Source organism: Prunus avium, chromosome 1 (assembly GCF_965620075.1).
Source record: "Prunus avium chromosome 1, drPruAviu1.hap1.1, whole genome shotgun sequence".
Taxonomy (NCBI): domain Eukaryota; kingdom Viridiplantae; phylum Streptophyta; class Magnoliopsida; order Rosales; family Rosaceae; genus Prunus; species Prunus avium.
The window spans coordinates 21,105,075-21,177,163 of record NC_142284.1 but is presented as its reverse complement, the minus strand read 5'-3'; the positions used below and the strand labels follow the sequence as shown (position 1 = coordinate 21,177,163).

The 72,089-nt window shown below is 39.8% G+C and overlaps 3 protein-coding genes and 2 pseudogenes across 13 annotated transcripts in view; 3 read left to right on the top strand and 2 right to left on the bottom strand.

Moving 5' to 3' along the window:
* Nucleotides 1-7,420: 7,420 nt before the first annotated feature.
* Nucleotides 7,421-12,827, bottom strand: LOC148297551 (uncharacterized; annotated as a pseudogene).
* Nucleotides 12,828-26,975: 14,148 nt separating this feature from the next.
* Nucleotides 26,976-31,464, bottom strand: LOC110763212 (cyclic nucleotide-gated ion channel 1-like). 4 transcript variants are annotated; one of them, XM_088247466.1, is made up of 9 exons: nucleotides 31,209-31,464; nucleotides 30,918-31,100; nucleotides 30,236-30,380; nucleotides 29,891-30,064; nucleotides 29,467-29,673; nucleotides 28,923-29,209; nucleotides 28,662-28,773; nucleotides 28,282-28,530; nucleotides 26,976-27,777 (listed from the first exon to the last, which is right to left on the bottom strand). In XM_088247466.1, exons 2-9 carry the CDS (start codon nucleotides 30,971-30,973, stop codon nucleotides 27,160-27,162), a joined length of 1,848 nt encoding a protein of 615 aa, XP_088103592.1. In that variant the 5' UTR covers nucleotides 30,974-31,100; nucleotides 31,209-31,464; the 3' UTR covers nucleotides 26,976-27,159. The 4 variants fall into 4 exon arrangements, with proteins under 4 accessions (XP_088103592.1, XP_021821656.2, XP_021821657.2 ...); XM_021965964.2 differs by having other exon boundaries at nucleotides 29,891-30,380; XM_021965965.2 differs by having other exon boundaries at nucleotides 29,891-30,380; nucleotides 31,229-31,464.
* An 18,736-nt stretch (nucleotides 31,465-50,200) lies between these two features.
* Nucleotides 50,201-54,664, top strand: LOC110744957 (pentatricopeptide repeat-containing protein At2g22410, mitochondrial pseudogene; annotated as a pseudogene). 3 transcript variants are annotated; one of them, XR_015833076.1, is made up of 3 exons: nucleotides 50,201-50,476; nucleotides 51,320-51,446; nucleotides 52,508-54,664. The product of XR_015833076.1 is annotated as a pentatricopeptide repeat-containing protein At2g22410, mitochondrial pseudogene, transcript variant X3 (transcript). The 3 variants fall into 3 exon arrangements; XR_015833074.1 differs by having other exon boundaries at nucleotides 51,311-51,446; XR_015833075.1 differs by lacking the exon at nucleotides 50,201-50,476 and adding an exon at nucleotides 50,554-50,576 and having other exon boundaries at nucleotides 51,311-51,446.
* Nucleotides 54,665-57,208: 2,544 nt separating this feature from the next.
* On the top strand, nucleotides 57,209-58,827 carry LOC148297550 (uncharacterized). Its single transcript, XM_088247356.1, has 3 exons — nucleotides 57,209-57,557; nucleotides 57,636-58,159; nucleotides 58,245-58,827. Coding segments are annotated over exons 1-3 (1,095 nt in total). The 5' UTR covers nucleotides 57,209-57,556; the 3' UTR covers nucleotides 58,815-58,827.
* A 12,929-nt stretch (nucleotides 58,828-71,756) lies between these two features.
* Nucleotides 71,757-72,089, top strand: part of LOC110744958 (putative GPI-anchored protein At1g61900) — a 5,921-nt gene continuing 5,588 nt past the window's right edge. For 2 of the 5 annotated variants that reach the window (XM_021944998.2, XM_021944997.2), the window contains exon 1: nucleotides 71,759-72,002. Coding sequence is in view for 1 of the 5 variants with exons in the window: in XM_021944995.2 (XP_021800687.2) it covers nucleotides 71,977-72,002 (26 nt within the window). In the remaining 4 variants the exon portion in view is untranslated. Of the gene's footprint in view, nucleotides 72,003-72,089 lie in introns of all 5 variants that reach the window. The other 3 variants (XM_021944995.2, XM_021945000.2, XM_088247371.1) reach the window with 3 other exon arrangements.

The following is a 72,089-nucleotide window of genomic DNA, read 5'->3' as shown; positions in this document are numbered from 1 at the left end:
CGAGCAAGGGCCAGGGCCGAGAGAAGGAACGCCTACGGCCAGCTTATGGCCGAGATTTATTAGGCACAAACATCTGCCTTCGGCCTTCGGTATTCTTCCTTTTCCCCTTGGGTCTAACCCTATGTACAATGTATACACACATTATCGTAATGAGAACATACTTCTTCGTGGACGTAGCCCATTATTCGGGTGAACCACGTACATTTGTCTTCTGTATGCATGCCTATTTATTTACCGAATGCTCTTACATACTGAGGGTCCTCACCTTCAACATCCACCTCATCTTTAAGTTGGCCTGAATACTACCTGTTCAGTTTTAGCGCCAACAAAATAGATTATCAAACATTCATCAATTAATTAAAAAGACAACTACAAATCAGTTTTGACCCCTATGTTCAATACATCTAACTGAGGAGCAATCCCATCTTTAATTTTTCCAGGGATCTCTAGCAATGTACCAATGATACTATCACAAACATTCTTCTTAATGTGCATAACATCTAGGACATGCTTCACAGGAAGGTATTTCCAATACTCGAGATAAAAGAATTTTGATTTCTTCTTCCAATCTGTCACCATCATTGTCACCAACACTTCACCCATTTTTTGAGCCTCATTTGTAATTAATACCTTCAAGCATCTACAACACTTTTTCTCCGGTTAATGACTCAGGAGGATTCAGGTTTCCCATTAAAAGTTGCACGCTGCCTCCGATATGGATGATATGTTAGTAACCATTTTCTATGCCTGATGTAACAAATTTTGTGGCCATTCTTCAACATGTGACTAGGTGTATCATTGCCGCATATTGGACAAGCTTTATATCCTTTAATGACACAACCAGATAAGTTACAATAGGCAGGAAAATCATTAATTGTCCACAGTAATACACCTCAGAGTGTAAAGTATTCTCCTATGTGTGCATCATACACTCCTCTAATCCTATCCCACAGAGATTTTAAATCATCAATCAAAGGCTCTAAGTAGACGTCTATATCATTTCCGGGTTGTTTAGGACCGGAAATCAACAAGATCAATATCATGAACTTTCGTTTCATGCATCGCCATGGTGGGAGATTATATGTAACTAAGATAACTGGCCAACAACTATATCTGCTACTTAAAGAACTGTAGGGATTGAATCCATCAGATGAGAGAGCCAATCTCAAGTTTCTTGGCTCTTTACCAAACTCGAGTCATTTATCATCAACAAGTTTCCAAGACGGGGAATTCGCTGGATGAGACATATGACCATCAACTGATTTTCTATTAGAAACTCTTAGCTGTCTTTCGTGATTGAAACATCCTTTTAAACCTTGGAATAGGTGGAAAATACCACACCACCGTCTCTGGCACACCCTCTTTCAAGATTGAATCTTTGCTTTTCTTCCACCATGAGATACCACAAGTAGGACAATTAGTTGATTCTTCATAATCCTTCCTATACAAGATGCAATAATTGGGGCATGTGTCGTGTTCGCACCACTTTGCAAAACCCAAGGGAGGTGTCGTATAGCAGTGTAGCTCGGAAGTCCGAGTGTCGTATCCACAGAGAGCAGTGTAAAGAAAATAACAGAGATGAAAAAGAACAAGTGTGATTGAGAGGTTGATTTATGCAAGATTTGTTTTCAAGGAAATTCAATTGATTAAAACACTAAGGCATTGGGTTTCCACTTTTAACATAAGCATGCAACTCTTAATAATTTGATCCACAAAATATTTTCCATTGTAGTTGTTCAAAATAATTAAAGCTCTTTTTAATTTCCTTTAGAAGTATTCTAAGCATAACTTGTACCATTGGCAACAAACTATCAAAAAATAATCTTCATCAAAATTCTATTAATCTAAGTAATTCTCTTCTCTTTTAAAAGCATGAAAGTTTTTACTACACAATGGGAAAAACATGATTGAACCCATGAAATAGATTATCAAACATTCATCAATTAATTAAAAAGAAAACTACAAATTCCATTTGAACAAAAACTACAAATTCACATTAAAGCTTAAGTTTGGATCAAACTAATAAAAATTACACACTTATATTAAAAGCTTTCCCCCTAACCTTAGCTAGGGAGTTAGTTCCCCATAAAATAAAACTAAAACAGAAATTTAGAACTAGAAGAATTGGAGGAAGGAGAGAGAGCTCAAGAGAAGATTGTGAGCTTGGTGTGTTTTTTGAAGGCTTGTAGAGCTTCCTATTTATAGGAAAATGAGAGCAGCACCTCCTGGACAATTCCAACTTCATTTGAATAAATAATTTCTCCACCTTGCCACAAAGCCAATCAAATATTTCTTCATTTATTTTGTTCATCCACCTTGCCGCCAAGCCCATCCAATTTCTTTTGTTTATGCAATTTCATCTCTTTTATTGGAATACACATCAACACATGTAATCAATTCAATTGGCTTTTATTGTGTTGTAACCACATTCTTCATTTTATAATTCTTCTTGGCTTGTGGAAGCTGCACCTCAATTCTTCTCTAGTGTCGACTGCCACAATTAATTGGATTGCTTCAATTATCATCACTTGCAATGCATGGTTGGCTCCCCACTACAAACATTAAAGTGCAATATTACAAATCAAAAAGTGGTGCATAAAATAGTAAGCAAGCATATAAGTGAAAACACACCTAATTAACTAACATTGTAAGAAAATCAATTACTAACAAATATATTTAGGGATAATAAATGTGATAGTTTATGTGCTCATCAACATGCGTAGATTTTCTCACAACTCATCCCCAAAGCAGACGATGTCTTTTTTGCCTCGTACATAGAGGAAGGTATTGTATTTCCTTTTGGAAGCAAATCTCCATGAAGTATCAATAATTCTGTAAAACATACATCACTCATCCCATGTTTTGCTTTCAAATTATATAGCTTCACCAAAGCCGACAACTTCGTGTACTTACTGCAACCAGGGTACAAGGGTTGATCTCCATCCCCAATCACATTGGCAAACTCATAAGAATCATATCCAATATCGCCTAAATCATTATCATCCATCCCTAATTCTTCAGAAACAAAACTGAACCTACTTTGCTCATCTTATTCCACATTTCTACTAGCATTAGTAGTCCATTCCCAAGGTTCTCCGTGCCATGTCCAAATCTTATAGCTTTGGTCAATTCCATTAAAGTATAAGTGGTCCCTTATAATTCCAACCCCAAACAATCGAATATTCCCACATTTAACACATGGACAATGAATATGAGTTGTATTTCCAAGATTTTCTACAACAAAATTCAAAAATCCTTCCACCCCTAACTCATATGCCTTCGATCTTCTATCCGCATGCACCCATGACTTATCCATCTCCCACACTATACAATCATATATATAATAAAGTGAAAAGACCAGCAATGACAGACCACTATATTCACATAGCAGAGAATAATTTGAAAAAAATAACAAAACAATACTCAGACGACGGTTTTTACAAAACAATTAATGTGTTATATCATTTCAGACGACGGTACCTCTAATTACTGTCATCTTTAGGCTACTCAAACCCAGAGATTTGTGTTGCTTTTTGAAGAATAATATCTTGGGTTCAGTAGTCTAAAGACGACGATTATTAGAGATAACGTCGTCTTTAGGCTATTGAACCCAGAAATTTGTATTGCTTTTGATGAACAAGTTCTGGTTTAGGTAGCCTGAACACGATGGTTAGTGTAGAAAAAGTCGTATTTTGGCTACCAAACACAAAAAACTTCAGACGACGGAAGTAAATGAACAACTGACGTATAAAGAAAATTTAGACGGCAGTTTAGTCCATCTACCGTCGTCGTAAGTTAAAAAACCCACAGCATAATTCTCCCATTCCCAATCATTTTCCAAGAACCATGGCCAACTAAACATATAAGAACCCATAACAAAGAGTTATTATATTAAGAACCCGTAGCTCCCAAAACATATATCAAGAACCAACGAAAACATTTATTGATCTAAGAAGCCATAACGCAATATCATTAAATAAAGATATTAGGGTTAGTACTTACATGTAGAAGACTTTAAGTTTAGAATTGAGTTGAAGAGAGAATATAACCAATGCTTTGAGAGAGAGCTCAACCAATGCTTTGAGAGAGAGACGAAAACTTTAAGATTAGAATTTGAGTTGAAGAGAGAGAACGAAATATTTGAGGGTTAAGGGGAATTCTAAAAAATTTAGACTGCGTCCAAAAATGTCAAAGGACCGCGTTTTTTAAAGATGATGGAAAGTACACATTTGATGTCGTTTAAAACTATCCTACGGCGACGTTTTATTAAATATGACGACATTGTAAATCTTAACTACGTCCGTATATTAAACAAAACGTCGTAATAAATGATTTTCACGTCGCTTCTTGATAAACCGACATCTTAAATATTAAATAATTAGGTGGGCTTTGGGTTTCCTGGGATTCGAACACGCGTAATTGACCAAAAATAGTGGAGAGAAAACCGGCGTCATTTCAATATACCCTAAATTTTACAATAATTATAAATAATAAAAAAACACAAGTATGAGAAAAATAAACCAAACATTGCTACGAACTCCTTACAACAATGCCTTCTATATTAGTAGGCTAAAATCATGATTTCATATATTTGTATTTATAGTCACCAATGGATCACATAAACCTTAGGGTTATGTTATGAAAGTATGAGGACTATTGTGCTTTGTCTATAAACAATTTTGACTTTTGTTATCACTTGTAATTTTGAAAACTAAAATTACATTTTTCAAAGCTCTAGGGGGAAGACAATCTCTCAATGAGTGCATAGTATTTGTCAGTTTATTTTTCCAATTTTGTTGTAATTTATTATGAACATTAGGAATTAAATACAATAAACAAATCTTATTAATATTATATTTTTAAACGGTTTAGGGGGACGACAATCATTAAATGAGTGTATGGTAGTTGTCGGTTTATTTTTCAATTTTTTAAATAAATTTATTATGAATATTAGGAATAAAATATAATATAAAAGTCATATTAATATGAAATGACACGTGTAAATAACCGACATTGCATGCATTTATCATGACGTGGAAAAAACATGAACACCGTCCTAGTTACTTTAGATGTCGACAATTTAAGCACCGACGTTGTTTAACATTTACAACTTCGCTTTTTATTAGTCCACCGTCGTCTATAACACTTAATTATAATATAAAAGTCATATTAATATGAAATGATACGTGTAAATAACAGACGTTGCATGAATTTACCACGATGTGGAACAAACATGAATGCCGTCCTAGTTACTTTAGACGTCGACAATTTAAACACTGATGTTGTTTACGATTTACAACTACGCTTTTTATTAGTCCACCGTCGTCTATAACACTTAAAATGTCCATGTGTGTTGAAAAACCGATGTGGATTATTGTTGCAACGTCATTTGCCACTTAACTACCGAAGTTGTTTATGACCGACAACGTCATTTTTTGTAATTTACCGCCGTTGTAGTGATTTGAAGACGTCATTTTCGTGGTATTTACCATCTTAGTTTTTAGGTACAAAATATTTTAGAATTTTAAAACTGAATTTTAGTTTTTAGGTGCAAAATATTTTAGAATTTTTGTGCTTTCCTTAACAATATATGATAGACTTCATTTTTTATATATAAACCGTCATGTTTTTTTATTTACCTGTAAATTTTTGAATTTGCCGTCGATGTTTTATTTCCATCTAGCATAAGACGTCGGTTATTTATACTATTGAGACATGTTAACAAGAATGAGACGTCGATTTTTGGGATTACAATCGTACTTTCAAATAATAGGCATTCATACAAACTCATAAATATCCTTAGTTGTTGAATGTTCAATAATTACAAAAAAAAAAAATTATGTCACTCATTATTCTGGGTTTGCTTGGTGACGAATTCTGCCCATTCCAGCCTGACTTCGTCAATATCTTCTTGTACATACTCAACTGGTTATTTTTTCTTGTCAAACTGTAAAAATAAACCACAAAAATCGACGTGTTAAATAATTAAAAACGATTGTTAATAATTATTAAAACCATCGTTTTATTAATACACAAACGATGATTTTTCCAAACACAGACGTAGTAGGTAAAAAGAAAACGAAATTAAATTTTAAACTTAGTTTTTTACCTTCTTCTCAAATGCTAGGGCTAGATCATGGATTATATCTCTCATGAAACGCATCACGTAGTACCCACACTCTACATTTGTTGGTTGTCGAGGAGTGCCGTGTAGAGTTTTCCATATGCCTGATTTACGTGATGATTGTTTGCCTACGTGACAAGTATACATTTTGATTGCACTGTTTCAAGACAACAAAAAGTGTTAATGACAAATATTTTAGCCTACTAACACACATTAGAATGTAGTAAATCAACTTACGTATTCACTATATTTCTCAAGTCCTCGTCAACCGAAAGGGGACTAACCCTGGATTATAAGGAATCAAGAAAAATTGGTCCCCATCTGCCTTTTCCAGGCAGTCTGCTAGATGTTTTGATCTGTGAGATAACGATCCCGATTGAGCGCTAACTTGTCCAGGGTCGACAAGTTCAACAAGGTTTACCATATTTGCCATTTTTAAATAGTCAAATAGGTACCTAAATATGTGAAATTCAAATGAGTTTTTTTTATTTTAAAGAAAGAGAAACCCGAAATAAAGATTGAATTTTTAGAATGACCTCATGTATACTGCAATCACTGTGGATCCAATCTCAACCATGGATGCAAGCTATAAAATATCTTCATGCAAGATGTAGGTATCATGCTCATACCCAAACACTTCCTCTGGAATTTTAACCCTCATGGTCTCATTCAAAGGCTTCAACTTGGTCTCGGCAAATTGGCATAGGGCTAACAGAGGAGGCGGGCCAAGTCTAGCTTTGAGAAATCCTGTTTCAAGAAATAAAGAAAGAAATATACGACAGCCTATTGTCACGGGATGACTTTTTCGGAGTCTTCCTTCCGTGCAGCCTTAGACTTGATTGCCTCTCGAACAAGCTAAGTCAGCCTTCCTTCCCACAAAATAAGATCGAACCAAGCAAGAACACTATCGCAAGAGCAAGAACGACAAGAACACACAAGAGAGTTTAGGAGAATGTATGCTTGTATTGCTACTCAATGCTTTACAAGTTGTGAGGTGAGGATATACAATGAGACATCCTCCTTATATAGAGATCATATCCCACCTACCACCACAATAGAGGGATAAGATACAATGCCACCAACCGGGATCTACCTACTACTGTCACCAACTATAGTCTACCTACTACTGTACATTGAATCTAGACATGTGGGCTAAGAGGTATAGCATGATTCATTTGACGGGCTGGGCCTTGAGCTTCTCTTGTGGGGCTTGACCTTCACAAATGGATCCTCTAGGTTGGCCCCATAGTTGTTGGATTGAGCCTTCAACATGCGAGCCGTGACATTCTCCCCCACCTAATCCGGCGACGTCCTCGTCCCCGAGGTAGTTCCTTCTCGTTCAAATGCTTCGATTTTGTCCTTATATTGCCATAAGGACTCTTCTTTCTCCCAATTGCCTTCGAACTCTAGCAAGCGCTTCCATTTGACAAAGTACTCAAAGTATCTCGGTACACCTTTGCGTCGCACCTCGCGCTTGGCCATGATGCACTTGATTTCCCTGTCAAATGAAGTCACCATTAGGCCACTTCCAGCAGTGCCCAAAGGCAAGGGCTGGGGGGGGGGGGGGGCTGAGCCCAAAATGCGATTCCAGCAGCAATTGTTGGCCCGGGCAGTATGTGGGGGCCACAGCCCTGGGCTGCCCCGAAGGCAGGGGGAGCCTGTGTGCTGGCCCAAGGGCTGGTGCCACGTGGCGGCTTTTGGGCTGTCGGATTTCTTTTATGTCCTTCAATCCACCGGCAGGACATTTTTTCTGCAAAAAAATTTAAAAAAATACCCAAAAATATCTGATTTTTTTTTTCTATAAATACCAATCCCTACTCTTCACTTTTAATAACAAATCCTCATACATCTTCTCCTCCTCCAATTATTATTCACTTTCTACTCAATATTTTTTTCACTTTCAAGTTTAATTTTTCTCTATCATATTATTGCTTTTTCTCAAGAAACCGAAGGGGCATGGAGCATCATGGAAGATGTTTTGAAATTTATCTGAAATTTGAAACAAAAATTTATCTGAAATTTGAAACCGAAAATCTTATCCGAAAATATTGTCCAAATTAATTATTTAGGTAAACAAATTTGTGAAAAAAAAAAAACAAAAAATGAATAGTGTTTGCCCTTTGCCATGGCAACTGCTGGAAGTGCACCTTACTTTTTGCAAAGGCAGATACTATTCATGTGAATAGTATCTGCCCTAGCCCCTGTTGTGTCGCTACAGCTGCACCAAAATGGATTAAGCTGCATCCTCAACTTGTGATACTCGCAAGTGCACGAGCCGTTCGGTAGTATAGCGTATGTAAGTGCGAGGTCGATCCCACGAGGATTGGTGATTGAATGATCCAATTCATTTTCCCTACACAAAACAGAAATGAAAAAAAAAGCAAGGAAATAAATAAAACAAGGAAGAAAGAAATAACTAACTCAAGCAGATAAGTTCCCAAGTTCAATTAGATTATCGGATTGATTCTAGCTAAAGTATGATTAAGCCATGGTGTTTGGTCATAACCTTGTGTTCCTAATTCCCTAATTTGATCATTTGTTGTCTAACCAAAAATTAAGCATTAGGAACCCATTAAGCATTAGGAACCCATTAAGCATAGAAGAACATTTTAAACAACCAAGTATGTATCTAATCCCTGTTGTCGAATGTCCATACATACTCTTCCTATTCATAGTTCAATTCGAATTAAAGCATGGTGTATACTCTTAATTCAAACCAAGATAGTTAACAAACAAGTTCTAATGGTGATCAATCATTCAAACAAGCATGTTAACTTATAAGCATAATGAATAAGAACATGAATCATGATTGAAACTTGGAAACTAATCAAACTTGAAACTAAAGAAAAGAATTTACATAACAATGAAAATTAAGTAGAACTTGGAAAAACTTAAGGAGAATTTCAGCACAAAGATCTCATTATAACAATTGAAAACTAGAAAGAGAAACTAAGAGAATTTGAGGGAGAGAAGGGAAGGGAGCTCTAGAGAAGTGTTTGAGAGCTCCCCCCCTTGGGGTGTGTTTACAAGCTTAGGAAACCTTACTATTTATAGGCCTAAGGAAGTTGAAAATCTGAATTATACAATTGAATTATCTAAACACACTAACTTCACCTAACACACTACACTTAATTCACCAACTTAACCTAACACACAATTGCATTTGAAAATAATTCCTCTTGTCTTTAGGCTTAGTGTTGCACCCCCACTTCAACTTCAATGTAATTCATTTGGCTGCTGCAAAATTCCACTCAAAAATAGGTATTGAATATGCTTCACCAAACTTTCCCACAATCAACAACACTTCATCATGCATATGTCATGCATGACAATGCATTGCAGCCAGCTTGTGGGCTCGTTTTGGGCTTGTGGCTCCAATCTGAAAAATCTGGAAAAATATGGATCTTGAAGCTCTTTGAATTATCTTTCCAATCATATGCAGCCCAACTCAAGGAAAAATCGGGAAGGCCTTCAAATGTGATATTTGGCCCAGTAACGCAGATGCTGCCGAATTTGACCTTAAGTTGCCAAAACATGTATAACTTTCTCTAGAAGACTCGGAATCATGAACCGTAAAATTATACAGAAACTAGACTTCCGTATCTTTCCAATGATGTATGGCTCATCATCTGGTTCTTCTTGAGCAAGTACAGTCCAATCCGTGAAGTTGACTGATCTGCAGACACCGTTTTGAGCTAACTTGTCTCCAAAATGCAATTAGTGAGTCCTTAAGTTTATTACACTGAAACAAACACAAAACTTATTAAAAGCACAAGTTTAACTCAAAAACATAACCAAATCATAAATTAGAAGGGTACAAAATGATATGTAAATATGCACCGATCAGCCCCCCTTGCCATGGCAAGGGTTTCACTGCTGGAAGCGCCCTTAAAGGTGGAGCTCGTTGAGACTCCCCATGACTTGGCTCCTCGGGATCAACATGGTAGGGCTTGAGATTGCTCACGTGAAACACTGGATGAATCTTCAATCGTGGCAGTAGTTCCACACGGTAAGCAGCTCTTCCCACGGTTCGGAGGATAGGAAATGGGCCCTCATATCTCCTCAACAACGCTTTGTGCAGCTTTCTAGTGGACTTGTGTTGAGAGGGGTTGAGCTTCACAAAGACCATGTCACCTGGTTGGGATACAACATCTCGCCGGTGCTTGTCTGCCCATTTCTTCATCTTCCGAGTTGCCTTCTCCAATTGAGCCCGAGCCAGCTCGTTAGTCACTTGCCAGTCCTTAGCCATCTTGTATGCAGCAGGGCTACTCCCCATGTAGCCTGACACCACTATGTTCGGTGTCATAGGTTGTTGTCCAGTTGCCAACTCAAAAGGACTTGACCCTGTCGACTCCGATCGCTGCAAGTTGTACAAGAACTAAGCAACATCCAACAACTTTACCCAATCTTGTTGGTTGGCACTCACATAGTGCCTCAAGTGTAACTCCAACAATGCATTCACCCGTACCGTCTGACCATCTGTCTGTGGGTGAAAGCTAGTAGAGAAGTACATGGACAAACTCTCCCATGGTCTGGTTGGAACAAGAAGTGGCTCTAGCAACCCACCCGGCTGCTTCTGCAAGGTCTTGTCTTGTTAGCATACATGACAAGTCCGCACGAACGAGTCTACATCTTCCCTATCTTGAACAGTATACCTCCGCTCGGTGTCGTTGAGCTTTCGGTTCTCGAAAGCCAATGGATGTCCGTCCTGCATGAGTACACCACCAATAGCAAAATCTGATGCATCAATGTGTACCTCAAAAGGTTTGCTAAGATCGGGTAGTCTCAGCACTAGTTCCTTCTCAATGGCATGATCCACATCTCTCCTAGGTGGTAAGGTGTTGGGCAGTTCCTTGGGCATGACATCTACAAACTCCTTAAGGATTGCTTCCACTGCTTTTGGGACTGGCTGGACTTCCTTCTCAACTATATCCCTCTTCATAGTTGCAAGGAACGTCGGTTCGCCCTTCTTCCAAGACTTGGAAAATTGCATGGCTGACAAAAGCTTTGACTCGCCTTGTTGCCTCACCACAGGCACCATGCATGGCATTGCTCCACCCTGTGCAATGCACATAGGATTGTAAAATGGAATGGGAAGCGCCTTTACCTTGTCCATGAACTCCATTCCTAACATGACATCGTGGTCATCCATTGAGATCACGGAGAAGTCAGCTACTCTCTTCCAAGTAGCAATGCGTAGCTCCACACCACGAGCTACTCCATCAATTGGCTTGGCAGTTGAATTCACCGTCTTCATACTGCCTACTTCCTTCGAGACTCGACACCTAAGTCTCTTTGCTTCCTGCACTGACATAAAGTTGTGCGACGCACCCGTATCCACCAAACAACGGGTTGTCTTGCCATCCACCACGGCGTCAACGAACATCACCCCTTTAGCTTGAACCTGTGGTTGAGCGACTTTGGCCTGTAGGGCATTGAAGCGGTGAATGGCCCCCATTCTTGCTTCCCTGTCGGCCTCCTCTTCCTTCTCTTGGTTCATGGCATTCAAGGCTTTCTTTTGCGGACAATCCCGCATCATGTGCGCTCCATCACACAAGTAGCAAGCTAGCTTCGACTTGTCTTTCCCCTTGTCACCTTTGTCATTCTTCTTCACGGATGACTTGTGACTGTCAGACTTGTCTCTTGACTTGCTACTCTCTTTGTGGTCTCCCCCATCGGATCCACTGCCACCTTTCTTTCCTTTGAACTTGGAGTCGCTTTGTTCATTCTTCTTGAACTCCACAAGAGACTCAGCTGCAGCAATTGCCTCTGACAAGGTTTGGACGTGTCTCCTTTGCAACTCCAGCTTGGCCCAATTCTGTAGGCCACTCATGAATTACATGAGCTTGTCTTCATCTGTCATGCTAGGCACCTTGAACAACAGGTTGGTGAACGTGGCGACATAGTCCTTCACGCTCCCCGTTTGCTTTAGCCATCTCAGCTTCTCCTTTACCTCATACTTGGCATTCTCTGGATAGAAATCCAACATAATATCTTTCTTAAACTCATCCCAAGTCTCAAGTGTAAACGTACCTTGGTCCATCTCCATAGATCGACAGCGCCACCACATGAGAGCATTGTCGGTGAGAAACAACGTTGCTGTAGTAATCTTGGGCTCATCATCCTCCAGCTCGAGGTACTTGAAATACCTTTCGATATTCCACAGAAATGTGTCAAGCTCCTTCGCCTCCCTCTTCCCATGATAGGATTTGGGCTTGAAAGAATCTAACACCTTGGGTTCCTTCGGAGTCCGGGTCTTGTTCAAGACAGCTTCCTTGCACAAGACCCAATCTCCCTTCACATCCTTCACCTCATCACGAAGCGTAGTAAGCTCCGCTAAGAAGTGATCTAGCTTGGTTTGGACATCTAGCTTTATGATGTTTAGCGCGGAGTTGAGGGCTCCCTGGAATTGGCCTTGAAGCTCTTCCACCACAGCTTCGAAGCCCACCTTCGTAAGGACGTCCTCCTCGAGTCTCTGATCGAATTCGTTCATGGCATTCTCCATCTTAGAAAGCCACCTCTCCATCTTGGCTACGACATCTCTAGATCGTTCCCTCTTTGATTTGCCCCCACACTCCAAGTTGACCTTGGACATATCAGTCTCCACATCGGATCCGCTCTTTGACATGCTTCTTAGAATGATTCGAGCTTTTGCTCTGATACCAACTATCACGGGATGACTTTTTCGGAGTCTTCCTTCCATGTGACCTTAGACTTGATCACCTCTCAAACAAGCTAAGTCAGCCTTCCTTCCCACAAAATAAGATCGAACCAAGCAAGAACACTATCGCAAGAGCAAGAATGATAAGAATGCACAAGAGAGTTTGGGAGAATATATGCTTGTATTGCTACTCAATGCTTTACAAGTTGTGAGGTGAGGATATATAATGAGACATCCTCCTTATATAGAGATCCTATCCCACCTACCACCACAATAGAGGGCTAAGATACAATGTCATCAACCGGGATCTACCTACTACTGTCACCAACCGTAGTCTACCTACTACTGCACATTGAATCTAGACATGTGGGCTAAGAGGTCTAGCATGATCCATCCGACGGGCTGGGCCTTGAGCTTCTCTTATGGGGCTTGACCTTCACAAATGGATCCTCTACGTTGGCCCCATAGTTGTTGGGTTAAGCCTTCAACATACAGGCCATGACACTATGTAAGAAAAAATAAACGACTCTAGATAAACCATCCCAACCGTCGTGGTATTAAAATATACACGACGGTAATTTTAAAAAACCAACGTATGAAAACATGTAGACGACGGTAAATAGAAACCGTCGTTGTGTAAAAGTTCTAACGTCGCAAAACTACAAAAGGGTTGTCTAAATTAAATGCAAAATGTAGTAAAGATGGCTTGTGAAACAAGTAAAACAAACGAGGGAGTAAATAACCTAGACGACGGTTCTTGAAAATAACCAACGAGTAAACAAATGAGACGACGGTAAACAGAAACTGTTGTTATTTTCAAAAATGCAAAATATTGTGCAGATAAAACAAGTAAAATCGTCGTGGTATTTCACTCACAACGACGGTTCTTTGACGAAACAGACGTATTATGGTTTTCAAACGTCGGTAAAGATATACCATCGTTGTTTGGTAATTGTAACGTCGGAGATTAAAAAGAGCGATGTTTATTTAAAATTTAAAAAGCAGAAAAAAGAAAGTATAAGAGATTTTACCGTTTCATCTTGCTGTTTTTCAGCAATATCAGCATCAAGCTTTGGATATTCTTCCCCCAAAACTAGGGGTCTCACATTAGTGGCTTCCGAGCAGCTTGCTTTGTCAGACATTGAATTTTTTGGGCTTTGTTCTTGATGCAGTAAAGGAATTGGGGTAATTGGTGTTTTGAGCATGTTGGGATCAAAATTGGGAATTAGTTGATGGAATTGTTCCAACATAATTTCCCTCTTTGCTCTAATTGCCTCCATAACAGTTTCCTTTGCCCTAGCCTCAATCCTCAATGTCTCTTCTCTGACTGCCTCCATAACACTTTCCTTCAATTTGTCAGCAAATTTTACTCTCTGCTGTCTTGGCAAATTGAAGAATTGACTTGGGGAAACCCCACCTCCAACACCTCTGACTCTCCCACCATGCTCGGGGGTTCCAAAAGCCAAAGTCAAAACATCATTGCTCCCAGAGACAGTCAAAGTGTCATCGGAGACTTGTTTTTTAAAATCATCCTGAGAGAGAGAGAGAGAGAGAGAGAGAGAGAGAGAATGTGAGTAATTGAACAAATTGTAAAACAGATAAAACAAAACATCTAAATCAATAATATAAACCATCGTGGTATTTCAGTGAAGACGACGGTTTTTTTAAAAAACTGGCGTAGTATTGATTTCAAAATGCAGTCATAAAATATCGTCGTTGTGTAAAAATTCTAATGTCGGTTGAAAGAAAACCATCATAGAATCAAAAGTTGTAAAACAGAAAAATAGGCCCTAAATCAAAAATCTATACCATCGTAGTATTTCAATGAAGATGATGGACTCTAGAAAAAACTGACGTAATACAACATTTCAAATGTCAATAAACAATTACTGTCGTTGTATACCCATTCTAACGTCGATATGAGAAATAATCGTCGTAACTTTTAATGCAGAGAAAAAACTTAACAAAAATATGCATTCTTTTCCAGAAATAGTGCATGCACAAATTTCATAGAGAGAGAGAGAGAGAGAGAGAGAGAGAGAGAGAGTGAGTAAATGAAGGAAGTTCTAAAACTTTACAAAAAAGACATCTAACTCAGAAATATAAAATGTGACGTTGTTATGTGTATACAATGTCTTTTTGAACAAACTACGGTTTTTCACAACATGAAAACCTCAACAAATTTACAGGGACGTTGATTTCAACAAAAACTTGCGAATTCTAACCAATTTTGTACAAAAACTTGTCTAATTCTAACAAAATTTGTACATTTTATAAAAATGTTTAAGTATGCTAGAATTCCTCTACTCCATATGAACACACACAAACTCTGCCCATTCTTTCCTAACTTCTTCAATGGCAGCTTGGGGGTATGGCGCTTGATCCTTTCCTTTGGCAAACTGCAGTCCATAAACAAAGATTAATCTCACAGACGACGCTATTATTCATTCACCGACATAGTATATATATTCAACGACGGTATTTTTAATTTACCGTCGTTGATAATATAAAAACCCACATAAAAATAAATCTGAAAATTTTCTTCTTACCATCTTCTCAAATTCCAGGGAAGTATCCTTTATGATGTCTCTCATAAAGCGCATGACATAATACCCGCATTCTACACTACTTGGTTGCTTTGGAGTGCCGGGCAGAGCTTTCCAGAGAGGTGTTTTACGGCCTACTCTGCCTATGTGTGTATTATACATTTTTAGAGCAGAGTTCACAATGTTTTTCCCATCCTCATCCACAAACCGATTTCCAGGCAGTGGATCCAGAAAATATACGGTTTCCTTCTTTGCTCTTACAATGATCAAGACCCAATGACGGCTGCACAAAATAAATATAAAGGTTAAATAGTGTTATATGCAGAGCATCATACAAACAAAATCCTGTTTTTTGTTTTGGAGACTAACCCTGGATTGTAAGGCATCAGGAAAATCTGTTCACCATCTGTTTTTTGAAGACGATTGGCTACGAGACGTGATCTTTCAGTTAATGAACCAGCGTCAGCACTAACTAGAGCAGGGTCTATAAAGCCAACCATATTCACCATATTTGCAGCTTTCAGATGATCAAACAGGCACCTAAATATATGAATTGAAACCATGAGTGTTTTTTTTTTTTAACAAAAGGAGAGTGTCAAATGAATATTTGATAAGGACAAACCTCATATATATTGCAACGACAGTAGCCCCAATTTCTTCCATGCCAGCAAATTGGGTAATATCTTCATGCAAGACGAAGGTGTTACGATCTATGCCAAACACCTCCTTCTCAATCATAAAGCTCAAAGCCTTCTCCTGAGGCTTTAGTGTCGATTCAACATAACTACAAAGGGATTGTAAAGAAGATGGCAACTCCAGCTTTGTATAATCTGGTACTTCAGTACTCTGTTTGAACAAATAAAGCAACATAAGTGACGTGGTAAATAAATAACAACGACGGTTTAAATAACAAAACGTTGTCTTAAAATGAGTTACACGACGGTAACAAAATACCGTCGTAATGAATACTTTATTAGGTCGTTTAAATAAAACCGACGTCTAATTCAAATGCAAAATTCATAATTAATGAATTTACCTTTTCAATTTTCTTTTCTCCAACACTGGATTGCTGTTTTAATAAATAAAGAGATATATATATATAAGAAAGATTGTACAATAATTTAAACATTCAATTAAAACAAACGACGGTTGAAAGAAAATATAGACGTCTGAAAATTGAAAAAGAAATGAAAAAGGCAAAGTTAAGAGAATTTACCTTTTCATCTTTCTTTTCTTCAATCTTTTCACGATCCCCAGATTTCTGTTATAAGAAATAAACTCAATATATATAAGACATAGTACAAAAAGGGCAAAAAAAAAAAAGTAAAAAAATTAAATTAAACCGTCGTGGTAATAATAACAAATGACAGTATTTAATAATTACAGACGTGTATATTTAATCACACGACGGTAAATAATAAACGTCGTGGTATTTCATATACTACGACGGTATCTAAGCTTGTACAACAATTTAAACATTCAATTAAATAATTGCAGACGTGTAACATTCATTAAACGTCGTGGTAATTCCTTTATTGAAAAAAAAAATTGAAAAAAGCAAAGTTATGAGAATTTACCTGTTCAACTATCTCAAGTATCTTTCCTTCTACTCTCTTTTCAACTTCCCCTTATTTCTGTTATAAGAAATAAAGAAATATATAAATGACATTGTAGAAAAATTAAAACAAATCAATAAACCGTCGTGGTAAACATTAACAGACGACGGTAAATATAAACAGAGAAACAGAAAATTCAAAGTTCAAAGACGTTACCATTTCCTCCTGCTGTTCCCCATTCTTGGCAGTATCCTCCTCAAATTGTAGGGCTCTAACATCAAGTGCCCCAGAACAGCTTGCTTTGTCAGACATTGGATTTTTGGGACTTTGCCCTTGGATTTGGGGCAATGTATTCAGTTTCAGCAGGCTTGGATCAAAATTGGGGATGATTTTTGAAAGCTGACTCAGCAAATTTTCCCTCTCAGCTTCTACCAATTGCTTCGTCCTAGCCTCCATCTTTAAACTCTCTTCCCTTGATCTAGCCTCCATTTTCAAAGTCTCTTCTTGAAGGACAAGTCTTACACTTTCCTTCAATTGATCAGCAAACCTAACCTTCTGTTGTCTAGGTAAGTTGAAGTATTGCTTAGGGGAAACCCCAGCCCCTACACCTCTAACTCTTCCTGGATGCTCGGGACCCAAAGCCATTGTCAAAACATCATTGGATCCTGACAGAGAAATTGTGCCTTCAGAGACTTGCTTTTGCAAATCATCCTAACAAAAAGACATAATAAAAAGTCAGAATAAGGAAACAAACGACGGTTATTTATAAAAAATAGACGCAATATAATATTTCACACGACTCAATAACATAACAATCGACGTAATATAATATTTAAGACGACGTTATTAATATATTAACACGACGTCAATAATAATACACCGACGTCTTATGATATAATTACAAAAAACAGAGCATGGATTCCAGATTCAGACCTTTAACGTCGCCTTTTAAAATATTCCGACGTAGTAAAACTTTTCACACGACGGAAAAATATAACAGCAGACGTAATAAAATTTTTAAAACAGAGTGAGTAGGCTTACAATTAATTTTGCTTTCTCTGCAGTCTTTGGATCCGGGATGTTACCATGTTTGTCTTCTCTTGCTTTTTTCCATAAGGTAGATCGATCAATATCTACCCCAGGCATGATTTCCTTCAAGTCCTCCTTAAAACCAACATATCCTTTTCGAGACAATCGATGATTGTACTCGAGTTTCTCCCTCCTCTGTGATTGTTCTTCATGCACAGCCTCAAATTCTTTAGATAACCTTGAAGCTACAAAGGCATCCCATTGAGCTTTCTCTATGAATTTGTATGTTTCAGGGGGCTGCCTTAATCTATCCTGCTCCTTGATGAATGGAAGGATATGAAACCTCGTTAGTGTGGACTTGAAATCTTTCCATTTCTTGGCGGCAGAAGATAGCACCATTTGCTTGCCCCCTTTACCAACCACAAAAGCCATGTCAACGGCTTCCCAAATCTGCTCTTTTATATCCTTGGATATTTGAACCCATTTCTTGTCCACAAGTGGGACTCTGGAGCGTGCCAACACACCAATGTAGGACTGCATCTCATTATGTGCACGGCCATAAGGTTTCCTTTCTTCATTGTACTCAACAACAGGCTTGATTTTCTGAATTTTTCTCTGCACAACACGGGGCATTGTGCTCATACCTCGACCTGACTTTGCCTCCTCAGAAATAGTTGCCGTGCTGGCTGGTTCTGTCTCAGAAGATGAAACAAACTTCATCTTCTTCGAGGCCTTGGTTTGAGGATTTACAACTCTAAGCTCCTTCTTCGAGGATTCATTTTTTTTCAAACCAGACTCCTTACTTTGGGATTGAGAAACCATGGTTACAGACAAATTAAACCTGCAAGTGAAAATATATCAGTGAAATTAAGAAAAACCAAGACGATTATTTATAAACTACGACGTATTATAATATTTCAAACGACGTAAGAACAAAACAAACGACGTAATAATAATTTTACACGACGGTAATTAATCACCGACGTGATAAAATATTACAACGACGTCAATAATAAACAACCGACGTCTTATGATATAATAAAAACAGAGTATTAAATATTACAACGATGTTAATAATAAACATTCGCCGTGGTATTGAAAATAAAACGACGTAAATATTAATATACCGTCGTCTATACCACAAAAACAAATTAGGAACAACGTAAAATATTTTCAGAAGAAAAATAATTAAAAAGATTTTCGAAACAAAAACCATTGTTCAGAGAAATCAAACATGCGATGAAAGCTTGGAAACTTAAAATGATATCCTTAAAAATCAAAAACAAAAAAAGGATATCATTTTAAAAAACAACGACGAACACTTTCACACGACGCTAGGGTGACTGACGAACCGTCGTGGTCTATAAATCTAACCACGTAAATAATAAGCCACCGTCGTCTTATTTAGTTGAAGTAAAAGAACCAGAGTAGTGTTCAAACTTGGAAACTTTTCGTCTTTGTCTGCAAATTTTATCAAACTTGGAAAGAAAAAATGTAAAAAGATTTAAAAAAACGAAAATGATATGCGCATGCAAAACAGGAACAAAAATCCTTCCAGAAATGCTTACCCTTTGCTTGCGATGAAAGCTTTCTTCTGGAGTTTGGTGTTTCAGTTCAGAGATGAAGACGAAGAGGAGATAAGCTTGAAAGTTTGAAACAGTTCTTGGAGAATGAAAAATGAGAAAAGCTTGAAAGTTTTTCTCGGGTTTGGAACCAATGCAAGTATGGGTCAGGAAGGCGAAAAGTTTAAAATAATAAAAAACCTTTTCATAACAACGACGCTATTAATAGTATGCGCCCTAGTATGATACATTATACGGCGCTATTGTTAACACTGCCCTATAATATTACTTTCAACGACGGTATGTTTTAATGAAACGACGTTTTGAAATCGAATTACACGACGCATGTTTCTTCAAAAAAGATGAATCGTCATTTTCCAATTTACCAAACGACCTTATATTCAATAATAACGACGTTAAAAATTAATACCACGTCGTTTTAATTACTCATACCGACGTGTAATTTTTTTAATTACACAATAAATTAATTTTCCAAAAAATTACAACGTCGTTTTTATATAGCGTCGTTGTTAAATAATTTATACGACCTTATTTTAAATTTAAACGACGTGTATGTTATATATAAACGTCGATATTTTAAAACACCGACGTGGTATATAAGATTTGTTTATAAATAATGGGTTTTCTGTCTTTCTGTCGTCTTCATTTTTCAATTAGGGTTTCAACTTTTTCTCAATTCTCTGGAGGCACATCACCTCTCTGTCTCATCTCGCTTTCATTTTTCAGTTTGGATGTTGATGTGTGGGCGCGTTTGTGTATCTGAAAGACACAAACACGCACACATCATCTAAAAAATTGTCTTTCTGCACAGAAGGAGAACAAGGTCTGCATCAGCCCTCTTTCTCAGCTCCTCCATAATGGGGTTCTCTGGGTTGATCTCCATGGTCTTCTTGCTCGACATGTACCCAGCCGCTCTGTTATCCCTCAAGGCCTGAGCCTTCATGATTCTTTCCATGTTGGCAGTCCAGCACGGTCAGACGGTCAGACACCACAACCTTCTCCACTCTGTCACCCAAAACATCCTTCACAACCTTGCAGAGTCCCTCAAACTTCTCCTTCAACTCTTCCTTCTTCTTTGCCTCGTCTTCACTCTCATCAAGCTTGAGACCTTCCTTGGCGGCTGAGACAAGCTTCTTGCCCTCAAACTCCTTGTGAGAGTAATTGGCACATCATCCACTTCTAAAACATTGCCTTTGTTCATTCTGGTTCGATTATGATGAGGAACAGAGTTCATTCTGGTAATGATAGACGAATAATTGCATAAAATTTGTACGTCGTTAATTTAACAAACCGTCGTGGTTAGTACAATTATGCGACAGTAGAGTTATGGATACCGTCGTAGTATATTATAATTAAAAAGTCGATAAATTTATATTTACAGTCGTGGTAACTTAATTTAAAGCGGCGATTTTTTTTGTAATTAACCGTCGTAGATTCCTTTGAATTTATGCGTCGCTGACTAAGAAAATTGGGTCGTGTTTATTAATTAATTAACACGGCGTCTTATTTTTATATCGTCGTCTTTACTTTCTACGGCGGTGATTTCATAGATGCAGTCGTTGTTTTTAGGTTCAGATTTTAACTCTGAAAATACCTTTGTAATAAGACGACGCTTTTTTAATTTGGTGCGTCGTGGTTTCAAAATATCTATACGTGTGCCGTTTTTTAGGTGTTTAAAGTATGTTTCTACGACGGGTTTCTATTACCGTCGTCTTTTAAAAAACAACGATGGTTTTTTGATCTACCGTCGTTGTTTACTGGTCGTCTTTTGCCCTTTTTGTAGTAGTGGCCGTCGTAGTAATTCAATCTAGACGTCTATTTCATGAAAAAACCGACGTCCTATAAGATTTGAAATGGTGGTAATAAAATATCGTCTTTGTGTAAATATTCTAACGTCGGTAGAAAGAGAACCGTCATATAATCAAAAGTTGTAAATTAGAAAAATAGAGCCTAAATCTAAACTAATACCGTCATGGTATTTCAACGAAGACGACGGAGTCTAGAAAAACCTGACGTAGTAAATCATTTCAAACGGCGGTAAAAAATTACCGTCGTTGTATACACATTCTAATGTCGATATGCGAAAAAACGGTCGAAAATTTAAATGCAGAGATAAAAAAAACTTAACAAAAATATGCTTTTTTTCCCAGAAATAGTGCATACAAAAATTTCAGAGAAATAGATAGATAGAGAGAGAGAGAGAGAGAGAGAGAGAGAGAGAGAGAGTGTGTGTGTGTGTGAGTAAATGAAGGTTGTTCTAAAACTTAACAAAAAGACGGCTAACTCAGAAATATAAGCCGTCGTAGTAATTCAATCTAGAGGTCTATTGAATGAAAACACCGACGTTCTATTAGATGTGAAATGGCGGTAAATAAAAACCGTCGTGGTAATTAAATTCTAGCGATGTTTATTTAAACATGCGACGTCTATACGAAAATAAAAATCTCTGTTTTTAAAATTTAGAACTGAGTAAGTGAGACTTAAGATTAATTTTGCCTTCTCTGCAACCTTTGGATCTGGGATGTTTCCCTGTTTATCTTATCTTGCCTTCTTCCATAGCAGAAAACGATCGATTTCTTCACCGGGCATGGTTTATTCTAATTCATCATCCAAACCCACATACCCTTTTCGAGACAACCTATGGTTGTACTCGCATTTTTCCCTCCTCTGTGACTGCTCAGAATGCACAACCCCAAATTATGGGGATAACCTTGAAGCTACAAAGGCATCCCATTGAGATTTCTCTATGAATTTATATAGCTGAGGGGGTTCGTTTAACTTCTCCTTGTCCTTTGTGAATGGAAGGATAAACTGCCTTGTTAATGTAGACTTGAAATCCTTCCATTTTTTGGCGGCACATGATAGCACCATCTTCTTGCCCCCTTGCCCAACAACATAAGCCATTTGAACAACTTCCCAAATCTGCTCCTTCAGGTCCTTGGGCAATTGAGTCCATTTCTTGTCCACAAGAGGGACTCTGGTGCGTGCCAAAACACTAATGTAAGATTGCATCTCAATAACAGCCTTGCCATGTGGTCTGCCCATTTTATTGTACTCAACCACGGGCTTAATCTTCTAGATTTTCCTCTTCACAACACAGCTCATTGTGTTTATACCGCGAGTCGATTTTGGCTCCTCATCAAATGTGGCTGAGCTATGGTCTTTCTTAGAGGTTGAAGTAAATCTCATCCTCTTCGCGGGCTTGCTTTGAACTAATTTGGCTTCATCCATTTGAGCCTTTGAAACTGCAAGGTCCTTACTAGGACCTTTTGACACTTGAGCCTCCTTACTTTGAGATTTCGAAACCATGTTTAATGAAACCTGCAAGAGAAACAATGAATGTTCATTAAACAGATCGATGTAATAATAAAGAGAAGACGTCGAAAATAGACCGCCGTGATATTTAATTTAGGACGACGGTTGTAAAACATCACCGTCGTCGTACGAAAAATAAAACGACGACAACAAGAAAACACCATCGTCTTATTTAGAGTGACAGAAGAAACCACACAGTTCTCTTTACAACGAAGGTATGAAAATAAGACGACGGTTTTATCTCATTCATGTCGTATTAATTGTAACACGACGACGGTTATTAAGTCTAAACACTGTCGTGGTTTATCAATTAAAACGTCAAAAACAAGACAAAATCGTCGTCTTACTGAGTGGTGATACAGGAAAAATCGCATAGTTCTCTCTCCCACGATACGACGGTTTTATCTTGTTGCCGATGTATTAAATGTCACTCCACGATGGTTATTAACCACCGTCGTGCTTTTTACCATCGTGGTGTGTCAATTCTAACGTCGCAAACAAGACAAAACTGTCGTCTTAATAAGAGGTGATACAGTAAAAACCTCACAGTTCACTCTTCCACGAGATGACAGTTTTATCTTGCGCTGATGTATTAATTATCACACCACGACGATTATTAAACACCGTCATGCTTTTTGCAACAACATTGATTTAAATACCGTCGTGGTGTATCAATTCTAACGTTGTAAACAAGACAAAACCGTCGTCATTACACGTCGTGAGAGTGATGGACTAATGAATTTAATCAAACCAGTGAAAGATTTCGTCATTTTGAACGGAGTCTTGTTTCCCGACTCGTTCTTTCAAAAACCTCTTCAAATGAAATTGAAAAAAAAAAAAGAGTGAGAAAAAACCTTTGGCGTGCAAAGAAAGTTTCCTTCCGATGTCAACTTTGGTGATTTAGGGACGAAGACGATGACGATGACGAGATTCAGACGATGATGATTACAAAGCCGCTTTTGGGAACTGAGAGGGAAACTGAGATATTTTATCGGTGAGAGAGAACGTAAAACTTTAGGTCAGGTGAAAAAAAAGTTTATATATTTTCCCAAAGTTCAAAAACACGACGGTTTTGTTAAAAACCGCCCTAGTATGTCGTTAAAACGATGGAAACTAAGTAGGAACCGATGTGGTTAATAATAAAACCAAACGACTTTTGGAATTCCAAAACCGACGTGGTTATTTAAATTTTACATGACGAAAGTTTACTTGTTTATGGATAGCCATCGTGGTTTTTTAAAAGTCAACGACCTTTAGTTTTAGAAAACTGACGTGGTTATTGAGTTACACGACAGTAATTTACCTTTACTGACGTGGTAAACTATTTAATACGGCACTATTTACTACTACACCACCTTGTTTTAGTGGACCGTCGTGGTTAATTGAAAGTCAACGGCTCTTGGGTTTAGTCAACTGACTTGGTTATTGAGTTACACGTCTGTAATTTAATTTTTCTGAGGTGGTACATTTTTAATACGTTGCCGTTTGGGATTTCGCCGACGTGGTTTGTTGCTATTAGACGTTTTTATTTATATAAGGACTGCCGTGGTTTTTGAAGATATTTTGTATAAATTTGTGGCTTTTCACGCGTTCTTTCAGTTTCAGTTTTCATTTAGCGTTCCAACTTCTTCTGGCCCTGTGCTCTCTCTCACCTTTCTGGAGGCAATAGTTTGGATGTTGATGTGCACACATGTTTGTGTATCTGAAAGAAACAAACACACATGCATCTCAACCTTTAAAAAATTGCTTTTCTCAAAGCTCGCCGTGGTCAAATTATAGAGGCAAATTTTTTGGATTTTGATGCTTATTTGCTTTTGTGTATCGTAGGCTACCAAATTTTTTGGATATTGATGTTTGGTTTTTGGCAATTCTTGTCATTTTGTTGATCTACCGTCTTAGGCTACCAAAATCCATGATATGAATCTTAAAAGAAATAAAAACTAAGATAACAGTTCACTGATAATGTAAGTCGTATAAAATTAATTAATACGGCGGTTTTTTCATTTTTCTCCCTTTGAGTTTTGACACCGTCACAGATTTCATATATGAAATGCACCAAGAAAATGATGTCCGTGAGTGATCTTAAAAGAAGAGCAACAGTCTGCAACACTGTGTCCATTTGAAGGCACTTGTTTTGCTGATCGATGATTAGAATGTAGGGAAAAGAACAAAGGGTCCTGTGAGACAGCAAACACACATGATGTTACAAATATCTTATTCCATATATGACGGTTTGTCCCTCTGGATTACGTATTTTCTTCATTGTGGCATACATCCGCGTTTTAACTGGACTGGAAAAACAAACAAAAAATTGCACCCATCATCAGAGTAGTCAGAAGAATGAAGAAAAGAAACATTAAAAAGACCCATTGCCCATCAATTTAATGTGGTTCTTGTGTTCAAAGCAAATTTAGCTTTATTCTCAAATCCAAATCTTTTATTTTAAATCCCTTCCAAATACCTATTATGGTTCTTGTTTTCATACCATAAATAAATAAATCAAATTACATAAAGCCCCATTGTGGGAAAAGTAGCTTTAAAACCCATAAGACCTTAGTTGAATTTGCTGGTGCTCCAGATCCTCCACACTACTAGTATTCATCGTTATGTGCCAAAATTGAAATTGGATGTACTATAAGATTACCGAAACATATTCCAAATATTTGAAAACCAAATTAAGCTGTGCTTGAAGCCAATATGGAACAGAACATTGTTAGATTCAGTTTTATAGACTTACCTGCACGCATCAGCTCAACTCAACATGCAATAATATAATTAGGAAGGGTTAATGACCTAAATGGTCCCCAAACTATTGCCCCAGTATCATTTTGGTCCACCAACTAAAATTTTCAATTCAAACGTCCTTAAACTTTTTATTTTGTACCAAGATGGTCCATCCATTACAGATTCCGTGACTTCTGATCACGCGATGGCCACGTGACTGAGTTTTGAAGAGTATATGCGACTTTTTGAGAATCTAACACAAAACTCCCATTTTCTTCTTCTTCCTCCTCCCTCCCAACTACCACTAAATTGTTGCAATTCAGAAAGTTTTTGAGATTCATTGTTAGCAACTCAGAAAGTTTCAGTCTTTATGTCGTTTTGGTGCTCAAGATGCACCAAATCCCTCAATCCCCATCCCCTGCAGCTCCCCAACCCCAACCCCTCGGCACCAGTCACCTCCTTCAACCTTTCGCCGCCTCCACACCCGCCAAGATGTCGCCATCAAGCTCATGGACTCTAGCTCACTCCAGGGCGAGCGCGAGTTCCAGAACGAGCTCTTCTTGGCCCCCAAGCTTGACTCGCCGCTCGTCGTTTCCATCCTCGGATTCTCCTCCGACCCCAAACGACGCCGTAGGAGGATACTCACCTAAAAATACAGTTTTGTCCCTCGATTTCACGGAATAATAAACAGACTTTGATGGATGGACCATCTTGGTACAAAATAAAAAAATTAAGGACGTTTGAATTGAAAATTTTAGTTGGTGGACCAAAATGATACTTGGGGCAATAGTTTGGGGACCATTTAAGTCATTAACCCAATTAGGAAATAAAATGAGAGACTTGCCTTTGTAGTTGACGAAGAACCAGCGATAACTATATAGTCTTTTCTTAATATTTTCTTCCTTGGTTAATTCTTTGCCAACCATAGACTTGTCCGTTCTTAGTCTTTTCCTAATTGCCTTTGTAGTTTTTATTTTTTATTTTTACACAAACGATATTGGGAGAGACGGGGTTTTCTTTACGCACAGTTTTTGCTAGTTGCTAACTTTTTTCAAGGTTAACAGCTGAGAAATCAGCAACTGGAAAATAAAAATTGTATTCCAGTATAGTGGGAATTGAATAATACCGTATTCCGCATCATCAAACTTGTAAGTTGCTGATTGGCTAAGATCTTAATCAATTAACTTCGTCGCGTGCGTCAATGTATAAAAACTTGTGGTAGTTGATCTTTCGTTTTTTGCTTTGTTGGGGAGTTAAAGTCAATCACTCCCATAACTCCACCTGTCTTACAAATTTTTAACTCATTCATTATTAATATTATTCTGGAATGATATAGATGAAGCCCAAATTTAAGACCAGTTAATTTTTACTGATTCAGTTAATCTTTACTAATATCAAGAAAGAATTTATCAGAAAGAGGGAGATGGGCATGCAGTATTCATTAATTAGTATATAATATATTGGTTGCAAATGTTTAATCAAAGTTTCTACAGCAACAGTAGTATCAATCAATGTTAATCATCAGCTGATTGGTTTTGTCCTAGTTGAAGTGTTAGGACTCAGTATCTCACATTTTGTGAATCGTGATGGTTCAAGAGCTTTTGTGCACCGTCGAATCTCCTTAACATGGAGCACCAAGGGGGCTCCTTGGGGAAGATACCTGATCCCTGAGCTTGCTGACATTTACTCTTTGTCTCCAGGTGCTACTACCACCACTACCTTCACCAGCCAATGGGGGTGTATGCTGCTGCTTATTCATCTTTGCTTGATTAATGCGATGGACTTCTCTTTCTATTGAAGAAATTGCGAGCTTCTTCAGCTGCTCCAACTGAGGCTCGATAAATTGGTTGAGCTCCTTGTCCTTGGTGAAATGCCACCAGAATTTAGTGATTACCAACTCCAAGTCCCCGGCCATGAGTGTAAAGGCCTCAACTTTGCTTACAGACTTGACATTTCTGGTCGAGATGGGTAAGACAGTATGAGACGTAATTTGATTTGATGCCCAATTTAGAAGCTCTCCTCCATACAAATCACCCTTCTCCAGAAGCTTAGAAGTACCAATCTTTCCACCTTTGCCATTTGTTCTGTACGTCCGTACAATGCCTTGTCTGATGAAAAGCATCCTATCAAGTTGGTCCCCCTCTCCAATAATATCCTTGTTCTCATTGTAGTTGATTGGTATGAGATGTTCACAGATTGCTTTCAACAGTTTTTCATCCATAGCTTTAAGAATTCGAACCTATATAGATACATTTAATACATCAGAGTTATGACTAATTAAATCCAATGTGTATGTGTATATATAATATATAGGGACCTTCAGTTGAGGGATCCCTCAAATAAGCTTTTTTGAGGAGACACGTTTGTAGGGCCCACTCCATATTGTATTTCAGTAATCCAAACCGTCTATTTTATAGATACTCATTCAAAGATCATCTCTACAAAAAATCACTTGAATCCAATATCATTTTACCACTCAATTGAATTATTGAAATTTTAGTACTTTTTTGAAGCACCGTGTTCATTGATTTTGTAGGATACAATTGGATATCGAAACAGTTTCCGATTTGTCTAATTTTTTGCAAGAATGATCTATCAATGTAGACTTAAAAAATCGATGGTTTGGATAGTTGAAAAAAAATCCGTACGGGACCTTTAAGAGTATCCCTCAAATAACTTATTTGAGGAATCCCTTAATAAAAGGAGACTATATATGTATATACAGTAAGGAATAATTACTTACATTCTTAAGTGTAGCCAAACGAAGATAACGCCTGATAAAGTTGCTATGTTCCAATGGAAGAACAGAGAGGATGTTCTCTACCTGAACATCTTTATTTTGTTCAAGTTTTTGTTGAACGACTTGCATGATCACTTCCTTCAAATTCTTAGGAAGGCCCTTTCTAGATAGCCACAAATCTATCTCTAGATCTTTCGTTTTCAGCTTCTGTCTAAGCTTTTCTGATCTTGTAGTTGCAAACTGCAAATACGTCTGTATATATAGATATTCCAGAACAAGAGTCGCTATTGGTTAAGTTCATGATTAAATCCTCGAATTTATAGTATATATTGGCAGATAAGTAATGTTAGAAACAAAATTCATACGAAGATTTCAAGACCAACCTGCAAATTCCCAATGAGATACAAGAATAACAGCAAGCCAATTATAGAAACAAAAACAGCAAAGAGGTTTTCCCATGCATAGGTACTGGTCTGGAGGTTTTGACCAAGAGAACTGCAAAAATGAAATTGCGCATTGATATATAAGATAATCAAGATATGTAAACACAACACAGATCCACCTAAAGCAAAACAAGACAACAAAGTGCAATCAAGATGTTCATTGGTAACCAGAAATAATTGTTAGGGTACGTAATTGCAAACCTCAGATTTCGCAGCCCCCACCAAAAACAAATCATGAACTTTTGTGGAAAATCTGTTGACCGCAACATACCAGACTGAAGGGCAGCAGCAAATATACCAAAATCAAAGAGGGTTGTATTTGGTTGATTTACAGGACATAACTCATTTAGTAACGTGATATTTCTGAATGTATGGTGATCATCACAATCGAAAGAAGTCAGCTCACATCCATTTTCAATTTTGCAAGCATATTGCCAGCAATCTGTCTCTCTTTGAATAGTCAAAAAATACCATAGAGCTCCGAGTACCTAAAGAACTGCCACAAGTTAGTTAACTAGCTCAAGTGCGAAAATTCACCTCAGTATTATAGAAAAATGTAACTTCATTATTGAAGGACCAAAATTAGCAATAATAATTCTCATCGATCATCTTTGGATCATGTATGTTAATCATTCATTTAACAATAACCTAGATCCTCACCACGAACTCCAACCAAACATCATTAATTGAAACCACAACTATATTAAGCCATTAAAACAAATATTAAGATAAGATTGGAACTTACATGACTAGCAAGGATGTAGAGAAAGAAATTGAAAACACCTTTAACCCATATGCCTGCATTTCTAGGAACCAAATGTCGTTCATGGCACAATAAGAAGATGCGAAGAACCCGTGGCACATATTGCAGCACAAGGAGAGAGTTTAAGAGCTTCCTTGTTTTCAAAGATCTTGAGGCCCTTGTTTTTGAAAAGAAAATGAAGATTACTACCTGGAAGAATAGCAAAGGTTTACTTAAGCCAATTGATGAACATGATTATCGTGTGTCAAATTGGCTTAATCTTGGCGTGGTGGTGGTGGTATTATGTGTAGCCACACTATTTTATATCTTAACAATAACAGAGCAGAATTTATTATCCATGTATATAATGTTAACAAATGCAGAGATTGGGAAAGCAAATGATTTACTCCATAAAAGCTTCTCTTACCTGTGGGATGGGAAGGGCAGCTAAAATGTCAACTAGAATGTATGATCGAAAAATCCTGTTAGCGATTACCAAAGCATCCTTAACTGGTTTGTTTCCTTTCACAGGGGCTTCCTTGTGTTTTTTTGTGACCCTAGCGTCCCCAGGCGACTTAGGTGTAGGTAAAGAAATTAAAATCTGAAAAATAATGTCGACTATGTAGAAGCGATCTGTTAATGATCTAAAGGAAAGAGCTATTGCCTTCAAATTTTTGTCCAATATGAGGCACTTCATATCCTCGTTGACGATCGGAATGTAAAAGAACAAAGGGTCCAGTGAGACAGCAAACACACATGATATTACAAATACCTTAATCCATATTGGATAGAATCTCCCCTGTGGATCAAAAATTTCTTTTAATATTGTTGACCATTTTCTACTCGATCTATTTCCTTTATCTTTTGGGGCAGATTTCCCCTTGGTAGTCATTGATTTCCAATGATCTATAACCAATCTGAAATGGCAAAACAAACATCAAAATGTGTCCAAATTGCAGCCATCAGAATAAAGAAGCATAAAAAGAGCCAAATCATATATGGTATAATTTGAATGAAGTCCTACAAATATACGGCCATTGTAGGTCGTTTCCCCACCAAAAGCAAAAGCAAAAGCAGTCCAAACAAACTTGACAGGGGACGCAACTTGGGACAGTATCAGTATGGGTATTCCAATACGAGTGAAACGAGGTTAAGGGTCCATTTGGATTGAGGGATTCGAGTACGAGGAAATGTGAGAGGCGTTTCTTCACGAACTTGTATATTTATATAGGAATGTAGATCGTGAGAGCTAAGATATAGTAAGATTTTTCTTGCAAATTTGCATAGGCTAATTTAAACGCAGACACAATACATAAAATTTATTTGAAGGGCAGATGCCAGAGCCAGTGCGGATACAATACAACTTACAAGTCCTAATGTTTGAATACACAACTGATTTAAGAACGGAAAAAAGAAATGCAATTAAGTCATCTCAAGGTGAAACAGTTACTAACCTCTCAGTTTTCACTATCGAATTCTCCACATCTAAAGCTACTTCGCTGCCAGCCATTATTCTTAAAATAAGGAGCTTACTTCGTAAAGGATGATATCACAAAGTTGTGAATGATGGCTTTTGCAAACTTATATTGTTAGAGAATTATCCATATTCAATGTACAACAGCGAGTGTGGATAAACCCTGCAGAGAAAGAGAGAATGTGTTTGATTTGATTTCAGAGGGAAAGAGAAAAGGAGAGAGAGAGAGAGAGAGAGAGAGAGAGAGAGAGAGAGAGAGAGAGAGTTTAACTGAATGGAAGCTTAGCTTACAGCAGTGACACACTGAGTGAGTGAGTCAATTTTTCATTTACACAGGGTGGAGCAGAGAGAAGGGGCATTTGAGATTGAGTGGCAGAAATTGAAGCTGGCTAATATACACATGATGATGAAGCAGCAGCAGCTAGCTAGCAAATTTGACCAGGTACTCGTTTGGACGAAAATTCTACGGTGGAATAATATCATCTCAAGTTCTCACTTACCAACCACTACATTTCCATTAAGAATCTCAAGACTCGAGGCTTGAGTCTTTCTTTATAGATGGATTTGGCTCTTGGTTTAAAATACGCCAAGTCATCAACATCAGATATATTAGTTAATAATAATAATAATAATAATAATAAGATGTGAGTTGGAAGATTTATGTGAGATTCGACTGGTGGAAGTCAAAACTCGCATCACTGTTTGTTTGTTGAGAATGCGAAAGCACGGAGAAAAAAGGCGTGGCGGTGGAGAGTCCTCTAGTCTAACTTCTGCAAGGAAAATTTCTGAAACAACAGCCTTTTATATATGAGTTTTTCTATTTAAACCCCATACTTTTCTTTGTTCACTTCAATACTTAAATCATTAAGCTTTTAAGTTTTATTATTCTGTAAAAAGACAAAAAAGGTCATCCAACTTAATACTTAAACCTAGTACATCTATACACACACCCAACCACTCTTCATATTAAGTTTTAGAAAAACACGAACTTCTCTACACTCTATTGCCAGATTTCTCTTTCAATCTAAGAAACCTGCTACACTCTCATCTTCTCTTCACAAACCCTAAATACGGTATGCAAATAGTGGCTTGTTGTAATTCTGAGGTTGAGGTGAACTTAGAGTGGTAAGGGGCAAGATAGTGGAATGTGATGTGTGGGGTTCATAAGTTTTTTTAATTTTTTTTCAGCTGGGTGTGTATTTAGGGGTAGTTTGGGAAGATAGTGGGGTTTTCTTAGAAATTGAGAAAATTTAAATTAGAAGTTGGGGTGAACTTAGAATATGAGGTGGACAAAGAGAAGTGCGGGGTTTAAATAGAAAAACTCTTCATATATTTATAGATTGGCAAAAATGTAGCAATTGTCTCTCAAATAAGACCCGACTTTATTTTTTGTCCCTTAACTCCAAGAATTGTTATTACCACTAATCCTTTCCGTCAAAATTGATCATATGTCATGCACGTGAAAGATATTTTAGGGGCAAATAAGACTTTTACCTAGCCACCACCTCCTTCTACCCAAACCCAGCCGCACGCCACCCCTTTCTCCCTAAATCTGCACATCCCTTTACCTCACTGATAAGTTTATATTTTATATATAGTTTATGCCTCCTTTGCTTATTTATTTGTTAATTTTCTTGGATTAAATTGGTTGTTTTAATTGGTTTTGTGAGATTTGTGAAGGAATTGTAGGAGAAAGTGTGCTTAAAAGGGCAAGAAGATGAAGATTGGAGTTTAATTAAAAAGAAGCCAAATCATTCCTTTTGTTGCAAGGAATGTTGTCAAATTTCCTAGTTCAAGATGGTTCAAGTCTTATCAAGTCAAACAAGAAGAAATAAAGAAGACCTTATATTAGAAGGAATCCTATTTTTTATAACAATTGTAATTATAACTTAGGTAGGATTTCTAGGGGTTTTATAAATAGGGAGTTTAGGTCATTGTTAAAGGGATCCATTACCCATCATCCATCCGTCACCCTCCATCATCTACCATCAAAATTCCTACATATTCAGACTCATAGCCAAAACACTCAAAGGAGAGAGAGTTTTAGAGAGACAAAGAAGATGACATGGAGCTAGAGTTGCTGTTGTGCAGAGATCAAATCTTCAATTGGTTTTTTCTTTCCTATGACACTGTTTATCATGGTTTTTATTAAAGTTGTCATGAACTAATTTCTTTTTGTTAGGGCTACGATGTAGCCTAGCCATGAATACTCAATTACTTTAGTCAATGTTAATTCCAAGTATTTTTCCATGCTGAGTATCTATTACCATGTTTAATGCTTTGAATGTTTGGCCAACATTTAATTGTTTTGATGCTAAATTGACGATAGGGATATCCAATTTGGGGTTGCTTCTTGTAATAGATGCCATGAGTTACATGATTAGACAGGGATGTTTGTCATGACTTATGTGGTTGTTTTGCAGGTTCCAAGGAGTTTAATGGGTTCTTATTATCTTAATTCCATCACTAGGGATAGAGTGGGTTGGTAATAAGGATACTTTTGGTGTAACCAGGGATGGAGTATCAAATAAAATAGGGAAAATCAACTGTCAACACGGAGAATAATTAGGATTAACATGCTAAGGGAATTGGGTAGAATCGGCTATGGTGAAATCGGAAGGTCTAGTGCTCTCATAACTTGAATCTCACTATTTTATTTTTCTAAGCTTGCTTTTATTCATTGTTTTAGTTAATTAATTAATCAAAATCTCATCATTCAATTGTTCAAATAAAGTCTTGGGTTAATCACAATTGGTACTTAGTAAATTAAATCACTCTTCGTGGGAATGACACTTCACTTATCACTGTATTACTTGTGCGGATTGTGCGCTTGCAATAAATTCACAACACTCACCAACCCATAAACACAAACCATCCTAGATGGTTCAAAGTCTCGAAGCCAATTAATAAATGGTGCGGACATTTCTCGGACCCTTTGATTGAAGACCTTCATGAAATCCATGACGAATTTGCAGAATATGAAAAGATTAATAAATAAATAAATAATTGGAAATTCGTGATCAGATTGGAACATACAAAAATTACGATGAATCTGATGAAATCGCCACCCCCTCCTCCTCACATGCTCAAATCGGGGGACTTGTTTTTTTTGTTTTTTTAATTGAGTTTATTTATCTAATAAATATTTTATATGAATTTTCCAATTTGTCCTTAATTTTGATAGAAAATTTAACTACTCAATTAAATTATTAAAATTTTAGTACTTTCTTGAAGCACCGTGTTCATTGATTTTGTGGGACACAATTAGATGTCTAAATGGTTTCCGATTTGTCTAATTTTTTGTAAGGATGATCTGTGAATGAAGACTTGAAAAATAGATGGTTTGGATCATTGGAAAAAAAAAATTGTAGGGTACCTTAAAGGGCGGCCTTCAAATAAAATTATTTGAGAAATCCCTCAATAGAAGGGGTATATATATATCACATTCTTTTTTCTAATTATACTGTGTTTTGTCCTTTAAAAACTAAGGTAGAGGAACATGAAGAGATTATTAATGAAATAAGAAAATGGCAAGGGACATATTATATATGTACATGTTAGCTTGGTAAACCCTTAAAATTGTCATTCATAAACCATAAAAGACATACAAGGAATTACACGAATACAGTGGTGATAGCTGACAATTAGCAACTGAAAAATAAAAAATAAAAATACATATAGAAAATAATTAAAACTCTAGCTGAGTTGTCATGTAAATTTTTTATTTTCATTATTTAAAAGAGCACGACAAATGCACAAATTTAACTTGTAATAAATAAACTAATATTGTATTTAGACAAATTAATACAACTAGCTACCACGCAGCTAATTGGTTCTGTCCTTCGAGAAATTATACAGTGATACGGTACTACCACATGGCAGTGATAGGTGGTAGTACGGATTAATAGAATAATGACATCTGGCACAGCTGTTATTAGAGAGAGAGCGCTTTCATCTAGTACGAATGTTAACGCCGTTTACTCTCTTCCTTTTTCTTTTTTTTTTGTTTCTTTCAAAGCAAAAGTAACCCTAACACGTGAATTGTCATTGGAATCTGCACCACCATTCAAAAAATACTTTTGCAGCCGAAGAAAAGGAGCACCCGCCACCCCAAAAAAATAAAGGACTAGCCTCAGACAAAAATGGATAATGGTAAATCAATCAAACAATCCTTTACTTTATACAGCGCTTTTTTTTCTTTTTTTTCTTTTTTTTCTTTTCCAATTTCTGCATGCTGTTTTCGATTGTTGCAGGCTATAATTTTTTTTTTCGATTTCTGTAGGTTGTTCTTTTTACTATTCCGATAAAGTGGAACTAGATTCACACATATAGTTAGTTGCATATATATAGTCTAATTACTTTTTGCATATCTATTTCGTTAACTTGGCTGCTTGCATGAAATAATTTTTTTTGTAGCACACAGATGTACTTCTTAATAAGTATTTTATCAACAATTACACTCTTAATTTTTGTTTGTTTTGTTTTTAAAATGATGTTGTGGCGTGTGCAAGTAGTTATTGATATTGAAAGTGAAGAAGAAAATCCAATGATCGTCAATGTTGCATTCCTAAAAGGACACAAATTAATGTGCAAACAACCAATTAAAAATACCCGCAAGTGCACGAATCTATCGAAGTATAGATTATGTAAGTACGGGGTCGATCCCACGAAGAACTTGTCGGCTTCCTATAAGTTCTAATTTGAGTACGTAAAGAACACTTATTTAACACACCACAAATGCACAAATGCAAAATGGAAACTAGAAATGAGTAAAGAAGTGTAAAAGAAATGGAACAACACAAGAAAACTAAAGAGAAACACAAACAGCACTTTCTATCACCCTTTTATCACCCATTTATCACCTGTGAACAGTGACGACCGGTCGTGAACAGTGACGGCCGGTCGTTTTTGGGCAGATTCATGTGCGACCGGTCTCTGAACAGTAACGACCGGTCGTTTTTGGGCAGATTCGTTTCTCTGTTTTTCCAGTTTCGACCTCTGTCCAGTGTTTTGCCTATAACTTTCCAACCGTTTATCCAAATTTCACGTTCTTTATACGGTTGGATTCAGCACACAAAAACGAAGAACACAAAATAGACCAAAAGTCCAAAACAGTTACGAAAATAAACAGAATTCAGTAAACAAGACACACAACGTATCAAACACACAACTCACACACACATTGGGGGGGGGGGTTTTGATTTGGTTCAAGTGACCTATTTCTATTGCATGAAAGTAAATGGACTTTGAATTTAAATGAGAATAGCAGAGATGAATTATCAAATTGTGAAATTAAAATGTAACAAACACTAGGGTTTCGGAATCCACCCTAAACAATTCTACCTATGTTCATGAATACTCAAATGATGAACTCTAAACATGTTGATGAAAATGTTCGCAATCAAGACCATGGGTCGTGGCTCAAGACGCATTGATCCTCTCTAATATACGTAAAGTGCATGGTTCGTGCTACAATACTTGTGCCCTCCCCATAACCGAACCTAGGTATGGTTCGTACTTCGATTCAATTACAAGAAGAACCCATTAAGTTCAAAGAGAATATGAACATCACAAGAATCCTAATAGCATGGTGTTTACATTAGGTATTCAAGAAACCAATTCACATGGATGATTCTTACTTCATCCATTTATTGCTTAGGATAACATGAAGATACACATAATCCCAACAATCTCAAGAAGCATGCTTTCAAAGATGGCCAACCAAGGAAAAACACACATCAAGGATAGATTAATTTGGTGAATTGGAATTCATCAACAATATCTAGAAATTCATACACTCAAGCATCAAAACAATAAGGTAATCATGTTTAGGGCTTCAACCTAAGCCCTAGCTATGGAGTTTAGTTGCTCATACTTATTCCAAATACAAATTCAAAATAAAATTAGAAAGAGTTTACAGATTTTGAGAAAATGATGAAAGCTTCAAGGTCATCAATGGTGGAAGCTTTCTTCTCCACTTTGCTTGGCTGCACCTTGGCTTCTCCTAGCTCCAAGCTCTCCAAAATCTGCTCTCAATTGTGTAGAATGATAGAATGAATTGGCTTCCCACGTTCAAAACCTCTCCCACTTCAGATTGCACTTCCCTTTGCTCCTTTCCCCATCATTTCCAGCTCACACTTTTAATATAAAACTCATTCTTTCCTCTAAAGCCTTTGCCCATTGTCCCCTTGCCATGATGAAGCTTTGACTTCACAAAGATGCCAAAAGCTTCAGAAAATATCTCATTTACAAAGGTAATTCCTTGTTACCAAGAGTTATGGTAACAAGAAATTAAGATGACACAAAGGAGGTAAAAGCTGGCCAAATCCGGATTTCCAGAGCTGTGGTAACATGCTGGATTGGTTGGATAGGCAATACTTGTCCAATGGAGCTCAAATTTGGATATGTTGTAGTTAACATCCATTGGAACAAGTCTCATGAAGATCATGACCTCATCCGAGCACCAGAGCATGTTGATCCCAGGCCAAGAAGTTGACCTACGAAAATGAACAAAAACAGAATTTATAACTAATAATGCACTTTTAGCTCATTTTCATCCCAACCAAGGTAAAATCTAAGAAAACACAAAAAGGAAGTAAAAAGCTATAAAATGTCAAGAACTAACTCAAAATAGTGGGTGAATAACATGAAAAATCATGTGTAAAAATGAACCGAACAAACTTCCCAAACTTATCTTTTGCTAGTCCTCGAGCAAAACAGAAACTAAAACAAGATTCGAAACAAAACTTTCCGAACACTTTCCAAAGAGAGAGCGACTTATGCAAATGACTTAAAAGTTTTCACAAGAAAAACTCAGTTTAGACATTATTCACAAGGCAGCAAAGTTCAGAACACAACATGTTCAAAGTGTAGTAGTGTGATGGCCAAATGGAACTCATTCTCCAATTTCAGTTTTCACACAACTTCAAAAATCATACCAAGCACAAATGTAACTTCAAATCTCACAAAAGTTGTCCTCTCACAAATGAATCACTCGGAAGAGGGGTACAATGCATCACTCAATAGTAAATATGAGAATAGAGTTAAACCATAAGGGACTTAACTCAAAATTAGCAAGATGAAAAACATGCATGAATACGATCTCAAGAAGGATGCTAAACACTTAAAAGTTGAAAAATGTGTGCAAATCAACCACATGACATTTAGGATCAATTTAGGTCTTTATTATAGGTTGTAATGGGGCTAAGGGTGTAAGGTGAGTAAGAAATGAAGGATATGGATACAACAAAGTCCAAGGAACTCACAATGTAAGAGCATACAATCGTTGACTCAAAGACTTTGAAACATCACGCTTGAGATTTTCACTCTCATTTTTTTTGGTGATCAAATAGACCACAAAGCCTTATACCTCCACTAATTATGATTCACCTTCCATTCGAACAACCAAGAAACATGGAATTGCATTTGAAACCATTGCCACTTAACCACAACTTTTCTCTTTTCTTTCACCCTTTTAGTGAAGTACTCTTTTTTTTTTTTTTTTTTCAATTTGGTGTAATAACCCTTCCCAAACTTAGCATGAAAAACACATCTAAATTAAAGCTCACGAGTTCCTTAGAAAGGTAAATTCTTATTTTTCAGGCTAAGGCTAGAAGTAATAATTGGTTACTTGAAAGAAAAGGCATACATGTAGGCTCAAAGTGGTTACAATGGAAAATCATGCTTAAGCATGCATAAGGTTAGCTTGAAAGGCACAAACAGTCCAAAGAGGGCCTTAATATCATTTCTCAAATGTCATGTAATCAAATTGCACAAGAATGAGTGACTTTTAAGTGCTCAACCAAATCAATGAATAATGAGATCAAACAACAACTCAGATGACAAGAAAAGTAAGAATATGTGTATAACACTCATGAATTGAAGCACAAGGCTCAAAGCTCACATTATATGGTTATACAAGTCTAATTCATGCTTGATACAATTCTTTGGATCATGCAAGTCCCTCAACTAGAGAATTATGAAACAAATGGCAAGTGCGTAGAGGGTTTCAAACATATCATGCTAGAACGATGCCATTTAGTGAATAACAAATTTTTTTTTTAAATTTTTTTTTTTTTTTTTTTTATACAAAATTTTCAATCAAGTCATGTAAACATTCATCACAATCTCATCATATATGTCCGGAAAGTGACTTGAAAACAAAAAGACTCAAAACAGAAAAGAAAACAAAATAAAAGAAAGTAAGAATTTAAGTGAAACGAAAAAGACTTGCTATCCCTTCCCAAACTTAGAAATAAACATTGTCCTCAATGTTAAAGAATTTAGGCATCAACAATGTTATAACAAGAAATAAAGGGAATAAATCAAGTAAATACAAGAACAAACAAGAAAAACAATTACAACACAGTTGCAAAACAAAACAAAACAAAATAACACCAAACAAAACTAAACAGTAAGCCCTAACAATAGCCCTACGCACGCAGAAATCCAACCCAAAGAAACGCACAAACCAAAATGAAAGCCCAACCCAAACGAAAGCCCAAAAGCGAAGAAAGTAATAAGACAAAGAAACCAAGTCAGAAGCACAAAGAGCGAGGACTCAGAAAAATAGAAAAAATGGGCCCTGATGTCTCGGCACCTGTGAGTCACGGGATACAAAGTGAGAGACGTGTCGACAAGCAGAGGTCTCTCTCACGTCCCCAAGCCAGAATTATTGGCTTCATAGGAAGGCGTGACGACTTTCGTTTCTCAAAAGCGCTGAAAGGCGAAACTGTAATTAAAGGGGTTGGGGACCAGGTGAGGTGACCTAAGGGGATAGGCCGTAAGGGCCGCGCAAAACGCAGAAGCGCAGTGTCTAGGGTTACAAAGAAACTAACACTATAAAAGAAGAAGAGAAAGAGTTGGGGAAAAACACACAAACGCAGAAACACACAACAGAGAAAAGAAAGAACAAAAGAAAAGAAAGTTCAAATGGCTTCTTCCTACCCATTCTCGCTGGATCTCAACCTAGCTCCACCGACTCAGACTCGGGGCCAAGCAGTGGCACCAGTGTGGATGCCCTACTTTGCCTCCGCACGGGGGCACGTGACAGTGAATGACTCGATACTGCTGGACAACGATGTTGCCCTTGGAGTTGCTAGAAATCTAGTAACTCCCAAGGATATACGGGTGCTGGGATCAAGGGATGACAACCGGGTCGTGAGCGATGCTCTGGCACTAAGCGTGCAAAGCTCGGCAACAGTCGCAAGTGTGGGTCATCGCCTAATTGCGAAGTCCCATGAGGTGGAGGTGCTAAGAGGTCAATTGGCGGCGGAGCGAAGTATGGTGGAAGAGTGCCAGAGTATTATTAAAAGTTTAAAAAGGGAAAGGGCAAGGATAGTGGAGGTGAATCGACACTAGCTAGAGGCGTTGCGGGAAGGGAACCAAAATCTCTCAAAGATGGTAAGTGTTTACGCCCATGACATGAGAAAGCAGCTGGAGGACCTGGACCAACCGGGTAAACATAAGAAAACAGATCGCGAGAGTAGGTACGCTCAAGCTAAGAGTGCGATCTTTGGGAGCTCGAGTGATGAGCCCCAAGAGGCTGTGCGTGAAGCCCCGGAAGAGGATAGCCATAGGGCTAAACTCAAAGGTCCAATGGCCGAGACACCGAGCACTGTGAAAGAATAATTTCTAATGTATTAGTGGTGTGCCTGGTTGTCTTTGCCCTTTCCGTGTATTTTATTTTATTTTTTAAAATTTTAAAATTCTCGTTTCCGGAAATAAAAAGAAAAGAAAGTTGCAAAAGACAAAGAAGAAAAACAAAACGCACTTCCCCAAACCGGAATAAAAGGAATGCGACAAACGAAAAAGACACAAATCACACTTCCCCAACTGAAATAAAACAAAAACGACAAACTGAAAAGAAATCAAAACATAATGCACCAGAAAACAGGGAGGAAAAGAAAGCAAAGCGAAAGTAGAAATGCTTCCCCTTTTAACCGGACGCAACCGCAAATTGCGCAGGAAATGCAAAGTGGTGTCGGCTCCCTTATGAGCATATGGCTATTTAAACCACTTCTCGGTTGAAAGAAGGAGTACCCTGCATTCATCCTGCAAACTCAAGAAAAACCATCAAAAAGTCCAGACAGAAAAATCAATGGCATCCCCAGATATGCTTATCGATGACCTTAACCTTGAGTTGTCGCTTGCACCACCAAATTCCCAGATACGGGCTCCTCCAAACCCTATCTTCCTAAACTCCTCATACCATCATGGCTCGGCCTCAAACTTCTCTGAGGTGGTGCCGCGTAGGGCAGTATTGCCGGAGGGCATGACTGTCAGCAGACTTACAGTTGCAGATCATCTGCATGTGGCGCAGAGGTCTGACCAGATGGCAGTGGACGAGTCCCACAATCTAACCGTGCTCAACGCGGTCTCGGCCACAAATTTGGGCATGCGCCTACTGGCCAGAACACGGGAGTGCGGGGCACTGAGTGAGGAAGTGGCGGCCCTGAAAGCTCTGGTGGCGGACCTGCAGAAGCGGCTCTACAGCGCCAACCAGCATGTAGAGATGCTGCAAAAAAGGAATGATGATCATGTAGAGCTGCTGCAGATTCTACAAGCAAGAACAGACAGAGGCAATTAGCAGAAGCCTCAGGTGGCGCAGAATGCAACAAAGAACATGTGATTAGGAATTTAATGTACGCATTTTCACTATTGTGTTTGTAATCAGATGTTATGAAATAGAATAAGCATTCACGCCCAATTCCTGATTGTGCATTAATGAATTGAAAACACTTTCCAAACTTAACAACAAAATAGAAACACAAACAAATAAAAGAAAGAAAGAGTAAGAAAAACAAAGAGAAACAATAAGAAAATCTTAATTACCTTGGTTGGAAAAATGTAACCCTAACTCAAAAAAAAAAAAAAAAAATAATAATAATAATAATAATAATAATAATAATAATAATAATAAAATAAAGTTTGAGTCTAGAGAAACTCCACTTTGAAGCGATTAGGATGACAACAAACTTCTTCTATTCACCTTGGGTTGCCTCTCAAGAAGCGCTAAGTTTAAAGTCTTTTGCCGGACTTCCAACATACTGTGGTCATTTGGGAGGTTTTGGCTCAATCGCCTCCTTGTGCCGAACATGAAGTTTCTTCAAATCTCTTTGCCATCTAATCAACCCCTTTCGTATTCTTTTCTTTTTACCCACATGAGTAGATTTCAAAAGTAATTTTAAGCGCTCTTCAATACGTGGATTAGATGGAGGAGGCACATATTTAGGATTAGGTAGCCTTCTCACTTGAGTAGAAAGGATGACATTGAACATGTGATTGGTGCTTGGAACATGGATGTTGAGCTTATCTTCCTCTAGTACTTCAAAAGCAGAATAAGGCATTAGATTAATTGAAGCACCTAAATCAATTAAAGCTTTTTCGAGCAATTTATCACCAATGACACATGGAATTGTGAAACTTCCTGGATCTTGTAACTTAGGAGGGAGCTTCCTTTGCAAAACAACAGAAACCTCTTCCGTTAGTGCAACCGTTTCATCATTTTTGAAGTTCCTCTTGTTGGTACAAAGATCCTCCAAGAGAGGAATGTTGACTTGCACCTTCCTACAAGTTTCCAATATGTCCTTGGCATGTTGAATTTTTTTGGAACTCATAAGCCTGTGAGGAAAAGGAGCACGTAAGATTTCTTCATCAGTAGGTTCACGACTTACCTTCTCCTTTCTTGCCCTTCTTGCAAGTTCATGCTTTGGGATCCATTCGGATGAAGAAGCTGCTTGTTTATCTTTCTCTTTGTTGCTTTCATCCTTTTCTTTAGGCTCAGTCACTTGTTCAACCTGCATGTCATCAACATTGTGAATCAAATTTTTAGAACCATCAATTTCACCAATTACCTTACCAGTTCTCAAGGTAACTGCTTGAACATGCTCATGCCCGGTTGGTATCACTGTTTGGTTAGGCATCATCCCAACTTCCCTTTGCCTCAAAGCTATAGCAATTTGCCCCACTTGATTTTCTAGATTGGCAATGGCCTTATTCATTTTCTGCATGTGGGTATCATTCCTCTGCATGTGAGTGTCATTCCTCTGCATGATGAAATTATCTGTGTTTCTAACCATTGAAGCAACAATTTCTTCCAAAGTTGGTCCTTGAGGTGGTTGGTGAGATTGACTAAGTGGTGGTGGATTATAATATTGGGGTTGACCATAAGGTGGACAAGTATTATGTTGGCCTTGATATGGTTGATATGACCCTTGTTGAAAATTTGGATTGTCGGTCCACCAGAAGTTTGAATGATTTCTCCACTCCGGATTGTATGTTTGTCGGAAATATTCATTCATAGGCAACTCATTATGAAATGAGCCAAAAACATTTGCTTCCTCCATCACAAATTTATTGGAGTATTCTTACATAGTAAGTTCCACAATTTCAGTTGCGGCTGCCATTGGAGATGGTGGAGGTGACTCCTCGTATGTTCCTGTAAGAAAAAGAAACAAAAACAAATCAAGATAAAATGAAACAACAATCAATAAACAAAAATAAAACTAAGTACTCTAAACATACTCAAACAAAACAGATAAGCAGCCGTGCCAGTTCCCCGGCAACGGCGCCAAAAATTGTTGCATTCCTAAAAGGACACAAATTAATGTGCAAACAACCAATTAAAAATACCCGCAAGTGCACGAATCTATCGAAGTATAGATTATGTAAGTACGGGGTCGATCCCACGAAGAACTTGTCGGCTTCCTATAAGTTCTAATTTGAGTACGTAAAGAACACTTATTTAACACACCACAAATGCACAAATGCAAAATGGAAACTAGAAATGAGTAAAGAAGTGTAAAAGAAATGGAACAACACAAGAAAACTAAAGAGAAACACAAACAGCACTTTCTATCACCCTTTTATCACCCATTTATCACATGTGAACAGTGCCGTGAACAGTGACGACCGGTCGTTTTTGGGCAGATTCATGTGCGACCGGTCGCTGAACAGTAACGACCGGTCGTTTTTGGGCAGATTCGTTTCTCTGTTTTTCCAGTTTCGACCTCTGTCCAGTGTTTTGTCTATAACTTTCCAACCGTTTATCCAAATTTCACGTTCTTTATACGGTTGGATTCAGCACACAAAAACGAAGAACACAAAATAGACCAAAAGTCCAAAACAGTTACGAAAATAAGCAGAATTCAGTAAACAAGACACACAACGTATCAAACACACAACTCACACACACATTGGGGGGGGGTTTTGATTTGGTTCAAGTGACCTATTTCTATTGCATGAAAGTAAATGGACTTTGAATTTAAATGAGAATAGCAGAGATGAATTATCAAATTGTGAAATTAAAATGTAACAAACACTAGGGTTTCGGAATCCACCCTAAACAATTCTACCTATGTTCATGAATACTCAAATGATGAACTCTAAACATGTTGATGAAAATGTTCGCAATCAAGACCATGGGCCGTGGCTCAAGACGCATTGATCCTCTCTAATATACGTAAAGTGCATGGTTCGTGCTACAATACTTGTGCCCTCCCCATAACCGAACCTAGGTATGGTTCGTACTTCGATTCAATTACAAGGAGAACCCATTAAGTTCAAAGAGAATATGAACATTACAAGAATCCTAATAGCATGGTGTTTACATTAGGTATTCAAGAAACCAATTCACATGGATGATTCTTACTTCATCCATTTATTGCTTAGGATAACATGAAGATACACATAATCCCAACAATCTCAAGAAGCATGCTTTCAAAGGTGGCCAACCAAGGAAAAACACACATCAAGAATAGATTAATTTGGTGAATTGGAATTCATCAACAATATCTAGAAATTCATACACTCAAGCATCAAAACAATAAGGTAATCATGTTTAGGGCTTCAACCTAAGCCCTAGCTATGGAGTTTAGTTGCTCATACTTATTCCAAATACAAATTCAAAATAAAATTAGAAAGAGTTTACAGATTTTGAGAAAATGATGAAAGCTTCAAGGTCATCAATGGTGGAAGCTTTCTTCTCCACTTTGCTTGGCTGCACCTTGGCTTCTCCTAGCTCCAAGCTCTCCAAAATCTGCTCTCAATTGTGTAGAATGATAGAATGAATTGGCTTCCCACGTTCAAAACCTCTCCCACTTCAGATTGCACTTCCCTTTGCTCCTTTCCCCATCATTTCCAGCTCACACTTTTAATATAAAACTCATTCTTTCCTCTAAAGCCTTTGCCCATTGTCCCCTTGCCATGATGAAGCTTTGACTTCACAAAGATGCCAAAAGCTTCAGAAAATATCTCATTTACAAAGGTAATTCCTTGTTACCAAGAGTTATGGTAACAAGAAATTAAGATGACACAAAGGAGGTAAAAGCTGGCCAAATCCGGATTTCCAGAGCTGTGGTAACATGCTGGATTGGTTGGATAGGCAATACTTGTCCAATGGAGCTCAAATTTGGATATGTTGTAGTTAACATCCATTGGAACAAGTCTCATGAAGATCATGACCTCATCCGAGCACCAGAGCATGTTGATCCCAGGCCAAGAAGTTGACCTACGAAAATGAACAAAAACAGAATTTATAACTAATAATGCACTTTTAGCTCATTTTCATCCCAACCAAGGTAAAATCTAAGAAAACACAAAAAGGAAGTAAAAAGCTATAAAATGTCAAGAACTAACTCAAAATAGTGGGTGAATAACATGAAAAATCATGTGTAAAAATGAACCGAACAGTCAATCGTATGAAAAGTTTCAAAGAAAATTTGCTTGGAAAAGTTGTGTCCACTGAAGAGGAAGCTTATAATCTCTACAACAGTTATGCTACGAGAACTGGATTTAGTGTTTGAAGGGGACAAGAGAGATATAATACAAAAAAAGTTTTGCGGCAATTTAGTTATTTTTGTTCAAAAGAAAGTTTTCGACTAGATAGTGACCCTTTAGAAGTGAGCAGGGCTAACAAATTAGAGACAAGAACAGGTTGCGGAGCTGGCATTTGATTTGCCTTCCAAGATGACAATGGTATGTGGAAAGTTTCTCATTTTGTTTCTGAACATAACCATGAACTTGCTATGCCGGAAGCGAGGCAATTTTTGAGATCAAATAGAAAAGTGTCAGAAGCGCATTTAGGTGTGATTAAAATCAGGGTGGATGCAGGAATAAGGACAAAAAATACATACTCTTATTTATCAGAAGAAGTTGGTGGGTCTCAAAATGTCGGTATCATATCACTTCTAAAGGGGCAAAAATCGGGAAACAAAATCAGCATAGATCGTAAGAAAAAGAGGAGATCCATAGTTTTGTGGCTGAAAAAGGTGTTCTTTTTCTTTGAAAAGTGGCGCAGACTCCAATTTCACCAGGGTTTATCTATTCTTTGCTTTGAAAGAAACAAAAAAAAAAAAGAGGAAGAGAGTAAATGGCGTTAACATTCGTACTAGATGAAAGCGCTCGCTCTCTCTAATAACAGCTGTGCCAGATGTCATTATTCTATTAGTTCGTACTACCACCTGGCACTGCCACGTGGTAGTACCGTATCACTGTATAATTTCTCCAACATTGGAATCCCAAATTAACTTCAAAATACAAGTTCAAACAATCTTCAAAATACAAGTTCAAACAGTCTTCAAAATACATGCCAATTTCATTCCTTCTATTCCCAACTGTCTCAGTATCTCCAAACTGCATATTTGTCCAACGTTTTCTTCCTTTCCAAAAAAAGCCTTCCTTTTTGCTGGTGACTTAAACCTTTTTCTCTGAGGTTTGGTAGTTTAGTTGTCTAAGACTGTGAAGCTTGCCGAGACTGAGAAGCTTGCTGAGAATGAGTCATAGTCTTTTTTTAGGAGTTTTTTATGATCTGAAACAAGCATTAACATAGGCAGTTTTAGAAACAAGCATTCACACAAATAAATGCTTATAGGTTCCTTCCCCTTTGATTGTCTTGTAGTACTTTGATGTGATGTGCTTGGTTGTTCTTTTTTTTTTTTTTTTTTTAAGAGACCTAACCAGCATATATATTGCACATCATGAATCACACTTAAATAAAGTCCAAATCAATAAACAAGCATAGGTGAGAAATACCTAACTACCAAATTGTCCTTCCTTTGCCTTGGGACATCTCCTCCTATTATGTCCAGCTTGGTTGCATATTGAAAACTTGATTTCCATATTATACCTTGGTAGTTTTGTTGCATTAGGATTAGAGGTTGGGGGTGGTTCAGCTACTGACCTGATCCTCTTTTTCCTTAGCCTCCCTGGCTGATTATGGTACTTAGGTAGCAGTAAAGGTGCCAAGTTACACTTAGGCGATAGATCTTGGCTTGCCATGGGATGCACCATTTCTGCATATGCTCTAACAAGGGCCTCCTTCTTGTAATAAGCATTCACATAGGCAAGGTGATCTCCATTCAATTGCCCAATTGCAGCTCAAGCATGCTTACAAGGAATCCCGGTGATATCACATTGTTTGCATGAACAAGTGCTTCTTCTAAAATGAACCACCACTTGACTTCCACCGAAGTTTTTGACTTCATATGTTTGTTCCCCAGCAAGCTTTGGAATGCACTAGGCTGATTCCTTCTTACGCTTCTCAACTATATTGAAAATCCGTGGTCCTACATCATGGTGCCATTTCTCAGAAGCTGCTCTTCTACTTGCCTTTAATAACATGATATAGTACCTTATTCTCTCAAGACATGTCAAAATTGGCTTGTCTCTTGCATTAACGATTGTACTATTGAATGCCTCACACATGTTATTGAGCAAGATATTACATTTGGAGGTAGTTTTGAAGTGAGATCTACACCATGCTTGTGGATCTAACTTCGCAAGCCAATCAAATTAATGCAGCACCTGACACATCTATGCCTTTTCATCTCAGCTTGATACCAAGAAATTGTTGTGCTTCTTGCAATAGCCTCCATGTGATGTTTGAGCACAAGTCATTTTCGCCCAGCAAGCAAAAAGTTAGCATGAAGATGTTTAAGACAATACCTATGCTCAGAATTTGGAAACATGTCAGCTACTGCATCAATGAGTCCCTTCTGCCTATCAGTAATGAAAACATAGGAGTTGCTATTTTGAATAGACAAATCCTATGCCAAAAGCTCCATAAACACCTCCATAACCTCTGCCATTGCATATGCAATAAGGTACATCCCAATGTTAGGATCAACACCAACCACACTGAGTAATTGGTCAGGGTGAGGCTCTTTTATGTGACAAGCATCAAACCCTATCACAGGTATACAACCCTCAAGAAACCCCTTCTTTGTAGCTGCCAGACAAATGTAGATCCTTTGAAATCTTTGCCTTTCACCATCCAATTCAGACTTGATAATAATTGTGCTTCATTCAGTTGTATTCCTCAACTGATTAGCATAATCCCAAAGTGACTCAAACTGTGTTGTACATGTACCTTCATTTATGGTACATGCCTTATGCCTTTCTCTGTAAATTTGTGATCTTGATGCAATCACACACAGGTCTTCATTCACTTTGTAATAACCCAGAAAAAAAAAACGCAGATTCTATTTTTCTCTCCCTCCCTCTCTCTCTCCCCGTTGCAAACCACACCCCCCCCTCCTTCGAAAATTTACAGCAGCCGCATAGGTACTTTCGGATTCCAATTTGGATAATATTTGAAAGTTAATAAATAATATTTTGAACATTAGGAGTACTCTTTTTCCTTCATCCGGAGTTTTGTCCTACTGAGTTGTTGCCAAGCAAGGTTTTACTGAAGCCCTATAGTTATAAATTATTATCATTTGATCTTAATTAGTTGTTTATTAAAAAAAAGTTCACACGTCCAACATTCATTGAGTAATTGGAGTATAAGAATCAATTTGTAGAAATTGAATAACTTTTATGAATCGCCTTTAGCTCCTAAAACTAATTAGACCTTTTCCAATCACGCACACTACACGACTTACAAATTTTAAATTTTGTTTTTACAATTGTATTTTTCTAGATGGCCGTCTTAAAAGTTTTCCTTTATTGCTCGTATTTTTCTTGATGCATGTATTAATAGTTTACCATAAAAGAAAAAAAAACGGTTGAGACATGCATCTAGATAAATACTAGCAAAAAAGAAAACTTTTAAAATGACAATCTAGAAAAATACAATTGGGAAAGAAAAAAAATTTAATTGCAAGTCGCGTGTGATTGAAAAAAGGTCTCCTGCACACGCGGAAGCTGGTGCAAGAGGCTAGCAAATAATAATAAAAAGCCAAAATGAAAAATAAAAAATAAAAAAAAATACAGCTTTTTATAAACATTCCTGAGATTCACAAAACTATAGGTTTCGTCTTTTATGGTTTTTTTTATTTAAAAAATCCATCCGCCACCTCAAGGTTAACATGCGTGCTCACAAATAATCCTTGTCATCAGGTTTCGTCCAAAAATCTGATAATCGATGACGTAGCACATATGTTGATCTCACATATTCAATAATACAACGCCACATAAATTAAATAAAAAAATATTTAAAAATCATACACCCATATCAACACACACAAAACGAATAAATTAAATTAGAAAAAACCTAAGCCACATGTTCCATCACAAGGAGTGTCGAAAAAATTATAAATATTATAACAAAATTGAGTTTGGCTACTTACTTCCCATTTTCATTGCTCAAAATGAGTATTTTGCAACTTTAGGGACGAAGAAAATGTCACAAGGAGTTTCTACGAATTTTCAAAGTTAAAACATGGAAATATGATAACTAAAAGGAAAATAATGATATGTGGCAAACGCTAAATGGTGGCCGCAATTGTTTCTGATGGGTGTCCCCCTCGAGTACCGCCATGTGTCTTTTTATTTACTTTTTGTGTTTCAACAAAAAAATTAATAAGAAATTAGAAAAATATATCCAAAAATGCTATAAATTCCTACGACATTATCTTTGACAATGAAGTATAAAAAATAGCGCATGGGGTGGCACCACAGTGGAAAAGTGAGCCAAACTCTCCCCTCTTCCCCACCAAGTTCACTCAGATTGGTCCTAAAATATAATTTTAAATAAGAGAAATTAGAGATTATTTTTTTATCAATTTGTATATTGATTTTTCTCAAAGCTATGATTTTCTCATTTTGATTTGATTCCATCTAGTCTCAAAATTATACTCTCTGTTTGTTTTGAATCATCTTGCTTGAAAAGGCATAAAAAAGGTGGAGAGAGAGAGGAAGAAGAGGATCTGCTTTGTTTGGGTCGGGTCGGGTTGGATTGGGTGGGTGTATGGGTTTTGTTTTACCCGTTTCTACGTGAAACCTAACTAAAGCCATGTTTTAATCTCCACGGTCCAATTTCTTCTAACGGCTCATACGCCTGTACGCACCAAGAACGGCTCGTCGTCCACTTTATCCACCCCCACGAGCAAGTAAGTAAACACAGTGGAAGAGAGAGAGACCACCATTTTCATGCTTTCAAAGCTCACCTCAGCGGGCTCAGCTCTGTTCCGGTTAGGATTTCCTCCACCCCAAAGTTACTACCCCCAAACAATGAGTACCTGCTCGGGCTTCCGATCCGAACCCAGAACCCTTTCAATTTCTCACTAAATCTATGTTCTATGGGTTCAACATCTTCAGGTACTTTTCTGTTTCTTCTGGTTTTCTTGTACTTGGATATCTCTAATTCATCTGCTGCTTGGTGGCTAAAGTGTTGGAAAATACCAGAAAAGATTTGGTGGTAGGTAGCTGTGCTTGCCTTTTCAATTTTCTCCTCAATTGGAAAACTGTGAATCTTAAGTTTTGTTTCTGAATTTTGTTCCTTTATTAACTTCTCCTTCTCTTTCTTTGCTGCCAAAAAAATGGGAATTCTGAGCTACATTATGTTCAATTTCTCTCCGTGAGTGATATCTCAGATACGTCCTATCTGGGTATTTTCAGATTTTTTTTGCTGCTCTTTTTCCCTTTTCCGCTTTTTAATATTAAAAAATAATAATACCTTGATTTCATTATCTATCATTAGCTTCATTGCTGTGAAATGAAATTTTAGATGGTATGTTTGTTGTGTGCTTTGTTTTCTGAAAAGATGAAGCAACTCACCTTGAGCGGTTACAGTAGTTGACCCATCAATACTAGGCTTACTAGAAAGTTCGAATTTGGATTAATATGATCTGAGGTGGTGGTTGTGTATCCTAAAACAGGTGGATTTGCCATAATCTTTCTGAACGTATGAGCTTAGAACCAAAGGGTAAATAAAAACCCTCCGTTAGGATGTCTATATACTCTAGTTCTGGTACAGTTAATCTAATCGTAAAACTTCATTTTAGTACTTCTAGTTGCATTGATATTCTTAATGTTTCAAACTACGCAATATAAGTCCGCTGTGTAGACTCTCTCTCTCTCTCTCTCTCTCTCTCTCTCTCTCTGTGGAAATGAGCTAATAATGTTCCCTTCTGTATTTGCTGATGCTTGAAGGTGGCACAGGTATTGCTTCATTGACCAGAGCTGTTTTTGGGCATATCACCAACTACTGTAACGATTACTTATGTAAATCTCTTTGACACCAGAGGGCTAGTTATGGACTGCTTTCGAACTTTTAGTCATCTCAAAGGTAAGCTTGTAATTAATTCTACCTAGCCTGCTTTAGAATTTTCAGTAGGGTGAAGAAAAAGAATGGGAAATGTCAGTGAAGCATAAGTTTGGTTTTTAGATGATATGACTACTTAAAGTGTGGTAATATATTGTAGTCTCATTCACTACTGTAGTACTGTTATGACTATGAAATAAGTCTCATCCTGTAGTGTAGTGGTGATATATTGTCAGACATCTCCCTTAAATCAATTATTTTGGTAACCTTTATCTTCCAAGTAAAATTTTAAACTTGCAGTGTATGGTTCTGTGGTTATTTTTTAGCAGCTTGTCTATCAAAAAGGCACCATGGTTTATTGATTATTGTTTGACGATTAATTGTTCCAAATTTAGAATAGGATTATCCTTTTTTGGCGGAATGAACTACTTGGAGTGTGATATGTACTGGATTCTGATAGTTGTCTCTATGTTCTGTGATTGTCTTCATGCATCTGGCTATCTCAGTGAACATTCCCAATCTCCCATGTTTTTTTGCTGCTATTTATCTTTTTGCAGGAAGTGTGGCCGTAGATAGGACGGATTGACTATGTGTCTAACTCATGGTTTAATGTTCTGGCAAAGATGCATTTGTGCTGTTGTTTTGACTATATGAACACAAAAGGCACAATGAGTTTTGTTTGTTTATTAGTTAAAGAATAAGTGATGGAGATGCTTTTACACATGTTTGGAGCCATAGTCAGATGAATGGCCATGAATGAACAAGTTTGACTGGAATAACACAATGATATACTGCTGGTTATGGTTGGCTTGTGCAGTATTCTCCCTTGGGACGAATCAGTTGCTCTTATGTTTATATATATATATATATATATAAGACAAACATATGAATAAGAAAATGGATGCAGTCTCATTTGACTGAAAACTTTGCTCTCTCTCTTTCTCATACACACATATGACTGAACTGCATGTGTCTCAGTTTTAGATACATGTTTGTTGTGTATTATAGTTGCATTACATTCTTTAGAGTAAGAAGTATTATATGTCCTTGCTACTCGCTGAAGATAGGTTTATATGTGGTTGCAGGTTCTCTGTGCTGTCAGTGTCTGGCTATCAAGTTTTGAAGAAGCAGTGGCATTGCAGACAGTCTATGAGCAAAGTCATGTTTCTTCCATTCCAGATCTAGCTGAACCACCTACTAGTGGACTCTTTGGTCCCATACAAAAGTCAGTGAGCCCATACCCACCCTTTTATGAAGTCCCGGTTCCAAGTCCTCCTCCAATCTCTGAAACCATTCTCATCAACATCCACCACCAAAGCCATATGGAACTCCAAGACCAACGTAATAATCACCAACCCAACTCTGCTAATCATGGAGTCTTGCACCACCATGCTCGAGTTGAAGCAAATTCAAGCGCAAATGACTTGCACTGGCCTCATCACGCACACATTTCCACTCAGCAGGATTTTAGCCTTCTGTGCTCTTGCCGATGGCAGTGACATTCAATATGCGCATCTTCTTTTTACGCAAATTGAAAAACCCAATACTTATATGTGGAACACGATGATCAGAGGCTACTGTAAAGTTCAAATTCCAACAATTGGGTTTTCATTCTTTGGCCAAATGGTCCGTCAACGCGTCGAAATGGACAGCAGAAGTTTTATTTTCGCACTCAAGGCGTGCGAGCAGTTTACGAGAATCCTGGAGGGGCATTCGGTTCATTGCCTGATTTGGAAGATGGGTTTTGATTCTGATTTGCTGGTACGAAATGGGTTGGTGCATTACTATGCTGAAGGCGGGTTCCTAAGTCTTGCACGCAAGGTTTTTGATGAAAGTTTTGTTAGAGATGTTGTGACTTGGACCACGATGATTGATGGGTATGCGACTCGTACTTGTTCAGATGAGGCTATGAAATTGTTTGGCTCAATGTTGGTGAGTGATGTCGAGCCAAATGAGGTTACTATAATTGCGGTGCTTTCTGCTTGTTCCGATAAGGGAAATGTTGGTGTGGGGAAGACCATTCATGAATATGTACAAAAGAAGAATGTGAAGTGTAGCTTAAATTTGCTTAATGCTTTGTTGGATATGTATGTGAAATGTGGTTGCTTGACAGCGGCTAAAGAGACTTTTGACAACATGAAAGTCAGGGATGTGTTTTCATGGACTAGTATGGTTAATGGTTATGCTAAATTGGGGGACTTAAACTCTGCAAGAAAGTTTTTCAATGACATGCCTGAAAGAAATGTAGTTTCTTGGAATGCCATGATTGCGGGTTATACTCAGAATAATCGACCAAGTGAAGCGTTGAAATTGTTTCATGAGATGGTGGAGACAGGTTTGGTTCTGACGGAGAACAGTTTAGTGTGTGTGCTCTCTGCTTGTGGTCAGTTGGGTTGCCTGGATTTGGGTCAGTGGATTCACCGGCACTATGTCAATAGAAGGCGTATTCAACCCAGTACAATTTTGGGGAATGCGTTGATGGACATGTATGCCAAGTGTGGGAGCATAAATTCAGCAACAGAACTCTTCGGTGAAATGCCAGAGAGAAATTTGGTTTCTTGGAATACCTTGATTGCCGGATATGCAGGCCATGCTAAGCAAGCGCTCGCTCTTTTCAACCAAATGAAAACTATGGGATTGAAGCCTGATGGTATCACATTTGTGGCGGTGTTGTCTGCCTGCAGCCATGGCGGATTAGTTTCTCAAGGCAGAGAGCATTTCGAAAGCATGGCTAGAGATTATGATGTAGAGCCCAAAGAGGAACATTATGCATGCATGATAGATTTGCTTGGACGGGTTGGGCGGCTAGAAGAAGCTTATCAGCTGATAAACAAAATGCCAATGGAAGCAGGAGTGTCTGCTTGGGGTGCCCTTCTTAATGCATGTAAGATTCATGGGAATGTAGAGCTGGCTAAGCTTTCAGCTGAGAAGCTGTTAGAGTTGGATCCAGAAGACAGTGGTATTTATGTACTGCTGGCAAATTTATATGCTAATAAGAAAAGATGGGATGATGTAAGGATTGTTAGAAGCTTGATGAAAGAGAGGGGTGTGAGGAAGAATCCTGGGCATAGCTTGATAGAGGTGGAGGGTGAGTTTCATGAATTTTTGGCTGCTGATAAATCACATCCTCAATTAGAAGAGATTTATAAAGTTTTAAATGAAATATACCTTTTCTTCAGATTGGAGTGCTATCTGCCAAACATTTTGATGAATATATAGCATATGGAGATGATTTTCTTTAATTACCTGGTTTTTGGGACATTTTGGAGTGACTAGATAATTCCTCATACAAATGCTATTCCTCATCATAATCTATCTACTAACATACTTAAAAAATAAAAATAATCTCATACATGAGAGTTTAGAAAGTAATTTAAAGTAATTTAGATTATGGCTTGTATAAAAAAAAAAAATTATTAAAAAAAAAGAAGAAAAAATGGTTAAAGTGGAGATGCAAATCTCTTTTTTTTTTTTTTTTTTGGTTTTGTTTGAGTTGGGTGCTTCTGTCCTATTTTTATCTATCTCTACTATTATAAAGCCAAGCCAAAAGCAGTTGGGGTCATAGGCTTCACCAAAAATAAGAGGACAACAACACCCTTGAAACAAAAAGGTAATTGCTGCAGTCAAAATCCATATCAATAGTTGACATGGGTATTGTTGACGCCAAAAAGTGGTTCTCTGACTTAGAGGGTCAATTTAGTAATTTTATACCTTCGGTATCCTCAATGCCTCGGTAGGGAGCGTGATCTGCAATATGAGCAAACGCTCGGTAAGGCCCAAGGCACCGGTGTGGTACCAGCCGAAGGCTCTCCGATGCTTAAGTAAGTTCGGGATTAGAAAGTTCAACTGACAGATCAATAGGCTTGCATGCCGTAAGTTCTAATTACCTCTATTTTGGGGTGTTTGGCCTCTTTTATAGGCATTGGGAGGTGTGCACTTTGTTGATAATTTCGATGTGGGACTGTGGACGTCGCTTGGGAGCATGCCACGTGTCCCAGGAGAGGGCGTTGCCCTAATGGAGCGATCGGAAGGTAGGATGCCGAAGGCATCTCTGACCAGGCGCGATTTCTTCCACATGTCTTGTTCTCATTGGATGTTCATTTTGGGTGTAAACAGGAGTCCCCCAAGTTCTCAGTCGAGAGTTCTCGGATGGGGACTTGACTTCTTCTTCAGTAGGTCCATGATCGCCCCACCGTTCGGTAGTTTGGCTAGAGGAGGCACTCGTTCCTTGTCTCTAGGTCGGCTCATTCGGCAATCTCCGCCTAGGAGCCCAAGAGTCGCCACTTTGAGGGTTACCGTTCGGCAGCGCTTGGTGCGTTTAAGAGATTCCGAGAAGGTATTGCCGATTGCTTATTGACTTTGGCAATTTTGGTCGTCTCCTTGCGTTCTACGCACAGGGAAGGGGATCGATGGGACAGAGCGACGCTTCGTCTTCTGAACCCCGCGTGCTGTCAGAGCCTCCATTCGTTGTGTGACACATGGCGTGTCAAATCAAGTGGAGCGGCGCAATTAATGCGCCGTTTGGTTTCTCGAGGCGTACCGTTGCAACTTTCGCCCTATAAATAGAAGAGGTCTCTGAGGCGACATTCACTTTGCATTTGTGAGTGAGGCGAGAGCTCTGTCCAGGCGATTTCCAACGAGAGTAAACGGTAACAGAGGCGATTTCAGGCGAGTTCATTCGGGAGGCAAGGCGATTTCCACTCCAGGCGAACGGTGGCCAGACGATCTTGGTCTTTGCACCTCGGTTCATACAAGGTACCGTTCAGTAACTTTTTCCTTTTCCCTTCGTTATGCGTACGTCCTTCCTTGGTTTGAACTAGACTTAGAACTTTATGCAAGTGGGGTGTGGTTCGGGAGTCTAGTTGCCATAGGTAGAGACGTGGGCATCGGTAGGATAGTCTTCGGAATGTCCGTTAGTTTCCTTTCGTTGCTTCTTGTAGATGTCTGATAGCGAGTCTGGGTTCGAGAGCGAGCCCAATGCTTACGATGGAGAGTCTCCCGACAGGCAAAATGGTACCGAGAGTGAGGAGTCGGGTCAGGATACCGAGAGCGATAGTGGCTCCGAGGTGGAAGTGGTCGGCGAGAGGTTTAGACCTGCGCCCACCCATGGGATCGGTAAGTGGCTTATGACTAGTCAGCCCCTATCGTTGACGGTCGTATATAGTGACGGTCGGCAAGTTGGGTCGGGCCTGCATTCCGAGCCTCAGGTGGTGGACGCTCGGGTGCCGGAGGCATCTTCCAGTTATCGTCCGGAGGCCTCCACTTCCGGTCGTGGAGAGTCTTCCAAGCCAATTCCCAGGCCGAGGGTGACAATAGTGAACAGTGGGAACCCTAGGGTACCGATGGGGGTAGCGAAGGAACAGCTGTTTGATGTGGATTACTTGCCGCCCAACAAGATGACCTACCGTGAGCTGGTAAAGATCAGGGCAGAATACATGATCCCCCATTCGATAGGGATGAGGATCCCAGGCCCTACCGAGTCCCTGAGCAACCCCAAGGATGGCAAGGTTGCGTTCTTCACCGATGTCCTTCAGGAGGGCGTCAGGCTGCCGTTGCAGCCTCCAGTTCAAAGGATTCTGGCTCAGATTGGGTATGCCCCTGGGCAGTTCAATCCGAACTTCTGGGCCGTTCTGATGGGGGTTATCACGACATTCGGACTTGCCGATGAGGGGGAGCCTACTTACGAGTAGTTCTCCCACCTGTATAGCATCACCAAGTCCAAGAGTACCGATCATGGAGGTTGGGTTCAGGCGAACTGCCTCAGGACTTCCGAGAGGGGCCATTTTCTGACGGCCGTGCCGACTTCTCAGAAGTCTTGGAGGAATCGGCTGGTGCTACTCTCTGGCGATTGGGAGTCGCCCTCGGGAGTGCCCGTTCGCTTCCATATCCCCACTACTTTTCAGATTGCCGGTAGGTTGCTACCATGCCGATCGGTAGGTCACTTTTTTTTTTTTTCAATGGACTAATCTGTTTTTGTTATTTTTGCAGGCAAACTGAAGCAGCCCACGGCACCCCAATCAGAGATTCGGCAGATAGAAAAAGTGAGGCTGAAGGTTCCCTCCGTTGATAGGGAGTACCCACAGTTCCTCTTCACCGAAAACCTTATCAGAGCCCGCCTCGTTGACCCTGCCGAGAGTAAGATCGCTTCTTATTTTCCACTTCGTCTTTTTGTTTGAATCCCTTCGGCTAACTCCTGGGTTTGGTTTCGTGTAGTGTCCGAGACCAGGAAGACTGCCGAGGCAAAAAGGATGTCTGAGACCTCAAAGCGGCGCTACCAGGTGGTCGCCAAGGGGAAAAAGCAACGGCGGCAGCCAGAGGCTTCTACCGAGAAGGTCGCACAGGCGGACCTCGAGGAGCAGCCCCTTGCCGAACTGCAGAGACAGCGCGATGCGGAGCCTATCAACAGAAAGGTGCCGGTTGACGAGCCGGTACTCACCCCGAGCCAGGGTGCCGATGCCACTTCGTCTAAGGCGTCCGGGAAGCGGCCGCTGACGGTAAACCTAGATGCCGCTTCTACTCCCAAAAGAGTGCGGCTTGCTGACCACCCGAGGGCCATCTTTGCCGCCGAGGACGAAGAGGGGCCTACCGAGGCAGTCACACTTGCGTGTCCTTCGAAGACGGTCCAATTTGCGAACCATATGATTGTGGGTTCGCAGATGGACCTATCTGAAATAGATGAACTGCCGAAGAAAGCCCTTCGGGAAGAGGCGGGGCGCGCCTTCCGTCTCCAGGCCACGGTAACTTTTCCATCTCGTTCTCTTTTTGTTGTTGTTTGCTGTTGGCGTTTTTGGCTCGGTACTAATCTGTGGCTTCACCTTTCAGGCGTCGATGGACATGTGGCTGTGCATGAAAAGAGCCATCACTACTGCCGAGCGCGCCAAACGGCTGTACGTAGAAGGCCGTTCCAAGGTTGCCGAGGCGGGGAAAGCCCTCCAAGACCACGCGAATCTCGTGCAGGACATGCACGCTGCCGAACGGCAGATCAAGGCGCACGAGGTAAAACTTGCCGAGATGCGCGAGGCTCTGGATGAGGCAGAGCAGGCGGCCAAGGATGCCGAGGCAGCCAAGGGGGTTGAGGCTGCCGTTAGTGAAGCGATTAAGAGCTACCGTTCCTCCGCTGAGTTCACCTCTCTCCTGGACAATAAGGTGACTTCTGAGATGGCGGACCTTATTTATCGCTTCAAACGGTTCAACCCCGGGCAGAAGCTGAACTTGAACTTTGCTGCCGATCCCCCTCCTCTACCGGAAGGCATTACAGAGAAAATGATCGAGGAGTATGAGAGGGAGGACGCCCCTGAAGATGGTCCGGATGTCGAAGAGGGTCCTGCTTCTGCCACTGGTGCCAATGCCGAGGCTGCTGGAGTCGAGGGTGGCCAATCTGCCGAAGCCTGAGTTTACACTTTTGTAATTTGTCTTGTATTTTCAATTGCCGTTGGCAAAATTTCTGAACATCTTAATGCCGAGGGCATTTTTAATTTAAGTAGTATCTTGTTTTATTACTTGTGCATTCTTATTGCCGTAGGCTAATAATTGCGTAGGATAGTTGCTTACGATGGCTTACAGCCAAGTTTCTTGAGTAGCCAAGTGGTATTACCTTCGGTAGACAAAATCGAAGGTAGTGCGGTACTGCCGTTGGCTCAGAGAGTTTAAGTAGTCTGTGCATGATGAGAATACCGTAGGTAATTCCAGAGCACTGTACTGCCGTTGGCTCGTACCCACTGCATATCGTCGTTCAACTTTAAACAAAAATTGATAAAGCTAAATTGGAATCGGTAGTAGACATGTAAGAGCACAGCTATCAATTGCCATAGGCAACGTTGCCGTGGCTCACGTTAATGAGCCCTACTGAAATATTTTATTTTGGAAAAATATTGACAGGCTATAACGTTCCGAACATGTGCAACTCTGGATCATCTCGTTTTATATATAAGTGCCGTATGCAAAAAATACAAGTTCCTCCCTGCCGTTGGCTAGGGGGGCTTTATTTAAAATAACTCTTGAGATGCTCCACATTCCATGGGTGACCGAGGGTCTTTCCATCTGTGCCTCGGAGCCTGTAAGTGCCGGATCTAAGGATGCCGATGACTTCATAGGGTCCTTCCCAGGAGGGTCCGAGGGTTCCTTCCATTGGGTTTTTGGTTGCAAGCGAAACCTTGCGCATAACCCAGTCTCCGATTCTGAAGGAACGGGTTCTGACCCTTGAGTCGTAGTACCGAGAGACGCGATGTTTGTATGCTTCGTTCCGAAGGTTGGCTGCCGTTCGGCGTTCTTCGATTAAGTCTAGGCTTAATGCAAGTGCAGCCTCGTTCGCCTTTGGTTTGAAAACTTCCGTTCGGTAAGACGACTCGCCGATCTCGACTGGGACCACGGCTTCCGAGCCGAATGCTAGGCTAAAGGGAGTTTCCCCTGTGGAGGTTCGGTAGGATGTCCGGATAGCCCACAGAGCTTCGGGAAGCTTCTCTAGCCAGGCTCCCTTGGCACTGTTGAGTTGCCGTTTCAAGAGTTTCTTTATAATTTTGTTCACGGCCTCTATCTGGCCATTCGATTGAGGGTGAGCTGGGGAGGCGAAGAATAGGTTGATTTTGAGGCGAGTGCAGAACTGCCAGAAGAGTTCCGAATCAAACTGTCTGCGGTTATCGGTGATGATGGCATGTGGGATGCCGAAGCGGCAACAGATGTTGGTCCAGACAAATTCCTCAATCCTCGCTGCCGTTATGGTGGCTAAGGCTTCAGCTTCCACCCACTTCGTAAAGTAGTCAACGGCGATGACCGCATATTTAACCTGTCCCTTGCCTTGCGGCATAGGCCCGATCAGGTCAAGTCCCCACTGTGCGAATGGCCATGGACTTACGATCGGTGTAAGAGGTTCGGCAGGAATGTGCGGAACATTGCCGAACCGCTGGCACTTGTCGCACCTCTTTACCATAGCAATCGCATCCCGATGCATGGACGGCCAGTAGTAGCCTTGCCGGAAGGCTTTGTGGGCCAGAGATCTGGAACCGGAATGATCACCGCAGACACCGTTGTGGATCTCCCGAAGGACATATTCACCCTGCTCTTCGGTGATGCATTTCATGTAGGGGGTCGTGTAGCCGCGTTTGTACAGAATGTCATTGATGACAATGTATCTTTCCGATCGGTAACGCAGCCTTCTCGCTTGAACCTTGTCTTCCGGGAGGGTACCATTCGTTAAGTATATGTATATCGGCGACATCCAGGTGTCCTCATACCGTACGGCACATATGTCAACGGTGGTGGTGCTTGGCTGGGCTAGGATCTCGACTGGGACCTTTCGGCCAATTTTGTCGTTAATTGCATTAGCCAGTCTGGCTAATGCGTCGGCATGGCTGTTCTCTGACCTGGGAACTTGCCGAATCTCGTAGGCCTGAAACTGCCGAAGCAGCAGATGTGCCGATGATAGGTAGGCAGTCATAGATGCGTCCTTTGCTGCGAAATCGGCGGTGACCTGGTTGACGATGAGTTGTGAATCACTGTGGATGCTGACCTGCTTAGCCCCCATGCTCTTTGCTAGCCGAAGGCCAGCTAAGAGGGCTTCGTACTCTGCCTCGTTATTGGATGTTCGGAAACCAAATCTGATGGCATATTCTATCTTGGTTCCATCGGGGGCGGTGAGTACTAAGCCAGCTCCGCACCCTTGTTGGTTTGCCGAGCCATCCACGTGTAGGATCCAGATAGGAATTGATTGGTCTAACCGGCTACTGTTCGGCAGGCCTTCCAACGGAGGGGTTTTCCCAGGTTCTGGTGCCTCCGAAGGTGTTAGTTTAGCGATGAAGTCTGACACGGCTTGTCCTTTTTCGGCAGGTTTGGGTTTGAACTGTACGTCTGTTTGTGCCTAATAAATCACGGCCATGAGCTGGCCGAAGGAGCCCCTTTTCTCGGCCCTGGCACTTGCTCGTAAAACTGAAACGCAGCGTTTCAACAAGGTGCTTTGCCTTCCTGAAGACAAAAGAAAAATGCTAAGGCATGATCATCTCGGCCTCGAGTGCAGGCCGAGGCCGAGGCCGAGCAAAATCACGGCCAAAGGCATTAAAGGCGAATCATCACGTGAAAACAGGGTCCCAGGCTTCATTTAATGAAGTAGTGCCTCTGTTTATTGCAGCAAACCCACTGACCACGAATAAGCATTTAATGCACGAGGGAAGGTGGGAAGTGATTGAAGTCAGGATTTGGTGATGAGGATCAGAGTGATTAGACGTAGACATTCTCACAATAATTCTGACAGCTTGAGATATTAGGTCATCAGCTATCAAGGCCATAAATGCGTCTCCACGGCCAGAAGCGCAGAGTCCATGATCGGGGCGGCGGCCGAGATTCACCAGGATTTATGGGGTCACACCACCATACTTCACGATCCCAAATGTCGATTGGACTACCCACTTGCTCAAATCAGGCTCCACCATGCAGATTTTCAGCCTCGATTACTCCTTCAGGAACTCTTCCTATAAATACAAGGCTCAAGCTACATTCAAAGGGTTCAAACACCAAACCAAAGCCTCCCATGGAGCAACTTATTTTTTCCTGTAATGCACTTTCAATATCTTTACTTGCTTTCCTAGGAGCAGTGTTAGACTGTAAGGAAAATTCATTCATCAATATATCATACGACCCTTGATTTTCGAGGCGCCGGAGCACCATCCCTGTTGTTCGTTCACTCACCCCATATATCATACGACCATCGCTCCCTGAGCAACGCGCCGGAGCACTGCCCAAAACTCACCACCAACACCATCACTCAACGGCCTTGTAGTTCAGGCCGTGAACCTAACAGCCGAGACTAGTTCCTCTCTCGGCTACAATCGTTTGATTAGAAGACGAGTTCAAACAGGCGCACCACTTATCCATCCTACACTCATCAACATCTCGACGCACGGTAGACCGTGCTGGCACGCCCGCGCACAACCGCACCGCACCCAAAAGCAGGAAGCCGCGTGTCAACGCATATCCCCTCGGCTCGGAACTCCAGGCCGTGAGATTTGCGCGGCAGACAACGTCGAATTCTCCTAACTCGATCGCCCATTTCACCAGCCTACCGGATGTTTCTGGTTTTTGAAAAACCTGCCGAAGAGGCTGGTTGGTTAGGACGATGATGGTATGGGCCTGAAAGTAGGGCCGCAACCTTCGGGCGGAAACGACCAGAGCCAAAGCCAGCTGCTCGAGTGGAGGGTACCGAGACTCTGCCCCTTGTAGGGCTTTGCTGACGTAAAAAATCGATAGCTCTGCCTTCTCTGGTATCCGTATCAGTACTGAGCTGACGGCAGTGTTGGATACCGATAGATATAAAGAGAGAATTTCCCCTGGGAGAGGTTTGGAAAGTAGTGGCGTGCTGCCCATGTAGTCCTTCAAGTCTTGAAACACCTTATCGCATTCGGCGGTCCACTCTATATGGTGCTTGCCCCCTTTCAAGGCTTTGAAGAACGGTGCACACTTGTCTGTGGCTTTGGAGATGAAGCGAGTGAGGGCTGCCACTCGTCCGATAAGGCTCTGGATGTCCTTCTGTGTCTTCAGTACCTCCATGTCGATTATGGCCCTGATTTTATCGGGGTTTGCCTCAATACCCCTTTGGCTGATCATAAAACCGAGGAATCTTCCCGAAGATACGCCGAAGGCGCACTTCGTCGGGTTGAGTCTCATTCGGTAATCCTTCAAGATGCCGAACATTAGGGATAGGTTCGCCAGATGTTCACCTGCCGTTCGGCTCTTTACTAGCATGTCATCCACATAAACCTCCATTGTGTTGCTGATCTGCTCGGCGAAGATTCGGTTGACCAGTCTCTGGTAAGTTGCCCCTGCATTCTTTAGGCCGAACGGCATGGCGTTATAACAGTATAGACCTTTGTCTGTTATGAACGCCGTGTGTTCGCTGTCGGCAGGGTGCATGAAAATCTGGTTGTATCCGGAGTATGCGTCCATGAAGCTGAGCAGTTCGTGACCGGTAGTGGCGTCAACCAGCTGATTGATGTGCGATAACGGGAAGCTATCCTTCGGACAGGACTTGTTTAGATCGGTATAGTCTTGGCACATTCGCCATCCACCTTTTGCCTTCCGGACCATGACTGAGTTTGCCAGCCAGTCCGGGTATACAGCCTCCCGGATGAAGCCTATGGTCATGAGTTTGTCTACTTCGTTCTTCATAGCTTCATACCGTTCGGCATCATAGGATCGGCGCTTTTGCCTGACAGGCTTGAACGCTGGTGAGATGCTTAGCTTGTGGCTGATGACATCAGGGGATATGCCCGGCATGTCGTTGTAAGACCAGGCAAAGACTTCCGAGTTTTGCCAAAGGAACTGGATGAATTCGGCGCGGAGGTTGGCGTTTAGCATGGTGCCGATTTGTACGCACCGGTCTGGCTGACCCTCGTCTAACGCCACGATTTCAATATCTTCTGCAGGTTGTGCCATCGGAGTAGGCGTTTCTTCCCGTGGATCATCCACTGGTTCATTACCGTTAGGCAAGTTCACGACCGTGAAGGTCTCCTTTTGCTTCTGAGGGGCTACCGATTTCAATGCTGTGGCGTAGCAGTTCCGAGCACTCAGCTGATCGCCCCTGATTGCCCCCGTACCGTAGCAAGTCGGGAACTTCATAAGTAGCATGTGGGGGGACAAGTGGGCCTTTATCGCCGTGAGTGCCGTTCGGCCGACAATAACGTTGTATGCCGTCGAACAGTCCACCACAAGGAACTGGTCGTAGACCATGGTCCTTCGTGGGGCTATGCCGAAGGCGATCGGCAGGCTGACACTGCCGATTGGCTAGACCAAGTCTCCGGAAAAGCTAAGGAGAGGCGAAAGTTGTCAGTTGACCTGGCTGTCATCTATTCCGAGTTCTTTAAATGCATCGGCGAAGATGACGTTTACCGAACTCCTAGTGTCTATCAGAATTCGCCCGACATCGAATTCAGCAATCTCTGCCCGGATGATCATGGGGTCGTCATGTGGGTAGATGATTTCTTCCTCTTCCTCCTCGGAGAAGGTGATGGGCTCCCATCTGACCTTCGGCATCTTGGTGTGCCGGCTGCTCTCAATGCCGAGGACTTGGGGGTACTATGCCGCCCTGACATACTGCTTCATTGACCGGTTAGATGCCCCGGCGAGGGTTGGGCCTCCGCTGATAGTGCTGATCATATTGATTTGCCGATTGGCATTCGGCACTGGCGCCTGCTACGGCCTGGCTATGTACTGATCCAGTTTGCCTTCCCGAATTAACCGCTCGATGATTTTTCGCAAACTTATGCAGTTCTCGGTATTGTGGCTGTTCTGCTGATGATATCGGCAGAATTTCCCTGTATCCCGGCCATCCTGCCAAGCAGGCTTCCGGAATGCGGGCTTCGAGATTATCTCATTTTCGTTCATCAGCACCGCCTCATAGGAGGTGTTGAGCAGGGTGAAAACTTCCGTCCCCTGATTATGAGCTGGTAGTGGCGCTCGGTAGCTATCCCTGCCGTACCTGCTCTTATTTTTCTTGGAATGCCCCTTTTGAGAGCTTCCGGCATCTTTGCGCTTGTTGCTCTCAGGATATCCGGAAGGTTGTGCTATCGTCGTGAATGGCGATGGCTGTGCCGTGGTGGGCCGCTGTATGGGTTCATTCTGCCGAGTCGTGGGCTCGGCCCTCGAGTTGAAGTATTCTGCTTTGGCGTGGATTGCCGCTTGCTTCATGAGCTCATCGTACGTTCGCCAATTGCTGCTGTGTACCAGATACCGAAAGTGTGAGGACCGTAGGCCACTCTTGAAGGCGCCGTAGGCTGCTCTGTGATCGGTATCCGGACACCTCCAGTATTCATGGCTGAATCGTGCGGCATATTCACGCAATGGTTCGTCATCCCTCTGCCGGATGGTGTATAGGTCGTCGGCAGAGTACAATCTGTCCGTTTAGATCATGAAATGGTTCAGGAAGATCTGCTTCAGCTCGTCGTAGGAATCGACCGTCCCTGGTTCCAAACGGTATAACCAATTCAGAGCCGCCTCTGTGAGCGAAGAGGGGAACAGCAGGCACAGTCCTTCGTCGCTTAGCCATCGGCATCCTACGGCCGACTGGAAAGAGTGAAGGTGCTGTACATCCCTATCCTGCCGTGAGTGCCTTATGCGCTCGGTGAAGGATCCTGGCCGAAGCCTTCCCCAGTCTGGCTCTTGCGAGCGAGTCCGATCGTCCTCCATTTTTTGTACCCTCTGAAGGAGAAGGCGAATGATAGGGTCCCTGTCTGGTATCTCCTCTGCAGTTTGATGCACCGACCGCTGCTGGGACCTGGCAGGGTTGATCTCAGAGAACTTCGTCGGGGTTGCCGAACGGTAGGATGATGACCGTCTTGAGGAAGGGGCGTACTCTTGGTCAGACTCTGTCGTGGATTCCAGAACCGGTATCCTCCGTATCGGCGACTTCCTCCCCAGATTTCTCAGTCGAGGGTCGTCTAGGTGCGCATTTATCCTGATCGGTGATTCCTGCCGTTCGACTTCCCGATCCAACAACCTGTGTCGGTAGTCGGAATAGACCTTCTTCGACACATGAGGCTTATTCTTTGGTGCCGGGATGACCAATTGTTTAGAAGGCGTAGGCGTTGCCTTCGCCGCCTTCTTGCCCTTCCTCTGCCGACAGAGAGTCTGTAGGCTCTCGGACGTTCAATCGGTCTGAATGTTTTGCGTTTGCTGCTGGTTCAGCAGCTGTTGTGTTTCGTCCACCCTGGACGAGAGGAAATTGTTGTGTTCTTGTAACCTAGCCATGTCCTGCTGAAGGGACACGACTTGGGCTAAAAGCTCCGCATTTTCAGCGGGTTGGAGTACAGGTGGCTTAGTTGCCGGGGTGTATGGGGGCGCTGGGCTTGCTCCGCCTGGCATACCGTACGGCATCCCCTCCTGCGGTAGGAACGTAGTTTTCGAGTTGGTCCCCATATGTTTGGGATAAAGGGTCGATTTGTTTATCGCTTCCCACAGACGCCGCCAAACTGTTGACGCCAAAAAGTGGTTCTCTGAGTTAGAGGGTCAACTTAGTAATTTTATACCTTCGATATCCTCAATGCCTCGGTAGGGAGCGTGATCTGCAATATGAGCAAACGCTCGGTAAGGCCCAAGGCACCGGTGTGGTACCGGCCGAAGGCTCTCCGATGCTTAAGTAAGTTCGGGATTAGAAAGTTCAACTGACAGATCAATAGGCTTGCATGCCGTAAGTTCTGATTACCTCTATTTTGGGGTGTTTGGCCTCTTTTATAGGCATTGGGAGGTGTGCACTTTGTTGATAATTTCGATGTGGGACTGTGGACGTCGCTTGGGAGCATGCCACGTGTCCCAGGAGTGGGGGTTACCCTAATGGAGCGATCGGAAGGTAGGATGCCGAAGGCATCTCTGACCAGGCGCGATTTCTTCCACGTGTCTTGTTCTCATTGGATGTTCATTTTGGGTGTAAACAGGTATTATTGTAAAAGGCAACTTAAAAAACTCTCCCCATTGTGCGGTTCCTCTCAGTTTTTTTTTTTTTGCTCCATTAACCTCTTCTCCTCTATGGCACCCTTAATATCTCTCCAGCAGTTGTGGCGTTACTGAGTTGTTTCTCTGTTCGAGCAGAGTCTTATTCACTCTCATGGTAATATTTTTTTCCTTTTTTGGTCAATTGATTTTTCTCTGATAATTGTTCAAACAATTGTTTTGGATGATTTGATTTGGGTCAAATAATCTTCAATTGTTGATCCCCGGGAGGTGGGGGGTGGGGGTGGGGTGGGTGGGGTTTCCATAAAACAGTTGCAACATGATTTACGTATACAGAGACAGGTAATATTATCTAAGTTCATAAGCAGAGTAAGAGTTAGTGGACATCTGTTGAGGATTGTGTTCTTTCACATTTCATACTGCAATTCTGCATATATTTTTCGGATTGTATGCCTGACTTGATGATTTACAGGTTGACAAACTGAAGGAAATTGGACAATTACAGAGTGAAAAAGATTCTGAACCAGCATGCATACGACCTACTCTTTGACTAACCTGTGCTATAGCCCAGGTGAATTTGTCTTTTTAAGCCTAAACTGATACACCCATCCCACCCAATGAATATCCCTGCACTGCACTCTCATATTCCCCCTTCACCTCTTTTTCTCTCTTTTTCTTTTTGGTACAAAAGGGGCCAAAGGCCAAACACAAAAAACCCCTGCTTCTTTTTTATTTTGGTCGAAAACAACCCCTCTTATTTTCTTTTTTGGTAAAATGTAACCCCCCCTTCACTTCACATACCCCTTCACTTAGAAAATATAAAAGAACTATGTACTAGATGCGTTTTGAGGGGTAAAACTCATTATGTCATCATGATTAGGTGTAGTCTTTTGTTATCAATGAATTTCACTTCATACTGTCAAGTTTAATAGCTATGTGTGTAAGGTTAATTTAGCCCACCCCAATTTGAAATCCTGGGTCTGTCCCTCATGCTCTTTTTATTTTTGTATGGATCATTAAACAAAATTGCAAAATAGTAGAACTGGTTTCTAATGTTGTGTTTGTTTCATGTTGGATTAGAGGAGAAATTGGTCGATTAGTAGATGAAAAAGGTTCTTTGGATTCAAAAGAGGTTAGCAGCCCCCTCCTTTTATTGTAACCTCATTTGATTGCCTACATTCCTTTTTCTGTGCAGGGAATATAAAAAACTCTGTGGGCATGTAGGTCACTATAGAAGTAGGAACTATAGAAGTCTTTTATGTTTATTGCGTGTTTTTTTTTGTGCTTTTTGGTTGGTATAGCAATAGGAAGTGGACTTTAGGAGAGCAAATATGGAGTGGGGATGGTAGGAACAATGGAACCCAGTTCGTCACTTTCTTTCAAGATTGCAAATTGTCCTAACCAGTTCTCACTTTCCTCCCTGTTATTACAACTTTAGATGCTTTGTTTTAAGTGGCAGGGAGCTCTCCCTTGACGTTCATTTGGTTTGTGGCTTGGAGTATAGTTCAATTTGGTAACCCACTAAATTGAAATTAATTTTGTTTGGAGTTTTCTGTTTGTTTTCCCCAAGATTGGTCGGTTGCTCCAATTTGGTATTTGTGTTTGTGTTTTCTGTTCTTCTCATATGATGCACTAAACCAAACCGCTTTCTGTGCTTGATAATTCATAATACAGATCTATTTATGTCGTTTTGTTTGGCTCCTTAATAACATGAGTAATGCTATTTGGACACACAACATTGACACACTTAGTGACATCCGCTGATGTGTCAATGTATCATTTGCTCTTCTTTTCTCCTCGTTTTCTATTCAGCGAATGATACATTGACACATCATCGGGTGTCAACTAAGTGTGTAAATGTTGTGTGTCCAAATAGCATTACTCTTATAACATAACTATGAACTCTTAAATCTTCTAAATCTCTAGAATTAGTTCGATTGTTTCATGTTTTGCAATCCAGCCAGGGACTAAGGGATCTATCCAGTCTCTCAAGCTGTGTTTATTGGAATATTTTGCCATCCTCTATGGAACGAGATGATAAGAATGGTGTCAACATGCTTACATGACACAGGAGCTTCAACTGCCGCGCATTCTATTACAGGTGAAAACAGGATAGCAAGACAGAAAAATGGACTAGAATGTTTTGGGTTATAGGAATGAATAATAATCATTCGATTTTTTTTTTCTGCAGTCACAGCTTCTAATTATTGACTTGCTTGAGAGGTTGATACCACCTTTTTTTTTTTTTTCCTATTTTTGATGATTGTATAGAAATGGATATCTACATGTATTCATGAAATGTGCATATGTAGTTATTTATGTACAAAATTTATGAAGATAGAAGTTTGTGACATACAACTTAGCACGTAGCATGAGAATAAAACATGTGTGAACTTAGACCCAAATGGATGTAAATAATTATGCAGATGGGCTACCCGAACTTGGACCCATTTTTTGGGACATGCGCTGGCCTAACCCAGTAATATGGGGAAGGCTTAGCTCGGCCTGTTGTTTAAAGATTGGTTTAGCTCGGGCCCTATGGACAGGCTTAGCTAGGCATTGATTTGGAGAGTCATTCTATGATGAGGGTGTCGTATATGAACCATAGATGTGGACCTTCATATTAGCCACACGATTCATTTAAATAGTAATTTCACTTAAGTTTAATGAAATGATCATGTGATTAATATGAAAGTTCACATGAGAGGTCCATAAGTAGTCATTGTCGTCAGGTTTTGTCCAAAAATCCAATAATCGATGACATAACACACATGTTGATCTCACATATTCAATGATACAACACCACATAAATTAAATAAAATATATGTTAAAAAATTATTTAAATATCATACACCCATATAAACACACACAAAAACGAATATATTAAATTAGAAAAAACCTAAGCCCCATGTTCCATCACAAGGAGTGTCGAAAAAATTATAAATATTATAACAAAATTGAGTTTGGGTAGTTACTTTCCATTTTTATTGCTCAAAATGAGTATTTTGCAGCTTTAGGGACAAAGAAAATGTCACAAGGAGTTCGTGCGAATTTTTAGTGTATTTTTCTGATTTTTATTGTATTTATCACAAATTTTCAAAGTTAAAACATGGAAATATGATAACTAAAAGGAAAATAATGATACGTGGCAAATGCTAAATGGTGGCTGTAATTGTTTCTTATGGGTGTTGCCTTGAGTACCGCCATGTGTCTTTTTATTTACTTTTTGTGTTTCAACAAAAAATTTAATAAGAAATTAGAAAAATACACCGAAAAATGCTATAAACTCCTATGACATTATCTTTGACAATGAAGTGTCAAAATAGAACATGGGGTGGCACCACAATGGAAAAGTGGGCCAAATCCTCCCCCTATGGTTCAATTAACGTAGAAGACAATCTTGAGACAACCCAATATAATACTCCTCCATCCCCCTCCCTATCGAACAACAAAACAGAAAGAAAAAAAAATGTGCCAAAATATAATTTTAAATAAGAGAAATTAGAGAGTAATAATTGATCCTAATATAAAATTTTTATTATATTTATTTTTTATTTTTATCATTTTGTATATTGATTTTTCTCAAAGCTATGATTTTCTCATTTTGATTAGATTCCATGTAGTCTCGAAATTATACTTTCTGCTTGCTAAACCCAAGTGCAGGTGTCACGCAATAGTAAATCTCTTAAGTCGAGTATCGTATCCACAGAGAGCGGTATTAAAGTGCACAAAATACTTAAGATAAGTGCAACAAGAAGAATAGGATATTAAACGATTAGAAGAAAGTTCAATAATAATAAAACACTAAGACGTCAGGGTTCTACCTTCAAAATACATATGTAATCCCATTAGTTTGATTCTCACTATGATTGTTCACAATTAAAACCCAATTTAATTTCGTTTAGAGAGAATTTAAAGCATAACCTGTACCTACAACAACAACCTATCAATAAATAATTTCAATGAAATCAAAGCAATATACTATTTTTTTCTCAAATCTCAAAAGCATGAATGTTTTACTAAACTATAAGAAAGCATGAATGTTTTACTAAACTATAGGAAAGCATGACTGAACCTATGAATAAGATTATCAAGCACCCATCAATCGATCAAAGAGAAAAACTAAAATTAAATTGAACAAATCCATAAATAAGAATTTAACATTAAAGCTCCATTCGAATCAAACTAACGAAACCACATAATATCTCGAAGGCTTTCCCCTTAGCCTTAGCTAGGGAATTAGTTCTCCATGACAAAGAAAAATAACTCTAGAAAAATAAAGTGTTTTGGGTCAAAAAGCAGAATCCCTGAGACAAAGCAAGTAGCACCCTTTTATATCAGTCAAACCCTAACCACTTAGGATTTATTTAATCCTCCTTGAATTTAACTTCTCCACAGTCCTATGCATGCACGTTAGCTTCCTCTTTTGATAAGTGATTGATCTCCTCTTTTACTTCATCTATTTTGCACTCCAGTAAGATACCCACATAATTCCAATATTATTTGCCTACATAAAATTGGCCAAAGTCAATGCAAAATAAAATTAAACTATATTTGACAAATTAAAAATATAGTAGACCAAAATAAATAAAGTCACGGTACCAACATAAATAATCTCTAAGGATATATTTTAGGGGCATAAACTATGCACTTTTCAGCTATTATCACTCTCTGTTTGGTTTGAATAATCTTGTTTGAAAAGGAAAAAAAAAAAGTGGAGAGAGAGAGGAAGAAGAGGATCTGCTTTATTTGGGTCGGGTTGGGTTGGGTTGGGTTGGGTGGGTGTATGGGTTTTGTTTTACCCGTTTTTACGTGAAACTTAACTAAAGCCATGTTTTAATCTCCACGGTCCAATTTCATCTAACGGTTCATACGCCTGTACGCACCAAGAACGGCTCGTCGTCCACTTTATCCACCCCCACGAGCAGTAAGTAAACACAGTGGAAGAGAGAGAGACCACCATTTTCATGCTTTCAAAGCTCACCTCAGCAGGCTCAGCTCCGCTCCGGTTAGGGTTTCCAAATTGACTGGTTTCCTACACCTCAAAGTTACTACCCCCAAGCAATGAGTGCCTGCTAGAGCTTCCGATCCAAACCCAGAACCCTTTCAATTTCTCACTAAATCTATGTTCTATGGGTTCAACATCTTCAGGTACTTTTCTGTTTATTCTGGTTTTCTTGTACTTGGATATCTCTAATTCATCTGCTGCTTGGTGGCCAAAGTGTTGGAAAATACCAG

Coding starts and splice junctions, on each gene's coding strand:
- LOC110763212 (XM_021965964.2), bottom strand. CDS start 30,973: ATGGCTGGCAGCGAAGTAGCTTTAGATGTGGAGAATTCGATAGTGAAA. Junction 29,674..29,890: donor CTGCCCTTCCCATCCCACAG/GTAAGAGAAGCT, acceptor CTATTCTTCCAG/GTAGTAATCTTCATTTTCTT. Junction 27,778..28,281: donor GTTTGGCTACACTTAAGAAT/GTAAGTAATTAT, acceptor GTATCTATATAG/GTTCGAATTCTTAAAGCTAT.
- LOC148297550 (XM_088247356.1), top strand. Junction 58,160..58,244: donor CCTTCCGTCTCCAGGCCACG/GTAACTTTTCCA, acceptor TTCACCTTTCAG/GCGTCGATGGACATGTGGCT.